Genomic DNA, 72,089 nt, shown 5'->3' on the forward strand with positions numbered 1-72,089 from the left:
CCACTACTAAGTATATGTATTTGTATAAGTGTTCCTCTGAAGTTGATAAAGATAAAAATTAGGTTTTCAGTGTATTGGTTAGTAGTTGTTTCCCTTCAAGAGTAAATTCCCAGAGCATAAGATTTTGCACACTGTAAACATTTGGAACCTTGAGACACTTGAGAGGATATAGGTGCAAAACAAAGAAAATGGATTTCACTCATGATCATAAAGCTGTTAATTTGGAGGTAGGGGAAGGTTATGTTTCTTGTTCATTCATGAAGCCATGTTCAATCTTTCCTAAAATCTTATTATTAGGGGAGGATAAGTTAAAACTTTTCCAAGCAACTTCTGGTCAAGAATACTTTGTAAAACAGTTTTTCTTTGCATTATTTTAAATGATGAGAACCAGTAAATTTGTATTTTCAATAAAAGCCACCGTTTTTCTGACCTCAGATTTGTAGATATTTATTATCCCTCCCACCAGAATTGACAATCATCTGTAACTTGATCAACAGTAATTTGAGATGGTACTGGTAGGGTCATAAATTAAATAGGACACTTCCACTTTCTTCACCATAAAATCCTCCCTTTCCTGGCCACTTGCACACTGTTACATAATCTACAAACACATGATGATCTTATGCTGACTGTTTGCAAAAGTCACAGCTGCAAATCTACCTCCTATTGGCACAATATTTTTAATTAGAAACTATTTATTGCTTATAATCTGGCCTATGAGAAGATTAAAAGTTACCATCTTCTTTCTATATCACAGTGAATTGATTTTTACAGTGAAACTTTTTCTTCATATTAAGTAAGCCATCTTTAATCTTTGCATTTGGAAAATGTTTTACCTGGAATTAATTCCAATCACAAGTAGCAATGAAGTCAGGCTGTACACATAATGTATTTAAAAATAAAAGAAAAAAAGAAAAAAAGCTTTCACAAAAGAAAAAAAAGCTTTAAGTACCTTGAATCACTGACATACAATATCAGAGGCTATCCTATTAAGCAAACATGAGAACTTCTCTTTGAATCCTAGTGCTTGATTCTTTCCAGATATATTGGGGCAGAAAATGTTCTAGCAAATGTATAGATTTTATATATATGGAGGTATTGGACCCTTTAGAATAGAAAAATGTATTGCCACTAGAATTCTTTAAAAATTTATACTAAGAGACTGAATCATATTCTTTTAATTATCAGTGACAGCAAATCTTCCTCTTCTAAAGTAGATTTAATTTTTGAAATAAATTGAAATTTAAAAAGTAATTTAAATCAGACCAAGCTTAATAAACATTTTTGGCAGGGAAAATTATCAAGAAAGATTAAAAATAAAAGCACTGAGTAATACTTTTAAAAAGTTAGATGAGAAAAAGAAAATTAAAGAATGGTTGAAGCAGAAATTGATGAATGAGAAAACAAACAAAAACCAAAATTTTGGATCATTGCCAAAAGTAATTTATTGGGAAAAAATTGCAAGAAAGTAGAGAAATCTCTGACATTTACATAATGCAAAGAATAGAAATAAAATTATAAAGGTGAAATGAAACATAATACATAGTGAGAATATTAATTATATCAGAATGCTTTGTGTAGTAATCTATGTGCATACACTTTTTTTTCCTGGAAAAACATAAATCACCTAAACTGAGTCAAGAAGATATAGAATAACATAGTGTATCAAAACCAAGGACAAAATTTTAAAAGGCCTAGTCCTAGAAATCTTACTGGCAAATTGTTCTACATTTTTGAAGGATACATCATGCACTTTCTAAACTCATATGGATATTGAACGTGATTTTTAAAATCATACATAATTCTTAAGCCTTTCAAAACTGGTACAAAGAGAACACTAAAAAACATGAACTTAATGAGAAATTCAATGGCAAAATTCCCTTACAAAATATTAGCAAATTAAATTCAATGAAGTAAGTAATCTTTAATGTGATCTGGTAGGTTTTATCTTACAAATGCCAGGATATTTTAATATAGGAAGACGATTGATATTTCAAATCATACATTCAGGACACATTAAAAAAAAACTTAATAAATGATAACATCTTAATAACTAGTCCTTAAACAACTGGATTAAAAATTTCAGTAAATATTAAACTAATAATTAACCTCATCTAATAAGGTTTATAAAAATGATAATGCTAATGGTAAGACAGCCAAACTGTAGGGAAGAGAAAAAATTGTGGTTAATTCTTTAACTGCCCGTCACCACTCTTCATTCTTCCTCCTCAAAATAACCTCTTTAAGTTTCTGAGGTAGCCTTCCATACATTTTACATGCATATAAAGCCATATGAATATCTGCTTTGAAAAAAACAAATGGAATCTTCTGTACATAATCTTCTGCTTTTTTTCACTGTTTTTTTTTTCTTCAAATAGTTTAGACATTGTTCTACATCAGCACATAGATCTACCAGAATGTTTAATAAAAGCTGAGTACTACTACATGAATGAATCATATTTTTTCACACACCTATTGGTGACCATTTAGGATATTTTGTAGCTTTCTGCAACTATATACAATTACAGTGAGTATCCTTGAATGTCTTTTCTTTTTGGAACTGGTATACTTGTAGGATTAATAGCATCAAAATTGTTAGAACCATATTTGGATAGATATTTGAAGTTGAAAACATACATGATAAATATTTACAAAATAACATCCAAAAAGGCTCAATTAACTTATCCAACTACTAGCATATGCAAAATTATTGTTATTGAAGCGAAGTGAGATACGTGAGAACTCATTTTACTAGTCAAGATACTTTCGTATATATTTTTACATTTCCATACTTAATGATATATCATTAAAAGCATTCTCATTAAAATATAGATACACACTATTACCATCATTCCTTAAAATTATACTGAAGTAAATTTGTAATAAGAAATAGGAATAAGAAGTAAAAATACTGAAAGATGGTAATATTTGAAGATGATATGCTTACCTAGAAATCTTAGGAGATCTGATTAAAAATCTATCATAAAATAGGCCTCCCCATGGCGCAGCGGTTGAGCGCTGGGTTGCAAAGCTGCCCGCAGCCTCTGCAGTACCAGTTCGATCTCCAGCCGCAGGTCGAGGGTCCCACATGGCGCGCAGACCTCTTCTGCCGCCAGCTGCTCCCCTCAGCAGTGTACTTCGTCCTTCTGCCTGTTCTGCTCTTTGCCTCTGGCTCTGGTGGATTCTCTCATCCTCCGCGCTTCTGACTGTACCCAGTGCTTGTATGTATGTATAAATAGATAGATAGATAGATAGATAGATAAAACCTATCATAAAATAACTATTAAAATTAATAATTTTTCCAATGATTCAACACTGACTTGTTGGGGAATATATACTTTTAAAGATCCTAGTCACATAAAATAATATTGCCAGGAACAAGAAAGGATCTACACACAACAAAAAAAGGGGGTGGGACATAAAAGCAGAAACATTGAATAGTTTAAGAAAATTGTTAATGCTCCTAGACAAATATACCTATTTCTTTCTTTGCGATTTTAACCAGAATTCCAAGTAGAATTTGCTTCCAAGTGGAAGTTGAAGCAAAGTAGTTTCTACTTAGAGGGAAAAACAGACGAGAATAGCCAGGGTACTTTTGAAAAGGAAGAGTAATAACAGAAGATTTTCTGTACCAGATGCCATTATATACCATAAAGCCACAATAATTATAATGATTTTAAACTACAGAGGAAAGATTAATCTAAGATAGATTAATATTTTAGAACAGATAGTCATAACAGAAAATTCTATATACCAATACATGAAATATTACCAATGAGGAGGACATAGATTATTGAATAATTGGTACCAGGAAAACTGGCCAATCATTTGGGAGGAAAAAACATATCAGATTATATACTCACATTACACAATATGCTGAAATGTACCCAACATGGATTAAAAAGGCAAATGTGAAAATAAAACAATGAAAGAAGTAAAAGAAAATATAAGTGAATATTTAAGTGATACTTGAATGGAAAACAACTAATCATAAACCACTAGAAGAAATTACACAGACATACCTACACAAGCATTTAGAACACGTGTGTCAGATAATTACAAGTTTTATGTATTGTTATATCAGTATCAAAAGATTAATTGTAGAAAAATTATCTCTGTAGGCATAAATATTTTTGTAAATAAATTTTCATGTAAATCTGCTCTCAAAAATAGGTAAATCACATCTAAAAAAACCCCTTTATTTCCCTTTCCTCTTCCAACCACACATTCTTTCTATAATTCTTAATGATCAAAATCCTTCAGTGACCTGTAGAAATGAAACCGGTTTCTAGTATTTGATCTAAAGTAGTTTTTATTTAATGCAGGGATTATTCAGACTGAAATATTTGCTATGCCTCAGGGGGGGAAATAAAAGGCACTCTTAATCCACACTTACAACATTGTTCTTTTTTCATTGCTGGTGCTGGCATGAATGAACTACAGGATGACTCACCCAAAGAGAATTTCAGTGCTGGTGAAAAACTATATAGAAAATCCAGGTGAGCTGAAGGTGAAAGAGATCAGAGAGTTGTGAGGAAAATAAATGCAGGCAGAATGAAAAATGAAAAGAGGGGCTCAATGCAGAAGAACAAACATAGCAGGTTTGAACTCTAATATTTAAAGCCTGGTCAAAGCCTGTGACATATGACACGAGGATGGTGAAAGAGCCCAGGGTGAAATGTTTCTAAGCTGACTGTTAAATAGATGTAACTCACTGACGGGCGTGCCCATGTGGGATTTTAATTACTCAGACATCTGTTTAGTGAAGTGTACTACTAAATAGGGATCAAATACAGAGATCAAATTACGTGGAGGGGAGAGTGGAGATGACATTCATGACTCAGAAAGGAGAGCTATCAGCCAGGGGAAAATCAATCCCGGCTTTACATCTCACCAACAGAGGAGCAATTATTTTAGATGTGGGGCTGGTTAGCATCCTAGGTCATGAATTTAATTAAATAACCGTCAAGTGGCAGAAAACAGAACAACTACTATGTTTAACTGTCAGTAAAATTTGCTCAAATAAATGGTCCAAATTCCTCCCCTTTTTACATCCTCCTCCCACATAGACTTGGAGTAATTTTCTTAAAATCACAACTCTCTTTCCTTTCCTAAGTTAGCCTTTCCTTCCCAGTGGCATCCATTAAATTCATCTAAGTCAAGGACTTGAACCAGAGGCAGAATTTGCCTTCCTCATTCTCACAATGAGATACTTGGGAAGATGAAGAAAGACACAAAGTCCCCTCAAGAGATGTCATCAACCAAGATGGCACCTGGAACTCACATTCATCTTTCATTCAGTAACTAATTATTGACCCTCTGAGTGCCAGGAAACTGTGCTATGTGATATACTACTAGATACTAAGATGAATGGTTCTTGCCCTCACAGAGCTTCATCCCAGACCTCTAGCTCTTGTCTGAGCAATAATCTAAAAGCTTATGAGTAATTTTTCACATGAATACTCTTTTTTTATAACTCCCTTTCATCTGCCACACTTGGACGAGAAACCCAAGGATTTTGTGTGAGTTATAAAGGCACCTCATTATTAAGGAGGTTAAGAATTCAGCCCTATGTGGTGGTGGGAAAACCATGGGGACTACACCTAAGGGGAGAAACCAATTACTGTACAGAAATGAACAATGATGTAAGAAAATAAAAAAAAAAACTTTTAAAATTCATCCCTATATTTAGAGCATTCATTAGGCTATTTCAGTTGAAACGTGAGATACCTTCACAAATAACCAATGCCAGGTGTCACTTAGTTTTATGATGTGACCAGGAGAGTAGGATGTTAGGTGGGTGTGGAATTTTGAAAACAGCTGATATTTTCTTCCCCATCAGAACCAAATAGATAACTTAATGCAAGCTAAGTTTTAAAATTATAGTTATTTCCCCTAACCTCAGCTGGGAACAGACTTTAGAAAACTTTTATCAGCTAACCTGCCAGAGGAAAGAGCTTCTAATTAGCCAAGGCTGCTAAGGCCACACAGAGGCTGACTAGGGTTGTATGTGCAGTGTCTGGAACTTTCGTTGCAAGCTTACAGCTTCCCTTGGCCACTAAACTCAAATGTTTATATGTGAGAAAATGTGTTGTTCTAGTTTGGTTTGATTCCAATTTGAACTAGTTGCCTAAGTGTTCTTAAATATTTTTTGTTCAATTTAAGGTGTTAATATTCAGATTTAGCAAAATTATTACAGTTCATTATAGTTTTGCATTGAGGATTTAATTCAGTTTATTAACATAGTTCATATCTGTGGTGAAAATATAATAGGTGTGACTAGAATATTGCTGTAAAAGATGGGTGCATTGGCCTTTGGTGCTGAAGAGGAGGTGCAGATCCATTTGTTTTTAATAAGTTCATCCATCTTGTAACCAGCAACTCCTGGATTCTGGCCTTCTCTTATTGCTGGGAAAACTTATATCACAGTTGCAGCACCTGCAATGGATCTCAAGCCTCTAGTAACTGATACTTTCTTTATTCCTTTTTCACCACCCATTCTAGATTTGCCTCAGGCTCTGCTAGCACTTATGCTAGTCTAAATAGATTGCCTGGTGTGGTGGCCCAGACCTGCATTTCCAAGAGTCTTAAGCCCTGATCACTGTACAGACACCAGATCATGACTTCCATTTTTGTCTGTTTTCTATTAAAACTGGGCATGGGAGTACTAAGAAGACTCCCACTAGATCATTTATGTGCCTAACATTCTGTCTTCCCTCATTTAAATCAATCTGTAGCAGCCCTACTTCCTCCTCATGATCATGATTCATGTTCTATCTAGTATAGAGGCACATTTTCTGCTGGTCTCTTGGCATAAGGAGACTAAAAACTAAGCAACCACTGTAGTATGAAAGTATAATGGGGGCCTCCCCGGTGGCATAGTGCACTGGTTTTATATCCGGCCGCCAGGCGAGGGTCCCACATGGCGCAGACCTCTCCTGCAGCGCCCACTGCTCCCCTCAGCAGTGTACTTCTTCGTCAGTCTGCCTGTTCTGCTCCCTGTTCTGGCTCTGGTGAATTCTCTCACCCTCCCGCACTTCTGACTGTACCCAGTGCTAGTATAAATAAATCTTTAAAAATAAATAAATAAAGGTATAATGGATCTTTGTGTCCACTAATGAAGTATTAAGTCTCTGAGGAAGAATTCTTGACTCACAAAAGCTAATGTTTTAAGGATATGAAGCATGATATCTCCATGTATAGCACTGGGAGTGACAGTAAGAAGGGCCATGTTTACTTCCATCCATGGTTCCTGGACTCATATATTTTACCTGTTGGGAACGCAGCACCATATAATTGATTTAGGGTGGCATCTCAATCTCACATAATCTCCAAAGTGGACCTCAGTTGCGTCTTTAAGAAGCCTTTCCACCATTCTGTAATACCAATAACTTTGGAGTGGTACAGTACAAGATGGAACTAGTGGACTATTTAGTCCATGGTAGTGTTTATAAGATCTAGTGTAGTGTCGGTGGATCTAGTATTCTTGGACCTTCAGCTGGTGGTGCTGGCTTGGACAGAAAAGGAAAACTCCCACCCAAAATATATAACAATCCCAGAAAAGTTGAATTCCTGCCTCTCCAGGGTAGAAGAGGATCGATATGGTCACCTTACCTCCAAATGGTTGCCTGGTCTCTATGAGGGATGGTGTTATATTGGAGGTAAATGTTGGTCTTGTGATTGAGAGGCTGGACATATGGCAGAGCAGCAGCAGTAGCTGGATCAGCCTTGGTGAATGGAAGTTCATGTTACTGGGTTTGCTCCTAGCTACCACCCCCACAACTACAGCTTCTCCATTCATGTGCCCATCATGCCAGTATCCCAGCAGCCAGTGAGAGAGGCTGGATGAATCCATGACTGAGTCATGAATGTTGATTAGTGCCTTTTTGGTAGAGAATACTTTGATGTATGTTAACATGGGAGACAAAATTCTGCACACTTTATATTCACACCTTACCCATGATATTCTAATATTTTTCCTTCTAAGCCCCTGAACAAACTGCCTTCCATTTACCACTATCCACGAGTTTATATACACTCTTACCTTGAGCTGCTCTTCTTTCCACACAAAGTAGACTAGGTTCTCTGCCACCTGGGAGGATTTCCCCTCACTGTTCTCCTTCAGGGCCACCCCAAATAGGATTGTAGTGTAGCAGCATCTATTTTTGGCTTCCATCCTTACACTGAGCTGACTCATCTTTGAATGGTTGGCGTTTTCTTCTTCAGTCAGCTGGTCATAAGGAACACCCCCACGTAGCCGTAGTTGTGAGCTGAGATACTTGTGACACTATAGTTGTGAACAAAGTGCAATAATAGTAGATGCTATGGGGATCTTGGCTATCACCTCGTACAACTTAATTGTATCCTTTGACCCTGCTCATGCCCAATTCTTTATCTGTCACTTCCATTTTATGATGTATAGCTGCCCATACAACTCATGACTTGCTGGGTCTGACAGAGCCCAGCACAGGATGGTTGTCTCTAGCTGCAAGTTTCATGATATCCCATGGTCAGTGCTTCACCTCAGTCAAGAATCTAAGAACTTCTTTTCTAATGGCGTCTACTTCTTTATTACCAATGATATCATCTTGCTCCAGAGTCCTAGGAGTCGGTGCTGTTGCTCTCATACTGGGATTACTAATAACCCTCTGGCAACTTTTCCAACCACAGCTCCCTCAAGTATCATAGGGTTCAAAGGGTCTACTGAGTGATATGACAGGGCTTTTGTTCTGGTGCCTTGATCTGCTGCAGGGCTCTGCCTTTGGTAAAAGGGTTGGAACAATATTCTGAATGCATGGGAAATAACTACTGAATACACTTATTGAAGTGTTTCAGGCTCCATCTTCAGTCTTAAGTGAATGAGTTCCAGATCTGAAACTTGGACTGAGGTCTAGAAACCCTCAAAGTGAGCACCAGCACTTGAAAGACATAATGATTTGCGTATTCATCAAAGGAATTTTCCAGCAGGTGGCAGTAAAGCGTCTTGTTCTACCCAAATCATAATATTACAACAATTTCTGCTAGATGGAAGTAAAGTGACTTCCAGACTGTGTGCCTTTTTCTAGTTACACAAAGATATACAGGCTAGTGGCGGCACTTCTCACTATATGCCAGATCTTGTGCTCACTAACCCTTGTTTAATCATTAGGATCCTATGAAATGAGTGCTATTAATAACTTGTCAGAGGCACAGAGTTAGTTTGTAGTAGTTTGGAGATGGTAATGTGGATCCCTAACTCTAGAGCCTATGCCCTTCTGCACTAACCATTGCTCATTCAGAACCCCAAGTCCCAGAGACTTAACACAGAGAGCCCAGCTGCCCTGACGCTCAAGCCAGCCTGCTGCCAGTTCCATTGTGTGTTGAGATTGTGCTGGTATCACTGGGAACTGAATGAGACAAGGCACATTTCACTCAGCTATAAAAAAAAGGTTATATTGAGTTAGTGGGAAAAATAGGAGAATGATGTAATTCCCTTTGGTTTTTTATTTACATATATATGATTTAAACTATACATGCTATCGAAATTTAAAAACAAAAGAATTTGATATAGGTTATATAGTTCTCAGAGCTGGGTTTCTTTATATTCAAAAATACTTAGAATAAACACCGTCAGTAATGTACACCCTATACTTTAGTATAAATTTTAGTAATAGTGCATTACCATAAATTTTATATACATAAGGAAATTAGAGGCTTCATTTAATATAATATAAATGACATAGTATAATATATAATATCCTTGATTCATTGTTGTAAAACTGAGAAGACACAATTAACAGTTTAAACTCTCTATGGCAAATACTAGTCAATCATTAATAAAAGGACACCATCTATAAATATTTTATATTTTATCACTGAGGATATCTTTTCCCTAAACCTACTGAAATAATAATTGTGAACAAAAAAAGCAAATCTCTATCTTCCATGAAATGAACTGCTTTAACTTTTTCTTTTTTATTATAAAACAGCAAGTAAACCATGAATTTACTTTTTAGATTTTTTTTTTTTTACTTTACAAGGTTCAGAGAGGTATTTGGAATTATGTTATTTTGTTGAGGACAATTATTTGGTAGGCTGTGATATATGTAGTGATGTTTTTACTGTGTTCTATATCCTTACATATATTGCCTAAATTTTTAAAAATCTTATTGCATTTTACAAATACAGTTAAACTCACCATTGTTTAAAGCAGTATCGTTGAATATATGTCTAAATTTTTGACCTGCTAAGACCTCTTAAAAACGAAACTTGATTATTCATGTTACTAGAAAAATAATTGCATAGAAGTCAAATTTTTAAAATCCAAAGTTCCTTAACCAACTGGTAAATACAGTAGTGGATATTTACAGGCGATCAATTGATCTTTTAATCCCTGAGAGAGAATAGCTACCAATATTTTCCAGACAGTGAATTCTATGACAAAATAAGCCACAGTGTAATAAACCTCAGCATTTGCCAGCACCTAACTTAATTAAAGATTTGGCAATTTGAAAACACAACAGGCAAATCTCCTTCATTCTTTCAAGGTTAGTATCTAAGCTTGACATCTTAGGCAGGAGATAGCCTCACCCAGGAATTTAAGGTCAGGGTTTATATTAAGAAGTACCTCAACTCAAACTTAGAAACAAGTCTTTAATCCTTCCTTTAAAGGGGTGGTTTGAAAGGAAAAGGTTAGAAAAACAATTCAACCGCCTATAAAAATGAGGTTGTCATTTGTTTTTACATACTAAATGAAATACACCTGTTTTGTGTTCAATGTCTTGTGGCTATCTTATTCCCTGTGTCTGGAGCAATTTTGTTCATACTGGAAAACTCCTTGAGGGCAGGGAATGTTGCCTTTATCATAAACTATCTGTGTCACATGGGCCTGTTCTGCCCAATAGCTGGCAAAGATATGTAATCTGTCAGAATGTCCATAAATCACATGTTAGTTTACACAAAATGGAACAATTTATGAAATTGTTAAATGCATCATTGCAGGTTATTTTCATAAGTACCTTATGAGTAAGCCGAGTAAGACTATTTAACAGATACAGCTAGAAACCGGATTTTCCAACATCTCTTTTCCCAAACTACCAATATACATTTTTACAATAGGTGAACTGAATCATTAATAATTAGATTCAACCAATGAGATTAAACCAATTCTATTCTTGAAGTTCTAAAAATAGTTTATAAAACTGAGATATTCTAATGGTAGTTGAATTTTAAATAAGCTGGAGGAGGCAGGGGTCACTATGCCCAAGGAATTAGAATTGATGGTTCCAACAGTGAAAATATAAAAGAATGCCATAATTGAGAAATACTACTTTTGCTCCAACACAAATAGAAAATTTTGTGTGTGTGTTTTTAAAAAATCGTTTCCTTTTGCTCTAAGTATTTAATGTCAAGAAACATTTCATAGCATAAATTTTCCAAATTACGTATAATCAAATTTATAGCAACCCATGCAAACACTATTAAATATTTTATCACTTTTTAGCTTTATACTATTTGATAAATATGAAATAATATATGATGTGGAAAACTTCAAGTAAATATAAAATGGCAAGAAATTCATAATGGGAAATTGACCATATACAGGATATCTAAGGAGGTTTTATCCCAGATGGACTCATTTCTGCCTTTAACAAAATGGCCCTTATGAAGAAATATGAAAACAATCTTTTTATTTTCTCAAATTGTTGAAAGGTGGTCATAAGACAAGTTGGGCAGGCAGGTGGAAAGAAAGCTGAAAAATTGGAAGTATAAATTACATTTTCTTATCCAATGAGTCAAAGCAGTTACTGCAAGGAAACAAAGTAAAGCCAAGGAAGTTTTCAAAAGTCAAACCATAAACTCTCCTAGACTAATACAGGCAAAAATAATTGGGACAGTATTGGGCATAATGAAGTTTAAAAAGGTGCAACAAAGTGGGGGCCTCCTTGGTGGCATAGGGGTTAAAGTCTAAATGCTATCAAGCTATCGCCAGCATGAGTTTGAACTCTGGCCAGGGAGCTGACCCTCATGGTTCAGCAGACCTCTCCTGTCTTGCCCACTGCTCCCCTTAGCGGTGTATTTCAGTGGATCTGCCTGTTCTGCTCCCCACTCTGAATCTGGTGAATTCTCTTACCCCTTGTACCGTTGGCCTACACCCCAGTTCTTGTGTGCATAAATAAAAATTAATCTTTAAAAAAAATGCAATAAAGTGATACAATGTTAGGAAATGATGCCAGAGATGAGATAAATGGAGAAAATGCCAAAAATAAATGTGTAGGTTCCTTTTGGGGAGTGTGGGGGAAGAGTCTAAGAAAGAATACTGAAAGCTGACCACATTGGAAATGCTGTAGCCTATGGGCTCTCTGGTTATTATACACCTACTCTCTAGGCCTCCAGGGGAGTCACTGTAAAGAATGGCCCTTTAGATCAGAAGATAACATTTGCCACCTACCCAAGACTCCTAAGTCTAATTACATTTCCCAAGGTCAGAAACATACTAGACAGGACAAAAAGGACAATTCTAATGTTTTTATTCAAAATTTTATTTAAATTTCTCCTCACCCCCTTTCAGCTCCCTAGATGATAATGTATATTAAGTCTGACCCTCATGGTATTCATTTCAAATTATAAATTCATTTCAAATTGAATTTCAGAAAATGTGACTTTTGAAATTTGTGAAGGTGAAGGTAGGACAAGGGAATACTAAGGACCCATTTACATTCCTGGTTCCTTGTTTGTGAGCAAAACTAGACTAAGAAAACTTTAAATGAAAAAGGAAAGCATGTCTGCAGTACTACAATGCTTAATATTTACTTCTACCTTTGTCCATCCATAAAAGGCAAGGAACAGTTTAGGTAGGGAGAGAAAAGATCTTAGAAAACTTGGCAGAAGAGGAGAGCTTCCAAAGTTCTTAGGAAAACCCGATAGCTTATACATAGATTCTGTGTGTTAGGTTACTGCATTTATGTAACCAGCATTGAAGTCTCACGTGCTCTGCATTTCTGCCATTAGTTTCCTCTATTATCTGTTTCCCTTTTATTGCCTACTGTGTTTTCCCTGCCTTTGTCTATGAGGAACTGGCCTAAATAACTAATATGAACTTTTGAACACTATTTTTCATCTATACCTAGCTGGAAGGCTCTATGTTTCTTTGTGTGTACTTTAATATAGGAATTTCAGATGCCTTTAAACCCGTTAATATCTTCTTAAGATCTACCTATTGAGCAAATTCTATGCAAATGATCAAGAATAGTTCTTCAATAGATGCAAGCTACTATTTTTTAAGAATTAGATAAATTTAGAAAATATTATTAAAAAGGCATTTCACATTAAATAAATCTAGAATGTACTTAGTTCATATATTTAGAAAGAGCGTTAACAACTATTATTCATAAATACTCTGCTGAGAATTCAAGTAGAAAAACATAGTTTCATTTAGTTAGTAAGTGGTTGATAGCTGTCTACTCTCTGAAGAAGTGTATCTGAATATCCAGGGGAATAGTACCTGCAAAAGAAAATTTTCTGTCAGATTTTAATGAAAAGATTCAGCAGAGGATGCACAAAAGATTCAATGTAACACATTTATCTGAAATGATTCAATGAGTGAAATCTCAAATACACCCTGAACTCAAACTGAAAAGACTATGCTAAATTAATAACAAACATATAACGGATATCAATGCAATGGTAAAGAAAGTAAGATACTTGGGCCCAGTGATAGTAATCTGTTATGTAGATTTTGTTTTCATTATGTCAAGTGACTGATGTTTACTTTAATGATCATAGATAAGGGACTTTTTTTCATAATTAGACAACAGTCTATTATTACTAATCAACTCCTACATACAGATTGCCTTAGAGATTATTCTCAATGTATATTTTAACCATATCTGGTTGCCAGTAAAAATAAAAATTTTGGGGAGTATAATTCACATTAAATAACTGATAAATGGTTTAACAATACTTCATCATGTAAACATAGCATACTAATAATTTTCATTGGTTGATGGGCATCTGTAGTACTATAAATTAATATTTATGAATTGAATATTTTATAAAAGATTTAATATAAAAACAGTGCTTCACATATCATGAAAAGAATTTATATACATATGAAAGCATATCAAAATTTGGCAAACATCCTAGAATATAATAAATGCATAAAAAATCTGAGTGTATTTAAAATTTCTAAAACATTCACCATAATTAAGCCTCCCCCCTAAGGTGTTTGTTCCAGATGTAACCTAATATTCAATGAACAGAAGTTGTGACCCAAGAGGCCCAAAGAATTCCAAGCTAATTAATACCCAACACACATACACCAAGACATATTATAATAAAGCTACTGAAAGCCAACAACAAGGATAGACTATTAAAAACATCAAGAGTAAAAAAGGGTAACCTATAAGGCAACAGTGGTCAGATTGTCAGCAGACTTTTACATAGAAACATTGTAAGCACAAATGGAATGGGAGGAGATATTTAAAGCACTTGAAGGAAAGACTTCTAGCCTGGAATCCTTCCCAGCAAGATTAACGTTCAAGACAAAAGGGAGAGTAAGAAGCTTCACTGAAAAGCAAAAACTGAAAGAATTTGTTAACACCAAGCCACACATTAAAGAAATTTTGAAGGGGTTATTATAAAGCAACATTGTAATGAATATAGAGGCAACTGACATGTGAATCACTTAGCATGAAGAAAAAGGGAGAGAGTAACAAAATGACCATTCGCTCAAGTCAGAGACTAGCCTTCCATTAGGTCACACAAATAGCCCATCATGTGTTAATCTCAGGAGAAACTCAAACAAAAATTAACAGAAGTAACATTAAAAAAAAAAAACAGGTAGATCAAAAAACATATAAAAGACAAGACAACCCACCCTAAACAAAAATATAACAAAATGGCAATGAGTGTTTATATCTTAATAATCACATTAAATGTGAATGGCCTGAATTCACCAGTCAAAATAGAGTGGCACCTTTACATTATAGATAGTAACATTTTTCCACCTCTCAACTTATTTTTCCCACATATGTGATACTCCCATTACTATAAATGTGAGCTTTAGGCAGAAAAATAATACACAAGGATTATTTTATGAAAGTCAATCTACTAACCCCTTCTAAGTCAGGTTCCCAGTAAAAATTGTTAATAAAACAATTTTGCATTTGGGGTACTCTTTAGTAAAGCATGCGCTAAAAATTAGTACAGAAATGTCTCAAATGACATTCTAGTCTGATTTGGAAAAGAATGTGTCTGAGGGGAAAGAAAAAAAGGGAGAAGTAAAGGTATATGTTATTCTCATGTAGTATTAAAAAGTACACATTTTGGCAAAGTATATATAAAATCTAAATTTGAAAACAGAAAAATACATTATCATTTTGAGCTTCTCAAGATCTATTTTTCCCACCTTACTATTTCCTCTGGGTAACAATTGTTAATACTATTGATGTATTCCTGAAGGAGAGACCCAGGTTCTGCTTTTATCTCTTGAACCTTTTTAAGTCCACCACTTATTACAAAGAGTCTTCGAGCTTTGCTGTCATGTGGCAGCACCTTGAAAGGGGAAGCACATTATAATGTCAGCTTTTCTTTTTTTCAAGATAGATTACTGATACTGAAAAGTAGTAATATTTCTGAGGAAATGTAAATGTAAAAGAGAACATATTTCCAATATACCTATAATATAATAAGTCTAAATTTGCTGATGATTGGAAATCATCAGCAGTCTTTTTAGAAATGACGCTTTTTATGTTATGGAGATAAAGGCAATGAACATGAACAAAGGAGATCCCTCAGATATGTATATAAACTGAAATTGAGTCCTCCTTTACTTATACCCATTCAAGGTCTCTCTACTACCTAAAAAATTAAAGGCAAGCTCCTTATCAAGGCACACAGAACCTTCTATAACTCCAGCTTCTGAATACTTCTCTAGTTTCCCTTCCCACCAATTCCTAGTCTAAATTATGTTTCAGTGACCTTAAAGGGTGTGTGCTTGGATAGTTCTTGCCTTTGTCCATGCCTTCCTCTTCCTAGAATGACCTCCCACCCTTCACACACTTCCCCTAATTTGCTTGGCTAACTCTTATTCATGTTTTAAGACTCAGCTTAGATACTACCTCTGGTAAGACTTCTCTTGGGCACCCCTAGCCTCTTATCCCAGCATAAGTTAGATACTTTTCTTCTCTCCTAGCATTCTCTTTAAACCCTATTGGTGCAATATTTAAATGATCAGTTTAGGGCCTCCCCGGTGGCGCAGCGGTTGAGCGCTGGGTTGCAAAGCTGCCCGCGGCCTCTGCGGTGCGGGTTCAATCCCCGGCTGCTCCCCGGCCACCAGAGGAGGGTCCCACATGGCGCGCAGACCAATCCTGCCGCCCGCTGCTCCCCTCAGCAGTGTACTTCGGTCCTTCTGCCTGCTCTGCTCCCCGCTCTGGCTCTGGTGAATTCTCCCACCCTCCCGTGCTTCTGACTGTACCCAGTGCATGTATAAACAAAAAAACAAAACAAACAAACAAATAAATAAATAAAATCATGTCTCTAAAAAAATAAATAAATAAATGATCAGTTTATATGTCTGTCACACATAAATATCATTGAGGGCAGTGAACTACTCATTAATTCATTTCTCTAGTGCCTTTTTTTAAACTTCTGCCTTGCTTTTCCATCTCTTTCTAGTGCTCTGATTCACTTAGATTAAGAAAACACAAAGTTCTGCCTAAGGCAAATATTCCTGAACATACTTATATAGAATATGTTATGAGGTACTGACTTTATTTCATCCTGATTGTCTAACTTCCACAAATCCCACTGAGTTATTTTTATTTACTTTAGCAAGTCACTCTGAACTCTAAATACAGGTTAGTATAGCAAGTTTAGTAAAACTAGAATACCTTATTCTGTAGTCTAAAAGATTAAACTACAAAGTGAAAGTCATAAATAATGTCAACTTCTTATTAGGAACTGATGACTTGGTCTATGGAAGACCAATCAGCTCCCTTACTCGCCCTTCCTCTTAGCTAATCAAATTAACTGGTTACTTTGTTACTTAGCACCCAAAAGCACACAAAAATGAAGATGTAGATCAATTTCTTCTGTACCATAGTTTAGTCATTTTTCAGGATTTTTTGGTTATTTGGTTTCTCAAAGGGGCATTGCTATTCAATCTCCCACATTTCATATAACTAGGAGGAAAAAGAGTTCATTGTCATAGAAGGAAGAAGATAGGACATAGGAGTTTGAGTCAAAGAATTGTATCCTGAGATGGCTTCAGCAATGTAAAATCTAATAGCTATTGTGTTTGAGTATCAACCAAGCTGTTGGAGATGATGAAAGGTGTTCAGGAACCAATAGCTCTTTTTTTTTTCTTAAGATTTATTTATTTACACAAGAACCGAGGTACAGGCCAGATGCAGGGGAGGGTGAGAGGATTCACCAGAGACAGAGCAGGGAACAGAACAGGTAGACTAATGAAATACACTGCTGAGGGGAGCAGTGGGTGAGATAGGAGAGGTCTGCTTCGCCATGTGGGATTCTCGCTGGCTGGCCGGGATCAAACCCTCGCTGCAGAGGCTGCGGACAGCTTCACAGTGCAGCGTTCAACCCACTGCGCCACCAGGGAGGCCCAAACCAATGGCTCTTAATCTATCTTTCAGATGAGTACCTAAAACTAGACCTACTTAACTGACATAATGCTATATAGTTGTTTTTCTTTTTTTTTTTTGCAGACATATCATATTCAAACAGAAGTAAATCCCTTTATGTAACATTATAACTATTCAAATAATTTGACTCTCATTTATTTTTTTAAGTTTTATTTTTATGCTTTTTAAGATTGATTTATTTATTTATACAAGCACTGGGTACAGTCAGAAGTGTGGGAGGGTGAGAGAATTCACCAGAGCCAGAGCAGGGAGCAGAACAGGCAGACGGACGAAATACACTGCTAAGGGGAGCAGCGGGCAGCAGGAGAGGTCTGCGTGCCATGTGGGACCCTCGCCCGGCGACAGGGGATCTAACCGGTGCTGCAGAGGCTGCAGGCAGCTGCGCAACCCAGTGCTCAACCGCTGCGCCACCGGGGAGGCCCGACTCTCATTTATTTTTATTAATTTTTAAAAATCAGTGTTAACCACTTCAATGTTTTATTTCTTAAAAACAACTTTATTGGGGTTTATGAGTTACTTAAGTGGGGGAATATTTGAGTGCCTAATATGTATCCAACATTTAAATGACATCTCATTTAATATTGGCAATAACCCTATGAAATAATACTTTTATAATCACCACTTTATGTATAATGATACTAAGGTTTAGAAAGGTGAAGACTTTGCTAAACAGGGCCTCCCTGGTGGTGCAGGGGTTAAAAACAAGGCGCTATCAAGCTATCAGCAGCCACTGCAGCATGAGTTCTATCCCAGCCAGGGAGCTAACCCACATGGGTCAGCAGACCTCTCCTGTCGCACCCGCTGCTCCCCTTAGCAGTGCATTTCAGTGGATCTGACTGTTCTGCTCCCCACTCTGTCTCTAGTGAATCCTGTTACCCCCCACCCCCACATACACTCCTCTGGCCTACACACCAGCACTTGTATACATAAATAAATAAATCTTTAAAAAAAAAAAAAAAGACTGCTAAACATATTGCAGCCAGTAAATGTAAATCCAGGCAGTAAGGGATACTATTTAGACCCAATTTTCTTCAATCAGATCTGCTGAGGATAATATAACCACTTCCTGATAACTTAGGCTCACCATCCTGGCCATTCATACCTATTCTCTTTCAAACTTGACCATCAGTAGACAATCCTGCTGGCTGTGCCCACACCTAGTAGCTTCATCTTTTTACCTTACTACTTCTAATAGCCAAAGATCTACAATAATATGGCAGCTATATTTGCTAAAACTGCTTATAAGTCAATGTACTTCAAATGACTGTCTGAGTGCATCTCCAGTAAAGTGTATGGACTTCATTGAAAGTATTTCAGTGGCTCAGAGACAATGTTTCCTTTTTTTTACAAGACCTTTACAGTGTTACCAGATGAGTGAGACTAACAGACACCAGTAAAATTACTAAGTTTCTTACTAAGATTAATTACCTGTATTTTGAGGTCCTAATAAGTTAACATACTACTTACTCCCTAAGAACACTGAAAAAGACAGTGCAGAGGCAGTAAGGAAAATATGAGGAAGAAAAAGTGTGATTGATTTATGTGTAGATTTTATTAACATGTAAATTTTATTAACCTCGGTTACTTTCCGTGTCAACATAATCAGGAGAATTAAGAAGTAAAACCCTGCCCCATCCTATGGAACAGAAAAAATAAGTAAATAACTCATTTCACTTTCTCCCCCCATTTCCAGGCTAAGAGAACATTTGTTACCTTACTGAACTGTCCAACCACATGTTTCAGAATATTGGGAGGAGCATCATACAGAAATGGCTCAAGTGCTGGTAAATAGGTACATTTTTGTAAGATATTCTTTATGGCCTTTTTACTCTATCGAAAATACAAAGAAAAACATATACCAAAGTAAGTAATCAATGAAAACTTTGCAAAAATTCATGTCTCATGTTCCTGAAAGCTATTTGGTAATCTAATCTGATGTTTCATTTTAAAAAATATTTGTCTTAAAAAAAAGGATTTAAAAAAATTATCAAAAAAAAACATGTTTCATTGGTAGAATACCCTCCAGCTGTCTTCATGTTAAATTTTAAAATATACAAAGTACTGTTGCGCTCTTAAAATACCTGCAAGCAAATTAAAATGATAAAATGCAAAACCGTAGCATGTAAATTAATAAGTACACTTTATTAGTATAAAACATAATAAGTATCATATAATGCACTAATGCTTCCAACCAATAAATACAAGAAAGTATTTAGTTTATTGTAGAAAGTCAATATCAGGCAACGCTGTGTTCTCCAGAAAGTTTCATGGCTATAAAGTATGCAGGTAGAAATAGTCTACCGTGTACATAGTTCATGGCTAGAAATTGCCCCATTTACAGACAAAAGCAAAACAGACAGGATTTATTCAACTGTCGAATAAAACTCCATTCAACAATAAGAAATATGTCACCTACAAGCAAAAGCACAGGTACCTTTCTCACCATCCCCCAGCATTCTTGTGTGTTTCACAGTGACACACAATGTAGTGCCCCTAATACAAGTATGGCTGGAAAAGGGTCCTGATGTGTATCACTATAACCAGTTCTAAGGCCATGGCTGTTTGTTATTTGTTTCTTTGTATTAAAGGCTGCCCCCTGCACTTTGGAAAGTTTCACAATTGGGTTTGTCTATAATTGCTTCCCTCTAGAATTCCACATCTGCTTGTTATGTGGTTTTATCCTCTAATGCATCCTTATTGCCTTACGTCTAATTACTTATACTCTCTGCTTACCCCACCTCGTCTTCTGAGATCCTGCTTCTGAATATTTAGCAATGTTCCTGGAATGTCAAGGAACAGGCTGATTTCTACATCATGAAGTTTACAATTGGTAAATGATTTGACCAAAACTCATTGTGCTATCAGTAAAGGATTTCTTGAATTTATGGTTTCACAGAGACCCAGGCTATAGTTTTGTGTACCCTCTTATTTTAACACATTAATACTCAAACATTGTTTTATAAACTAGTTAAATAAAAGGAATATAAGAAATACAGCCATGGGCCTCCCCGGTGGCGCAGCGGGTTGAGCACAGCACTGTGAAGCTGTCTGCAGCCTCCATGGCACCGGTTCGATTCCCAGCCAGCCAGGGTGATTCCCACATGGTGAGGCAGACCTCTCCTGTCACGCCCACTGCTCCCCTCAGCAGTGTATTTCAGTCCTTCTGCCTGTTCTGCTACCTGCTCTGTCTCTGGTGGATTCTCTCACCCTCCTGCGCCTCTGGCCTGCACCCCAGTGTTTGTATAAATAAATAAAATCATTTAAAAAAGAAAAGAAAAGAAATGCAGTCCAATTTCTCCCCCATAGGAATATAAGTTGGAATAAAACTCTTGATTCTCAAAACACCTAGTTATACTTTTGTGAACCATCCTAGGATCATTGTGATCTTAGCAGGCCAATCAATTTAACTTAACTTCTGTGGGTGTCAGAGTCTGCTAACAGTATAGCAGAGATCACATCCACTGTACCAGGCAGCCAGCCTTAGTCTAATTCTAACAGTTCCAAGTTGGTGATGTACTATCAAGTTATTAATCATGAACCCTAGAAAAGAATCTGATTACAACAGAAACTCATTGAGTTTACTATCCCTTCTCAGGAAATATACTCAGTTCACAAGTCTATACTTTTAGAATGTATGTCATGGTTAATTATTAACTGTATTAACCAGAATGAAAGAAATATTAGGATAGCAGTTAATTACTTGTCAATTTCTGGACTTAAGAATTATTAACAACTTAATTGAGATATAATTTACATGTCATGAATTCATTCATTGTAAGTGCCCAATTCAATGGATTTTAAGTAAATTTACAAAAACTGTGTAACCATCACTACAGTGTAATTTTAGAGCATTTCATCACTCCAAAAGCAAACCTCATACCCATTTATAAGTCAATCCCTATTTCCTCCCTCCACTTACCCCAGCAGCCCCAAGCAACTGCTCTTCTACATTGTTTTCAAATGGATTCCATTATTTATAATCAGGTTTGAAATATGGATCGAGCTCAAATTGAATGTTTTATGAAAGTCAGTTCTTTCCTTAGACAATGTTCACTTGGCACAAATGCACACCCTGATCTTCCTGGTTCATCTCAATCAGAACATCCAGAATCTGGATATCTGAGAGGCTCTGGTTTGGGGGTACTTCTACAGTCTATGGCTCTGTTCTTTGCTCCAAAGTGATGATCACCTTAGGTTTGGTAATGCAATGTCCCCATGACAAGGCTATTCTAGGTCTCTAGCATCATGTACCAGTATAAGTCCACTGAGCATCATCTAGGTCCTACCACTCTTCCAAGGTGAAATCCTCAGTCACATCCTCAAGTGACACCATCCCCAGAGGTTTATTCATTATCTGTGTTTCACATATGCATATTAGGAAGTAGAGCTGGGAAAGAAGGCAAATGGAATGGTCATGAAAGGACTAGTGTGACTTGCTTCTATGTCCTAGATTCTCCTGTTCATTCTTCTGCTATACATTACCTCTCAGTTCAACTCAGCTCATGACTTTTTTTTAAAGATTTATTTATTTATGCATACAAGAATTGGGGTACAGGCCAGAGGTGCAGGAGGTGAGAGGACTCACCAGAAACAGAGTGGGGAACAGAACAGGCAGATCGATGGAAATACACTACTGAGGGGAGCAGTGGACGAGTCAGGAGAGGTCCTCTGGACCACTCCCTGGCCAGGGATTGAACTCATGCTGCAGTGGCTGCGGACAGCTTCATAGATTGCATCTTAACTCCTTGTGCCACCAGGGAGGCCCTCATGTCTTTTTTTTTTTTTTTAAAGTAAACTTCCAACATCTCAATCTTAGACAGCTTCTGGAAGAGGTAGTATCCCCAGATCTTGTTCACTCTGGACAGAAACATCACTAATTGCTTGGCCATGCAAAGTAAGATCTCCTTCTCTGTGTAATTCTTCTGCCTCTGTTTGAAGTACTAGTCAGAAGGCTCAGGCCACAGGGGTTGTCCACAGGTAGGATTCCATTTCATATGGTGGCACCACCTGTTCATGCTATATAGCTGTCCACACTGAGCTTGGGAGCAAGAGTGGGAGAATGGAAGTTCCCCTAATACACTTGATGTCTCTATAAATTTGATATTTCTCAACAATTCATACAAATATAATCCTACAATATGTGAAGTTTTCACTATTTTTTCCTTGTGATGTCCTATTTCCTTGAGATCTAGAGTTGCCATGAATTGTACTACTCTTCTACCTATTTTGCTACTTTAAGTTCACCTATTTTAAATATTTGTAACAGTAACTTAGAAACATTTACAACAAAATGAAAGTGGGAAACTTCAGTGCCCCACTTACATCAATCAGATCAACCAGATTACAAACCCACAGCTAAGATACTCAATGGTGAAAAACTCAAAACTTTTCCTCTAAAAGAACAGTTACAACAAGGATGTATACCTTCACTGTTACTATCCAACATGGTATTGGAAGTCCTAGCTAGAGGAATTAGGCAAGAGAAAGATATAAAAGGAATACAAATTGGAAAAGAAGAGGTAAAGCTGTCACTATTTGCAGATGACATAATGTACACAGAAAACCTTAAAGTCTCCATTAAACTAATTGAAATAATAATACATAAAGTGGCAGGGTACAAAATCTATTAACAGAAATCAGTTGCATTTCTACATGCAAAAAACTAACTAGAAGAGAAAGAAATCAAGAAAACAGTCCCACTCATAATCGCAAAAAAAAGATATGTAGGAAGAAACTTAAGCAGGTGAAAGAACTGTAAAACAAAAACTATAAGACATTGTCAAAAGAAATAGAAGACACAAAGAAATAAAAAAAAAAGGAATCCCTTTTTGTAGATTCAAAGACTTAACATTGGTAAAAAGTCTATCTTACCCAAAGCAATATTTGAATTCAATGCAATCCCTAGTAAAGATTCAATGATATTCTTCAAATAACAACAATAAATATTACTAAAGTTAATAAGGAACCATAAAAGATCCAAATAACGAAAGCAATACTGACAAAAAGAAAAAAAGAACACAAGTATCACACTCCTATATATCACACTACACTACAAAACTGTAGTGATCAAACCAGTACATCACTGGAATGCCAAGAGACACACAGATCAATGCAATAGAACTGAGAACCAGGAAATAAAACCACATTTCTATGGACAGTTATTTCATGACAAACAAGCCAAGAGCATACAATGGGGAAAGATAAGTCCTTTTAATAAATGGTGCTAGGAAAACTGGAAGGATACATTAAAAAAAAGAAAGAAGGCCTCCCTGGTGGTGCAAGGGGTTAAAACGCAACCAATAAGGCTATCCACAGCCACTGCAGTGCGAGTTCGATCCCCAACCAGTGGGGTGACCCACATGGCACAGCAGACCTCTCCTGGCTCGCCCACTGCTCCCCTCAGCAATGTATTTCAGTCAGTCTGCCTGTTCTGTTCCCCACTCTGTCTCTGGTGAATCCTCTCCAACCCCCTCCCCTGATCTCTGGCCTGTACCCCAGTTCTTGAATGTATAAATAAATAAATCTTAAAAAAAAACAAATAAATAAAAAAGAATGAAACTAAACCACTATTCACAGCATAAATAAAAATTAGTTCGAATTAGACTAAAGACATGGATGTACAACCTAAAATAACACATACATCTGGAATATAGAGAAACCAAAGTGTCGGATAAAGCCAAATCAATTTAAAAGAAAAACAACCTAGAAATCTGATTGTGTAACTAAGGCTACAAGAGCAAAAGAGGGGAGAGAGCAAATCGGGACGGAAGCATAGTGGACTATGTGTGTTTTGGTGATGGGTGAGAGGGAGAGCTCCTATAACTCTTAATCGTACACAGTATTGTAAAACAATGTTACCACAATAATATATACACATGTAAGTATATATCACTGATTTTTATAGACACAGATAACCCATTATCAAAGAAGAGTATCAAAGAAGAGTAATCTCAATTCTTTTGAGGAATTTATATTTCTTGACTCGTTAAGTGCAATATTGTCTATAATAAAAATTAAATCAGTTTAAATTACTTATGTTAAATAATGAGGCAAAATCTAACAGATCTTTATGAAACCGTTGAGAATTAAAACACTTACTTTTATTTGAAGATCCTCAGAACTATCTCTTGACATGTACAAAGAAAGCAGAACTGGCAGAGTATTAGAAACTGCAACAGCTCGTGCATGTTCCGGAGTATGTCTCCCAATTTGTCCCAAGGCCCAAGCAGCAGCAGCCTTAATATGATTTTCTGGTTCTTCTGACAAGCATACTGACAACTGGGGCACACCCTGCAGCAATGATCAAAAGATGAAGTGTTATGAATCTAGAGCAGGATAAAAGAGCCTTCCATGTCCTTCAAACATTAGAGTTCCTTCTAATTTTGCATAAATGAGTACATCACAGGAACTGTCATATTTCAAGTCAAGAAAATGACTAGAACTAATTTACCTTAATTATGTGTAACAATCCAACTAAACAAAGCATATATTTGCTCGTGTTTACTCACCAATTAGAGAGGAATTTAACGAAACAACAGATGCCACAGACTAGGCTATAGGCCTAGATTCCACCGTGACAAATTCAAATTACTTAGGATTTCAAAGCTTTTTATTTCTCTTTGTTAAAAAAGTTAATATAGAATCCCTAAAAATTGCCTCTTCTCCAAGTATAATAGACCTGAGAACAAAGTAACTACTATAGATCCAAAAGCAAATGAGTTATTTGGGCAAGAATCTTAAGTAGAAAAAAAAAGTCCAAGATGGTGTCAGAAGAAGTCCCCTGCTTTGCTCCCCAAAGGATCATCTACTTTAACTAAGGAATACTGTAAGAGAGTTCCATAGCTTGAGGTTATACTAGAACAGCTGTTGTACTTCAGAGACCAGGCAGATTGTACAAGAAGAGACATGGGGGAGATTCTATCTCCTGAGAAGAAAAGGTGGGTGGAAATGATGTTTGGAGCTGTATATGAGGGTGGGAGGCTGCTAGGCCAGAGGCCCTGGGGAGGAAAGAACTGAACAATTGTACATACAGACCCTTCACTGAGGGAAAATATGTACAGACAAGCTGGGTGCTCCAGCAGATCAGGTCCCCAGAGAAAGGAAAAAGTAGAGTACACTGAGGCCCTCCCATACTCTTTGGGCCTAGTGCAGACCTTGTGAGTCTCACTGAGAATGTGCAGAGACAGCAGAGACTCAGGTCTGGAAACCCAGAAAGCAGGGCTGTTGGTGACACCACAAACACAGGCCTACTCACACCTGCATTCGTTCACAACTGGATCTTGAGCAATCTAAACCCCTAACCACTGATTCTGAAGCTGTCAGTACAAGTCTCAGACCCATGGAAGCCAGAGAAAGACAAACCCAAAATAATAAAAATTATAGCTCACCTGCTGGAGAGGTATAAGTAGTTCAAATCTCTAAAATCTAAATCAGCAAAATATGCCGACCAAAAAAATACAAACACATGGCATTTTGATAACACTAGGGAATATTACAATACAAGAGAACAAATCTCCAGAATCCAAACACAAAAATATGGAAGATTTTTTCTTCCTATCAGATAGAGTTCAAAATGGTCATGATAATGAAATTCAAAGAAAATGAAGGAACTACAGAAAACCAAGACAAAATGATAAAAGAGAACTCTGAAAAGTAAATCAAGGAGATATAAGAAAAATCATTTAAAAATTAGTATGAGAAATAAAATTAAAGAACAGAAAATAAGGGAGCTGTGGGATGTAAAAATGTCAATAGAGCAGATAAAAAAACATTCTACAAAAAAAGCTATGGAAAATTAGACCACAGTAGGACTGAATCAATGACCTTGAAGATAATAAAGTACAAAGGACCCAGGCGGATAAAGAAATACAAGGGGAAAAAATGAAGAAACACTCAAATTACTATCTAACTCTACTAGGAAAAGCAACATAAAGTAATGAGTATCCAAGAAGAGAGAGACAGAGACACACGCGCATGCACACACACACACACACACACACACACAGAGAGAGAGAGAGAGAGAGAAAGAGAGAGAGAGAGAGAGAGAAAGAGAGAGAGAGAGAAGGGAACAGAAAACTTATTCAAAGAAATAATAGAGGAAAACTTCTCAAACCAGGGGAAGAAACTAAATACACAAGTCCACGAAGCTAAAAGAACACTTGGTTATCTAAAGATAATGAGACTTATATCAAGATTCTTAGTTGTGAAACTATGAAGCATTCAAGACAAATAAAATATATTCAGAGTTGCTAGGGGAGGAAAAAACAGATAACCTATAAATGTATTACCATAGGCTCCCATAGCTGGGAGCCCCCAGTTTCTCTGTACTTCTGATTTCTCTGAGCAAACTCTATGTGCAAGGAGAGACTTAATTGACATATTCAAAATATGTAAAGATAAAAATTGCCAGTCTATAATATATCCTGCAAGACTCTTCCTCAGATATGAGAAAGAAATAAAGGCCATCCCAAAGAAACAGAAGCTAATGAGTTTGCCAACACTAGAACTCCCGACAAGAGGAGTTGGAAGGAGCTTTCCTATCTAATATGAAGGTAATAGAATTCATCAAATAAACTGAGCAAGGAAACAAAAGAACCAGAAAACTAAAGATAAAATGGTAGTAGGAAACCCTCTTATACTAATGATCACATTAAATGCAAATGTACTGAACTCACCAATCTAAAGGGACGGAGGAGCTTGTTGCTCAGAAAACAAAACCCAAATTACTACTGAAATAGGAAATCCACCTGAACGCCAGAGAGAAACACAGACTCAAAATAAATGGGTGTAAAACAACCCTACAAGTAAATGATATATTAAAAAAAAATTTAAGGCAGGAACAGCCATACTTATATTTGATCAAATAGACTTCCAGCTTATAAAGGCAACAAGATAGAGATGGACAATGTGTAAGGATTAATGGAGCAACCTTAGACAAAGCAGGGGAGGCTCCTCCTGGTTAGTTTGGGGAAGAAATATAGGAAGCAAGAGCAACTGCTGCTTCTTTCATCATTCTTCCTGTGTGTAAGCTTTTTGACTATGCACAAAGGAAACTAGAATCAAAGATCATGCTACTATCCCTAGAGTGACCCTTCAGAAAGCAGCACCACTTCTCTGTCACCACATGGAATTTGGGAGTACAGGAACAAATGGAAAAGTGCAGGACAAAAAGGGAGTGAAGCAAAGAAGTATCAAAAATTGGTAGAAAATAAAGATCTGAGACTCCTCTATTTTTTCCAAGGACTAGCAAGGGACATGAAGTCCACAGGGTTCAACATGCAACAGCATGTTTCTATGCTGACAAGAAACTTATACTTGAGAGGGTTCCAAGAGACACTGTAAGCACACAGCCTATGAAGCATTCTTCAGGAGATCAATATTTAGCCATTCCACAAATATTTTTTGAGCACTGACAATATACCTGGGATCTAGTATATGCTGGGTTAATACAAGTTGTAAATTAAAATAGGGCAAAAAACACACATTAGAGAAACAAAGTGTTTACTGTCTGACATCCACTCAGAATTGCTTGCATCTAGGAAGAAAAGCAGGAAAAAGGGATGTTCTAACAACTGCCATCTCCTACCCAAGACAGGGAAGGCAAGCATGTGTAGACCTCTAAGAATAATGCAAATGACTGCCAGGCACCTCATTTACAGTAGTTGTTTCAAATTAAGGAATGCTCTACATGTTTGTAAATATGTACAGTGCTTGAAGTTAAACACATAGTTAGTATTTAAATATAGATAACACTCATACTCAAGGAAGTGGATATTTTATTGAGATCAAATATTGAGGGGACTTTAAATTTCCACAAAATAAACCTTATTTGGGCCTCCCTGGTGGCGCAAGTTGTTAAGCACCGCACTATGAAGAAATCCGCAGCCCCCGCAGCAGGAGTCTGATCCCCCAGGAGCAACCCACATGGTGCAGCAGACCTCTCCTGGCTCACCCACTGCTCCTCATGTGACCAAGACCTTGGCCCCCATGGTGTTTTCTACCCTTCCTGCTTCGGTCAATCTGCCTGTTCTGTTCCCCATTCTGTCTCTGGTGAATCCTCTCACCCCCTCATCTCCAGCCTATACCCTAGCTCTTGTATGCATAAATAAATAAATCTTAAAAAAATAAATGAATAAACCTTATTTCAAGCATAGCTTTTGCAACCTACAAGTAGCACTGGGAAAATATTTTTCAGGTAATTCTTTCACTCTCGTCAGGTGTATATTATACTTTGTGACAGTATTAGAATGTGGTTCTATCTTGTAATATATCAGTGCAATAACGAGAAGAAAATGAAGCTAGAACAAACCTTGGAAATGATCACCGCCATGGCCAAGTTCTCAGAATGAGCCGCAACATATCCAAGCATCATGATGCCAGGCAGCCTGATATTTCCTTTGCAGGACCCAATACAATCAATCATGGCAGCAACTCCTCCTGCATTGACAATCAACTGTGATAGCTAAGAGGAAAGAAGGAGCCTAGATAATTGCGACCTTAATGTGTAAGATCATCTTTAACTTTTTCTTTAATGTTGCCAAAGATTTTTAATTAGGAACTAAAAACATCTGGTAAAGTTTGAAATATCATTTAGTGAAATTAATGTGGTAACTACAATCCTGCTATTTTGAAAGCACAAATATGCTACTCACTGGAAGGAGCTTTACTCTGGTTCAATCTTTCATACATGGATGGCAAGACTTTTTTCCTACTATAATGGGTCTCAAAGTTCCTCGCCTAGACACCTCACCTCAGCCTAGGGCTGGTTCTAACTAGCTAAACTCCTGAAACCCCATATCACAATACATGAGTACAAAGCAGATTAATCACTGGATGCTGAAAGACAATGTTAGACTTGAAATATTCTAGCTTCATAATACCCCCTTTTTACCAGTGATTACTAGCTGATTAGTCTTGAAAAATCACCACCAAATACAGTTGTTAGGTGAAATAAGGAATGAGGATTTTGAACCTTAGTGAAATGAAGTCAGAAAAATCTACACAGAAAAAAAAATACACCTTCTAGAATCCACCCAGGGTTGCTTTGTCTCATTTTGCATCTAAGAACTCAGAGAGGAACACTATGGTGAGAGCAGCTATTGGAGTGGATACACTATGGAAGGGGGTGTGAAGGGAGTCTCTCCTACCCGGAAAGTTGTACCATCTCACACTGCTCCCAGCTATACTAAAATGACTAGGATCTTACGGTCCCCACAATCTAGAAATATTAGCAGGAAAGGATTGAACACTGAGATTTCAGACGCAACTTCCATTGATATGTCCTAGTAGTTCTTAACTGGGGTAGTTTTCCCCTCTGGGTACACTTGGCAGTATGTGAGGCACTTTTGATTGTGACAAAGGGGCAGGAGGGGTGCTACTGGCATCTAGTGGGCAGAAGACAGGGATGTTGGTAAACATCCACCCTATAGTGGACAAGACAAACGCCCACAACAAAGAACTATCTGTCCAAAATATCCACAGTGCTCAGGTTAAGAAACCCTGACTTAACCAGATCATGTGGCTGAGCACTTAGGTGCTCATAAACAAATTGATGTTTTCATAAAAATAAAACTAACCGCACACTGTATTTTGAAGCTAGTTGTTTTTTTATGTTTGTTTTGTTTTACCTCAGGTGTATGTTTTGCAATCTCTCTAATTAAAGTGGAAGCATTTTTCTTCACATATTCATCTTTGTCCTTCAAACAGGTAAGTACAACTGGAAAAATCTCTGCCTCAACCACCATTTCTGCCAGATCCACAGAGTGTTTTGCAATCTCACCAAGAGCTGAAAGGACTTGACGCTGTTAAGTAAAAACCAAAAGAAAGAAACATGAAGTAGAGTCCACTGAGAGTTCAGATGTAATTTAAACAGCTTTAACCTTCAGATGCTATTTAATAAGGAAAAAACAATTATATATGTAACAGAAAATTACTCAATCTCAAGACATTCATGTCCTAGTCTTATTCCTAAATATTCCATTTCCTATAGTGGTCAATTTCCAAGTTAAATGTCTTAGCTCTATATTGATTATTTAAATATATGTATATTGCAGATGATCAAGAATATGATCTTTGGATTATTTCAATTTGTAATAATTTATTATGACTTTAGGATTACTTGAATATTATTTCTTAGCTTTGTAATACTGAATTTGTGATACATGTGATAACATGGTAAAAAAATCATCAAGTAGAACTAACATACTATTTTGACATTTTGCTGATATCATTTTGAAGAACTCATTGCTTTCTTGATATAATTTAAAAAATTATGAATATAATTTTTAGAAAACAAAAGTAAAATTGGTGACTATCAAATGAAAATCAAAATTTTGAAAGCTATAAAAAAAAGCTATGGGTATGGCTAATTTTAGTGGTGGCTTAAATATTATAGTGGTGGACTGAAAAACCTTTAGCTGTCCTCTAATTCTGTGATTCAATCATTCTGTGATATTTTTTAAATTAATATTTTTATTTTAATTGAAGTATCACTTTTTTACATCCTTGCTAGTGTATTGACACTATAGGATTTCCCCCCTCAGGTGTAGTTACCATAGCACTCCCACCACCCTAATACCCACAGTCCTCCAACACAGTCCACTGTGATCTCCCCCCACCCCCGAGATCACTTACTTTAATGATTCATGTTAATCCTGGTACTACTCCAATTTTTAACATGGCACATAGTTTCCCATTTGCATTTTTATTCTCCAGTCCTTATCGCATGCTTTTTACACATTCAAAGACCAAACATAATAATTCCTATCTGTTTTCAGTGATAATTTAGGAATGATTCTTAAATGTAGAATATTAATCCTTGCACATTTCCATTTTCTTAGACTATACGAAGCTGGTTTGTTGGTTTGTTTGTTTAACTTTATTTTTAAATACCTTCAACTTAGCATCAGGATTCAGGATCATCTGGGCTAAGTGAGCAACAGCTCCGGCATCCACTACTGTCTGTGCTAACTCCGGAGAATGCTTTGAAATATCACTGAGGGTGGAAGCAGCAATCCTTTTCAAAGCAATTTCTGGCTCCTGGATACAAAGTACTAAAAGAGGAACAGCTCCCGCATCCACCACAGCTTGTGACAGTTCTGTGGGTCCAAGGAAAGTAATTAAGTGAGTATGGGTGACTGACCCTTGTGCAAGCCATTTTTCACCCTGACAGATACAGCAAAGAAAAAAGGGGAGGGTGTACTTCACTGTCTCGACATCTGCATTTCAAATCAGCCTTCCTGGTTTCATAAACCATGTGGACCAATCCTGAGCTGAAAAGCATGCAGGTCAATAGATGGACCTCCATTTACATGAGCACATTTGAGGTAGATTAGGCTGAAATGGCTTGTTATTCTTTTTTTTTTTTTAAGAGAGTAAGCAGATGTCAGCTGTTTAAGCTCTGACAATTCTGCACTACTCAATAGGCAAGTATTTTATGCATGGTTTACAATAACAGAGAAAATTAAATACCAAAATTTACCAACTACACTAATTAGGCAGTATTTTGTGCTATTTACATGACTAAACATTAGCATGAATCTTATGCCAATAATGTCAATTTTTAATTCTTTTTCATTTTATAGTACTTCAAAAAGATTTTTTTAACTTTATACACAATAAAAAAGGTAATTTCATTGTACATATACAAACACTTTCAAACAGGACTACAAATTTCAAACACACTACAAATTGCATTTTGATAGATAGTGTTTAGATAGAGGAATATATTATCTTAACCATTTTGTTTGTCCAAAAATAATAGCCCCCAAATTTCTGGTAGCCTGGGCATGTTTTAAATCCAGCTAAGATACCTATTCAGCATTACTTAAGTTATTTAATCTAAAGTAAATATGGTGTGTAATTTTTCAAAATATTGGTGATATCATATTTTATAAGAAAACAGATTTGTGTCCAACATTTGTTTTCCTTCAATTATTATAATTATCAAAAAAGTCCCAATATAATATAAACGATTTATTCATTCTTTCTTTAAGAAGCATTATTGAGGGGGCCTCCCTGGTGGCACAAGGGGTAAAGTCTCAGCACCATGAACAATCTGCAGCCACTGCAGCATGTGTATTTCAACAGATCTGCCTGTTCGGCTCCCTAGTACGTCTCTGGTGAATCCTCTCACCCTGCCTCCTGCCCCTCTGGCCTACACCCCAGCTCTTATATACATAAATGAATAAATAAATCTTTAAAACAAAACAACAACAACAACAACAAAAAAATATATATATATATAAAGAAATATCGGTGAAAGGTTATATGCCTGGTTCATTCAACTCTGGTTCATGTAACTCACTTCCATAAACTAACTCTACATAGATTAGCAAAAATGTTTCAATTTTAAATATCTAGTCAAAATTTGAAGTACAAGGGGAAGTTAACATATAATCTCAAGAACCAGAGCCAGATGAGTGGAAAATGGTAAATAAAAGAGAATTACAGTAAGAGACTACACTGTCAACCTAGCATTATCACAGTCCTCAGAAACATGTCTGGGATTCCACTGTAGCTGTCAGTAAAACAGGTGATCACTATTTCTCTCTCCCACCTGCCCACCCGAGGGACACTGGAAGAAAACAAAAAGTGTGATATGCAATTTCTAGGTATAATTTTCACATTTATGTTCATTATCAACATATCACTTATTAATTTATTAATACCTATATCACTCAATTATATAGGTATCATATGGAAATATGAACTTTGTATGTACATAACTAAGGGCACTTGGAACATAAATGGATGAGACATTTTGTTTTAGGAGAGTATAAGAATTACTTCATTATGTAGTTTCTTTTTTATACATAGTTACTAAGAATAAAGAGTAAACTACAATTGTTTAAGAGTATTACTAGCAAAAACTTTATTTGTAAAATATCAATTACCTTTGTGATTTTCATACATTTACTTTTCTTTGACTGTCAGAATGCCATGCTCTTCTTTCCTTGAATATTATAACGTGACTAATGAAACAAACCATTCTTTCTACTTGTTACCCAATCCCATCCCAGTCCTACGCTATTTTCTATTATCCCTATAACAGCAATGTTAATTGTGGGGAACATTGGGGACAGCACAGGGGAAAGATTTGTGGTGAAGGTAATGAAGCTTCCACGGATCTGGGTTTGTCTTATCAATTTTGTCTTGCAATTTCATGTACATCTCTCTATATATGGCCCTATAAAACCAGAATCTATTTCTGAGTGGTACACATTATTATTAATAAATAATACTGTCCTACTTTCATACATATGTAAAGTATAAAAGGGTATATATGCAGGTGAAAATACAATGGGCCCAAATAATCCACACTTATATTACACACACTACAGGCTAGCTATTTCATTCTGCTTCTGTCACTCCTAGTTTATCTATGGCATATCTGTCTCTTCTTCCCTACTACTTCTTGCTGTCCCTGTTATCCACCCAGTTGCTTTGTCAGTCAGGACATGGGCTTGTGAGTCAATCCTGGCCAATGACTCCTGAGTAGACGTCAGTTAGAAGCATCTGTAAGAGGTTCTTCTCTGTTGTAAAGAGATACGCAGGAGGTTAACACTGCCTCTTCTTTGCTGGACATGGTCATGTCTGTAAATGACATCTGGAACTCCTACATCCATCTTGCAACTCTATCGGAAAAATCACCAATATACTGAGGATGGCTGAGTACAAAAATGAAAACCATCTGGGTCTTTCCTGACAGTCAGATGCATAACCAACCTTGGAACTGCCCTGACTCTGAACTTGGTGTCATGTGAAATTACAAAATGTCCTTATTGTTTAACCACTTGTAGTTCATACTGTGTAGCTTATAAACAAAAGCATCCTGATATAATTCTCTCGTGCTTGGTGTATATGCATATTGCCCTCTCTTCCTTCAATCATTTGGGTGTTCTTTAAAAGCTTGCTTTATGCTAGAAACTTGGCTAAATATGAGGAAATCAGAGTAAAACACTCTTCTGTCCTAGAAGAGTCCACTCAGGGTGACTGTAACACCAGACCACCACAAAAAAAGAGCAGAGCTAGGAGGCAAGTCTGTGGCATGTTTAGGGAAATTGCATATGGCATGCAGACAGTCTACTTCTGTTGCTCCCTTCTACACTTTTCTCTGTTCCTATGCTTCCCTACATTAAAAAAGACTCTAGTAACCAAAACACATACAAAATTCTGGTACATTTAAAATAAATTCCCACAGGAGTGCTCATTTTTAAACTCCAATTTGAAAGTGAATTATGGTTATTCAATTGTCATACTTATGAAATCAAAGATTGATATGAACTGACTTAGATACTCATTTCTTGACAGTAAGTCAAGAAATTTATCACCAGTCTTGAAAATATCTTTGCCATTTTAAATTTCAAGTGAACATTCAAAAAAATCAAATTTAAAAAACACAATTATGCAATAATATGTGACATAATCATGTACTCTTGGATAATGAGCAAGATTAGAAGTTTTAACTAAATTAAAAGATATAATGCAAAAAAAGACTGTTATATAACCATGCTGATGGGATTAATACTGGGGTGATGGTGCTACTAGGGATATATCTGTCTTCTCTATTTGCCAATTTTTCTTCTATGTGATTACATAATTAAAAAAATAAATATGAACAATGTCTCCTGTCCATACATGTAGTTATTGCTGGAACTAACTACTAACATTATTATCTAAGAAAAATACTATTATGTAAAAAAATTTTAGCTTGTTTGTCAATATAGCAAAAAGTTTCCTATTTTAAAAATTGTGGGTGGGATTGCTTATCTCTTTTAAACAAAATATTAGAAAAAAATGTACAATTATTCTTCAAAGAATTACTCATATATACTAGAAATACTATCCTTCCTTTCCCACACTTTCCCTGCTGCCTTTATTTACACCTTTACAATAATGAAGTAAAAACATCACATTTTTTTTATGTTAGGAGTTACTCATTTTTCACAATTTTTTTAGAATGCAGTTTCTCAAAGGGAGCAAAATTACCATTTTACCCTTATTCACAAACAGTAATTAAAGTCAAATGTTGTGTGCATGTAGAAAACTGAATATACAATCCTCAAACTTGATGGTCATTTGTTTTCAGCAAAGAAAAAAAATTGTTCTCTTCCACCTCATGAATAGCTCATTGATGAGTGAAGGAATGGAGGTGGGACCTACTGGGCCCCTGCCTGGGAATGTGCCAAGGGTGGGGGTCCTCTACTCACACTCTTCTGTGCCTCTCTCAGATTTTCCACGATATGTACATACAACTCGTTCATTAGTAATAAGATGAAAATTTGGATGCCAACTCTTCACTTCTTACACAGATGCATTTAACTAAGATTTTATTCTGTGCTCTTGTTGGGAACTGGGATTTGGGTTTGGCTTCTTTTCCTAACAAAATTAAGATTGAACTTGTAGTGATCTCTCAAGTGTGAAGTGTTAAAAATTAAATGGATCAAAATCTTCAATTTAAAATAATTGAAAAACCTCAGGTTTAATTTTAAAACAAAAAGAGAACTAAAGGGAGGCCTTTTAAAATCAACAACACTGATAAAATCAGTGCTATCTAAAGCTGGTTCAATGGTATATAAGAAGTGCCGTTAAGAAAGCAGACAGAAATGCCCACCAGCATAAATGGGGAAGACTGTCACAGGCAAGACTAGGTAAATTAGGCAAAAGTAACTTTGCTTTAATGGTGCTCATGGTGGCTTCAGTCCATCCAAACTGTTGCTGCTAGTTGTTTGTCTAGAACAGGAGTGGTGAACTCAATGCCCACAGGGCCCAGGCAACTGAAATAAGTCATAACAGAAAACTGTAAAAGGTATGTTCCAGCTTGAGGAATAGAGGTTACTTAGCTCCAGCCCAGTGTGCCATGTAGGGGGTTAGGCCTATTGATGTCAGATCTCTTACTTTTCAAGACAATCCAGAAATCTGATCTTTAACTTGAAATTGACTAGTTTTTTTAATGTTGGCAACATTTATTTTTAAGAACACCTTTTTTGAGATGAGAAAACATAGCAGAGAGCAATAAAGCCCATCTATCTAGTGGTCACCTACAATCTGCAACTACCTTTTTAAAATCTTAGCTTAAAACTGACACTCTAAAAGGACCAGTGGAGGCTTCAGGATATGGAAAGGTGATGCTCTTCCTACCATTGATTTTTGAAGTCGTGTTTTGTAGTAAAGAACTGTAGAATTCCTAAAAAAATTTCAGAGGACAATTCTAAGAAATTGATGAAAACGTAAGTGGTTTTCATTAAAACCATGGATTAATCTAAACATACACTACGATACTCAACTAATACGCTCATAATGAAAACACAGTCATGAAGTCATGAATCATTATTTCTTTGCACTTAGGTGGGCACAATTATCAGATAAAAATAGGCTGGTGTTTGCATCTGCCCAGAAAATACATAGCTATATCACTTCAAAACTGTTTTTTTAATAATATAGGTTAACAATATATTTAATGTCTGTCTAGCACCTAGGATGTTTTGTTAGTAATCAGTTGGCTCAGTTCCTCACCATTTCCACAACCTTTTCATAGGCTGCTCATCATGAGGCTTGCCCAAATGTGAGTGATCCAAAAGGAACCCAAGACAAAAGCTGCAGTCTTTTATGATCCAGCACCAGAAGTGACATCCCATCACTTCTGCTATATTTCACTGGGACAAGGTTGGAGACCACTTAAGGATGTGAATAATGGGAGTTGGGCATCCCTGGGGTAGGGGGCTGCATGGAGGCTGGCTACCACAAAAACCTTTCTTCTTCACCAACACTTCTGACCGAGGCAACATCCTTTCATAGGTAACAATAACACACTACAGCTAAAATTCTGAGCTGAGAGGGTGACATCTCCATCGCAGACAGGAGTGAGAATTTGCCTGTTATTAGGAAAAGTTCTAACACGTGGTTTTTATTTATCTCCTTTCCCCTCACATTTGTCGTTGTTTCCTATTTTCATCGGTCTACCCCATTTTGCTACACCCAGTCTTCACAGCTACTAGTGTAACTGTTACACATTGTTAAGGATTCAAAAGGTGAAAGGTTAACAAACATTCATATGCCTTGAAGGTTAAATAATTGAGGCTAGTTTAAAAAGTCAAGTGAGTCAAGGAAGCCATTAATCTGGAGTCAGTGGGGCCTTGTACGAGAGATAATCAGCTGGAATGGATGAGCACATTCACAGTGCAAGAACAGCTTCAAGCTATGGCAACAAAAAGGTAAGAAGTGGAGGTGAATTGCATGAGTTTATCTTTTTTGATTGCTGAGTAATATTCCATGGTGTATATGTACCACATCTTCTCAATCTGGTCATCTATTTTGGGGCATTTGGTTTGTTTCCATAGCTTATCTAGTGTATATAGTGCTGCTATACACATAGGGGTGCAGGTGCATGAAAAACGATGTAAAAATATATATAAAATAAAAAGAAGAAGTGGAGGTGAGGGAAAGAAGCTGAGAGAAGACAAAGACCTTGGGAATGGCCTTGGAAGATACTAGGTAAGACCAGATTTAAAGTAATTTTTAAAACCCACTTTTAGTAATTCTTACTTTTTGCCTTAACAGCTGAGACTAAGTTGAAAAGGCAAAACTACAGTGTCTGCAGTACGCCTGTAATGAAGAAAATAAGAATAAAGTACATGGAATAAGATCTTTGCAAAATATATTTTTTGTATCTAGAAGCTTTTCATTTGTTTTATATAATATTAGAACTAAAATTGGAATTTTGTTCTACCTACCCTTTTGCATTCTGCTTTTAAAAAGAAGTGGAAAATGCATATTTTATCGCTCAAATTTCAATGGCACTCAAAATCTGAAAGGCATTCATGGTTTTATACACTGGAGACTGGAAAATAAACCAAATTTGAGAACTGATTTTGTTCTAACTCAAAAATTATGTTACGATGCAGTGTTCTAACTCCAGTTTATTTCTAAACCACTAGGGGGGCCTCCCTGGTGGCGCAATCTCCTGACTTGTCCACTGCTCCCTTCAGGAGTGTACTTGGGTCAATCTGCCTGTTTTGTTCCCCACTCTGTCTCTGGTGAATCCTCTCAACCCCTACACCTCTGGCCTGTACCCCAGCTCTTGTATGCGTAAATAAATAAATCTTTAAAAAAAATAAATAAACCACTAGGGTACAAATACCCTTCTCTTTATCCACTCAGCACACACACCTGTGACATTTCTTTGTACTACTTAGAAAAAAAAGTCTCAGGATAGCAGAACAATAGGTAATATCAGGCAAACAGGCATTTTATGTGGGAATGGGGCTTAACCTTCTCCTGAATCTGCACTATCAGTGTCACCCTTGCTTTTACTTCTATGCCCAAACTCTGTCCAGTGGTTATCTACATGTACTTAGAATACTTAAAAATTCATAGTAAATAAAAATATAGAATTCACAACATGTTTTTACCAGCACACAAATTTGGCAAGTAAAATAACATAATTTTGTAATTTAACTGACTTTGTTTGCCACATTTGGCCTCTATAAACCAAAAAACACATTTATTATTAAAACACATTTATTATTTAGAGTCATGTATTTTCACTTTTTCTTTTTTCACCAACAAATAAATAGAAAAGTATTTGTGAAAATAAATGTGAGTATCAAAATAGGGGTGGTATGTAACATATATAATCCCATTGCATTAGGTGTCTCTATGTTTATGTGTTCCTCAAGTACCAAGATAAAATAAATTATAAAAAGCAAAAAATCAACCTATAAGCATCAGTAAAGACAGCAGTCTGTCAGGTTTTATAAATGGTTTTTATTTTTTAATCTTTTAAAATAATTTTTAATGGTCATGTTCTAATATCCCTCTGCACCATCCTCACTCTAACACAACCATTACAATGTCCTAATTTTCTCAAATATTTCACATCAATATGTGTATTTTTAAAAAGTTACTTTTTCCTAAGTCTATTTCACACAATTTAGACTACTGGAATTAAATATGAGTAGCATAAAAGAATATTTGCAAAAGATCTGAATTTTATAGTCTTTCCCTCATTTAATCACATCATGCTATACCAGATAGAAAAGATTCAGGTCGTCCAGATCTATCCAGATTCCCTGCTTACATTTATTATCTCTCTAGTAAACAGCATATAATCACTAAATGTTTCTATAGTATTCAAATCAGCCAATTCCCTTAAGGGCTGTTCATCTTTGTCCTCAGCAATCTCATCTCCTAACTCATAGCTAGAATGGAGATTTCTCATGCAGGTCCTTCAGGGTCTACAGGAAAAAAAAATAGTCACACACATGTGGAAAGCAGCCACTGGAGATTAAAAACAGAGGCATCTGGCAAGACTTTCAGATACTACAAGGCTCTTAAAGCAAAGAGTGATGAGGTCTCATACACTTTCCTCTCTCACCTGATAAATAGGAAGAATCTCTGAAAGGTTTTGAGTTATAGCCAGCAGTTCCACCATAAATTGTATCCGACCAGAATAAATCCTTTAACCTCTCTACTTCAGTTTCCTCATCTCTAATAGGACTAGTATACCAATGATTTCCAAATTTCAGACCAGCCAATCAAATTGATTCCACTTTCTCTGCCAGGCAGGAGAGCAGCCAAAGTTTGCTTTTCGGCAGCAAAGGTTTACAAGAAACCAAGTTTATAGGAGACAGCACTTTTAGCTGAAACTCCCAAAATAAACACTTGAAAGTTTTCCTTGAGCCCCATGTGGAAGTTCATAAAGTAAAAATCAAAATCAACAAGCAACTATACACCAGAGACACAACGGGGTGGGGAGGGGAGGAGAGAAGGAGGGATTAGGGTCAATATAAGGGGGGGTGGGAATTGTATGGGGACTATAACCGATGAAAATGCATACATTGTGCAAAAATGAAAAATGATGTAAAAATATATATAAAGTAAAATAATAAAAAAAGAAAATCTGCAATCAGTGGAGTCAAAGAAAAAAGAAACAAAGAAAGAAATCAATTTCAAGAAGCTGAAAAAAACAAAAAACCAAAACTCTTGCACGCTCCTCCTCCCAGTCAGGCTATTGCTCTAGCCTCACACCCAAGCACTGGAAATGCTCCCACATTCCCCACTGGCTCTCCCGCTGCTGTGCTACTGCCAGTCACAGGGCAGGAGGGCAGCTGCCAGGAGGGAGCAGGGAGGCCTTCCTGAAGCCCTCTGGGCAGAAGGGCTTTGGCCACAGAGCCCAGGCTCCTTCTGCCTCGCTCCTCAAGGGCTCCTCTCCAGGCCCTCCTAGCTCCAAAAGCAAAGCTAATTGGTATAAAGAATGAGAGATTCCACATTTTTATGTAAATAAGCTAATGCAATAATTCTGTAGCGTGGGAGAGTGTAGCAAGAAGGAGGAAGAGAGACAAGTAATCTGAGAATCCTACCTCTGTCTTTATTAACGAGCACATAAATATATAAAGAATTGGTCTATTTATCTTCAAAATCAGAGGTACATATCATCCAGAGTATTACTAGCTCAATGTTCAATTACAGAAATTTGATCACAAGATTTGTACAATTAAATTAAAAAACCAACTCCACACTTCATGGTTGTTAGTTCCCCTTGGTTATCTATAAAATGCTTCAAACTCTATACATAGAAGTAACTTTTAGAAATTGTAGTTTTCAAGTAAGGAAAAGTCAGATTTTGGGTTTCTCATTTCTAATCGATGCTTACCATATTTTCGCTCTTTATACACAAAACATTTCTCTCCGTTGCCCTTAAAGGTGCACTTCATTTCCTTTGCATCTCCACTATAGGTGTTAATTTCCTGAACTGTATAATTAAACATTTTACTGCTAATACTAAGAAGAAAACAATGAATGAATGTCCTCATTCCTCTCAATAAATTCTTTTCTTACGAGATGATTCAGAAAGAAAGGTATTTGGTAATAAATCCTCTATTTTCACTCAGGATGTGAATGATGACTTGCTGCTTTTTGGATAATAATTTCCTTTCCCTCAAAGAAATCTATGCAGTAACCTCTTCTGGGGGCTTCTGGATCCCAGGTCCCTAACTAGTGTGAAATATTGAAATTCCAGTGGGAAGCCCATTAGGGAGTCAGATAATAGCAAGAAATTGGAATGGAATCCCAAAGACAGATGTTATTTATAAACTACAATTTAGCCTCAGGCACAACAAAAAGTTATCTAAGGGCACCTGCCTGAGAGGGTGTCTAAGTGAATGTCCCTCTAGGCTCTTTTGCACCATCTTTTGAAATAACTCACGTTACAATCTGTTGGCCATAAAGTCCACTTACATTTAAGCTGATGACCAGCTTCTGATTTTAAAAATTGCCTTAGTTTTCCCAATCAGCATATATTAAATAACAATCCTAAATTATACCAATTTGGAAAAGCCAAATCCAGATAGTAAGGATTATTTTGTAATACATTAATTCTGAATAGTTCTAAGCATAACTACTTTTCTTCCTTGGTTTACTTTTATATCATTTTTTGGTCTCATCACTTTAAGAACCAAATTAAACATGTAACCATGCAAGAGACTCTTCCTGTTTCTGTTTTCTTCTTCAGTACTCTTTCAAGTTAGCCGTCAGTAAAGCTGTCTGGTGTGCTGGTTAACACAGACATGTGATTAGACTCACACTCCGTCTTCACCATTAACACAGCTTCAGAATCCTCCCTAAATTCCACTTTCTTCCTCTGCTTACCAGGAAGGGTAACACCTACATCTTAGTGGCGACTGTAACCAACATGAGATAATGTACCTAAAGCATACTGAACAGTCAGGCACAGAAATTACTCAATAAACAGCAGCTATTATTTTATACACACATACATAGACAGTGAAAAATCTGGAAAATGAAGAAACATTATCCTTAATTCTATCACTCTAGTAACACAAACATATATCTTTGTAATGTATGTCTGCATAAGAACTTATTTTTATTTATTATGTTTGTAACATACAATGTTGTCCTTTTTTGCACTATAATCTCGTATTCATGTTATCATGCAGGGTTCATTAATTACTACCTTTTGAAATTTGTTGCATAAGATTTTATTAAGTAAACAGCATCATTTAACCATGAAATTCCTGGCAAATAGGTGAGTTTTTCAATATTATATGCAGTACTACTAAAACATTTGCAAGAGTTTTGTTTTTCCATTCTGTAGAATATTTTCCTAGTATGATTACACAAAAAAGCTTGCTTTCCACAAGTTCATACGATTTGTAGACTCTCCACCAATGCATATAGCCATCATGCTGCCCTCTCCAACCTTCAGCACTAGTACTATATCTTTTATTCAAGATTTAGCATTTGATAAGCACTGATCTAAGTGCATACAGAACCTCATCATCTATCACTGAACTAGCTACTGTTAATTGCCCACTTTTCATTGACAAGTAAGTTGAAACTCAAAAAACTTAAAAGCCACATAGAAGGCCACACAGCAAGTAAGCATTATAACTTGGACTCAACATCAGAACACTGTCTAATATCACAGCACTCTTAGCCACTTGGCTTTATTTCATCTTTACTCTTCTTCTTCCAAATAATAATAGGTGGGAAAAGATAGTTTCATTGATATTATAACATGCAGCTGTATGATTACTAGCAAAGTTGATCATTTTTACATGTTTATTTTGAAATTACATTTCCTCATTATTTGTTCATATTATTTAGCAACTTCTATAAAGTACTTGGTATAATTTTGTTCCCCATTTTTAAAAAAGATTCATTTTATTTATTTATGCATACAAGAGCTGGGGTGTAGGCTAAGGGTGCAGGGGCAGAGGATGTGAGAGGATTCACCAGAGACAGAGTGGGGAGCAGAACAGGCAGATCGACTGAAATACACTGCTGAGGGGAGCAGCGGGCGAGACAGGAGATGTTTGCTGTGCCAGGGTTATCTCCCTGGCCAGGGATTGAACTCGTGCTGCAGTGGCTGCTGATAAAGCATAGTGCTGAGACTTAATCCTTTGTGACACCAGGGAGGCCCCCACAATTATTTTTAAAGTAATTGGGTGTGTACAACATTCATACAAGAAGCCCAGATCGCTCCTAGAGGACTTCATTGAGCTATCAATTTACAAGAAATTATTCTCTTCCTCCTCCTTCCTGCCCAATATAATAAAATTGGGCAAGGACTAAATAAAATATGTTCTAGAAAGTTATCATGTCCATCTTTTTGACATCACTCACCCATTTGATATGGCTCCTGGCTAGTTTGGAATACCCTAACATGAGTGAAACAGAAGACTCAATATCCCCTGAGTGGTAAAAAACTAAAACATTTTTTAACTGAACCCATTTACCAAGGCCTTTGAGACTAAATTAGTATCTCATCTCCCCTGCCCCATAAGTATTTAAGTTTCTCTTCTGCTAAGATAGAGAGAAATGTATAAGATTTTTGAGAATATGTGATCTAAACAACTTGGCCATTATTCAAAACATATGTCCCATAAGGTATAAAAAAAATCATTAAAACCCCATCTATAATTTGCTAAACAAAATCAGATTTACCTAGTAAATATAAAATTAATCAAATTTTAAACTATGCTCAATTACCTGCATTGTGTCTTGCAATATATCCAAGTGCCCAGGCTGCAGCTTCCTTGACTCCAGGGTCAAAATCCTCCAAGCATATCACCAGTGTATCCAGGGCTCCACAGTCAACTATCGCCTGAGCTAGTTGAGGAGAATGTTTACCAACTGCTCTTAACACAAAGGCAGCTGCTTTCTTATAAAAACGCTACAAGGAGAAAATATACAAAATTCAAAGTGATCTGAGTATTTACCTAAGTTAATAAAGACTAATATCAATGTAAAAGTAACATTAACGTAAATAAAGCTCAACAGCTTTTAAATACAAAAGATGAAACATATCCTGCAAAATCATTTTGATTTTTTCATGTTTCTCCCATTGCTTTTATTCAGTAACTAAACTAAAACAATGCTATGTCTTAAGTTATACTTCAATTGTTTTACTCTGAAACATGCATTTAGAAATTATATAAAATATAAAGTTTCCTACAAACTCAAAAAATAATGAGATTTTATGTATCTGCATTACATGAGGAGGTATTTGCTTGACCTATGAGAACTCTTAGATTGTTAGCTTGTGCAACTAAATTTTGTCAACTAACATACTCATTTTTCTTACTTGCCCCAATCTCTAAGCATGGGACACCTTTGATGACCTCAATAGTCTTCTTGCCAGTGTCCCAAGTGATGCTGAAATAACATGTTCTGGGATGCACCACCAATCATCAGATAAACAAAAAGGTGTATATTAAATATATGTTTTAAAACATTTCCTGGCAAATAAACTAGCCAAGCAATGATATACGCTTGAAGAAGACATGAAGGGCCTCCCTTGGTGGCGCAGCGGTTGAGCGCTGGGTTGCGAAGCTGCCCACAGCGTCTGCGGCACCGGTTCAATCCCCGGCCACCGGAGGAGGGTCCCACATGGCGCGCAGACCTCTCCTGCCGCCCGCTGCTCCCCTCTGCAGTGTACTTCGGTCCTTCTGCCTGCTCTGCTCCCTGCTCTGGCTCTGGTGAATTCTCTCACCCTCCCGCGCTTCTGACTGTACCCAGTGCTTGTATAAACAAAAACAAACAAACAAACAAACAAATAAATAAATAAATAAAAACATGCCTCTTAAAAAAAAAAAAGACATGAAGCCTCCTGTGAGGCTTATGTTTAAGAACTGGCAGGTGAAAGAGACAGAAGTTTGTGAATGACGCTTTATACTCCTTCACCTCACTTTTTGCCCCATTTCTTTATGTCTCTTTGCAACTAATGGAAATTCCTTCATATTTGGAAAACTTCTACTGAGAACTTTCTATGGGGAATACCAGAACACAGACCCTGCCCTCAGTGGAAAGAGCTAAGAGTCCAAGAAAAAAGTCTAAATATTTGGTAACAGAAATATCACCTATGAGACAAATTAAATTTCTGTGATTCCTTGCAGAGATAAAACACTCATTAGTAAATACCTCTCTAATTTATAAAATAAGGTAATTTAGGATTTTAATTTTTTATTCTGTAATAAGTACATGTGCTTAACATCCATTTTACCCACATAAAGGGTATAACTCAGTGGCATTTACTGCATCCACAATGTTGTAAACCATTCTCTGTTTAGCTCCCAAGTATTTTCATCACCCAACAAAAAGACCCCATATGTAGACTCTACTGCCCCCCTCTTTTCCTTGCCCCTGATAATCACCAATGTGCCTCTTTCTCTACAGATGTGAGGAGTCTGGGTATTTCATAAGGTAGAATCACACGCTATGCAGCCTTTCATGTTTGGCTTCTTTCTAGCAAAATGATTTCAAGCTTCCTCCATGTTGCAGTATATGCCTTTTTATGACTGATAATATTCCATTGTATGGTATATAACATTTTGCTTAGCCAGTCTTTCTTTTTGTATTGTAAATAATGCTGCTATGAACATTTGTGTACAAGTTTTGTTTGAACACCTGTTTTCAATTCTTTGGGAAATATAACTAGGAGTAGAATTGCTGGCTCACATGGTAATTATGTTTAACTTACTGAGGAACTGCCAAACTATTTTCCATAGCAGCTGCACCATTTTATACTCTTACAGCAGTGTATGAGAGTTCTCAACTTCTCTATATCTTTACTAACACTTGTTATTTTCCTTTGTTTTCTTTTTGTGATGACCATCCTGATAGGTAACGTGATACCTCATTGTGGGTTTGATTTGCATTTCCTATTGACACATTTCCTGCTGTGGAACATCTTTCATGTCTGATGGTCATGTGTCTATCTGCTTTGGAAAAAATGTGTACCCATTTTTTAACTGGACTGTTTGTCCTTTGGTTATGCAAATAGGAATTTGATCTCAAAGATAAGTCAAGAAAAATATATCCCTAGGTCCTGATAAACTTCCTATGGGAAAGTTCTTCACTATTGTTTGTTGGTGCTTTATGAAATAAATTCCTTTGGATGTTCTCTGCCCCTTGCTGCAGAACTGACTCTTATAGTTTCCATTAACCAGTTCTCACCTCTATATAAGATTGCTGGAAATTACATTTGATTTGCCTCACTAAGAAAGATCCTATCATTTTAATACTGCCATTCACAGAATAACTGATTTAAGTATGACTCCATTAAATTTTTTATACCATTTCCTCTTTGTATTAAAAGTTAGAATGGAAGGCTGTATATATCTACCCCAATTAAAATACCCTAAACAAGATGATGTGCCGTTCAAAGAACTGAAAGTTGTACCAGCATCCTAATCATTCTAATGCTACAAGCTTGTAACTGTACCCAACCATCACATTTTTTAAAATTCCAACCCCAAAAAAATTATATGTAACTTTTTTTTTAATTCTTACATTCTGTTCTGCTAATGAATAAACAAGCTGTGGAAGAATGTCACCCTTCACAACTGCTTCTGCTAGGTCTTCATTATAATTAGCCAGTCTCCCAAGAGCCAAAGCAGCAGTCTGTTGAATTGTTGGGACCACATCCAGAAGAAGAGGCCTCAGCAAAGACATTACACCTGAGTTAAATTATGAAAGAACAGAAATCAGCAAAATTGAAACTTTAAAAAGCAAACACATAATTCCATACATAGGCAGATGAGAAAATCAGGGGGAAAGTAGTAAAAATGTGGGATATTTAGAAAGATCTAACTAGGCAAGGCATAAAACAATACAAGTTGCATAGTAATTTTCAAAGCAGCAGAATAGCATGAAAATAAGAAAGACCTTGGAGTTCGGTGAAAAGTTTAAATCCTTTATTTAGCAAATATTGACTATGTGACCTGATAGGGCTGTCATAAGGAACGCAGAAAAAGGTTGTGAACCTTATAGTATATGGTCCAGAACATGGTAGGGGCAAAGGGTTAGGGGCACTTAAGGCATCATCTCCCCAAGACTTTGCAAAGCTTGTCATTCAGGGGAAAGATACAAGGAACACAATGGTGGTGGGGATAAAGATGAATAAATAAATAAGATAAGGTCCAATCTCCAACTAGAGTCATTCTGAGATACTGAGGGTTAGGTCTTCAACATATTAATTTGAAGGGATGCAATTCAGTTCAGAACTGAAGAGTTTGTCATGAAGATGTAATAAAATCATTCAACAAGGGTGGTATATGAATAGAATAGTATAAAATAGAAACGATATAAAATTGAAACAAGTACAAGTCCCTCAATAAGATGCTAGCTTTTGAATAAACAAATTATAGCACCTTCACATGGACAAATATGCATCTCTGAAAACCAATAATGATAGGAATTGAAGTGAAGATCTACTAGTAAGCTAGTAAAATTAGAGGACACCATTAAATATGCCTTTATTTGGGGCCTCCCCGGTGGCGCAATGGGTTGAGTGCAGTGCTGTGAAGCCGTCCACAGCCGGCTGCAGAGCAACACACACGGCACAGCAGATCTCTCCTGCCTCGCCCACTGCTCCCCTCAGCAGTGTATTTTAGTGGATCTGCCTGTTCTGTTCCCCACTTTGTCTCTGGTGAATTCTCTCACCCTCTGCACCTCTGGCCTGTACCCCAGTGCTTGTATAAATAAATAAATCTTTAATAAATAAATAAATAAATATGCCCTCATTTCTGTTAAAAATGTATATATTTCTACAGTAACAACAAGAACTTATAAGCAGGGGTCATGGAGTTGGAAGCAGCTCAATGCCTTTTAAATACATACCCTTTGGCAAAGTAAAAAAAAAAAAAAAGCAGAAACAGTGCCAGGAAACGGCAGAGGCTGGCAGAGCCTGACTTGGGAACAATTAAGGGGCATGGGAAAAATTTGTGAGGTGTCATATATTCACTGTCTTGATTGTGGTGACACTTGGGTTTCACAGGTATCTACATAAAAAATAAAAATTAAATAAAACAATCACAATCATGCTTCATGGGTTTTTTTTTTTTAAGATTTATTTTTATTTATTTATACAAGCACTGGGTACAGTCAGAAGCTCAGGAGGCTAAGAGAATTCACCAGAGCTAGAGCAGGGAGCAGAACAGGCAGACCCACAAAATACACTGCTGAGGGGAGCAGTGGGCACGGCAGGAGAGGTCTGCGCATCACGTGGGATCCTAGCTGGCGGCTGGGGATCAAACAGGCACTGCAGAGGCTGCGGGCAGCTTCGCAGCCCAGCGCTCAACCGCTGCGCCACCAGGGGAAGCCCTTAATGTTATTTTTTGCTGACTAATCTGATAATTTCTTTTTCATATGATATATTTATGTGAAGTCAGGGGCTTTGTGACTTCCAAAATATGATTAGAAGGTCAGTTCTTACTAGGTTATTATGCCTGGATATTTTTAACTAAGACTCAAGAACTCTGAAGTTTCATGTTAAGAAGGTGATGAATTACTCCATCTGGGTATGTAGTATTTAATTTGATTACAGTGATTATTAGTTACAGTTTTGACATAATATACAAGTCTCTCAATTTTGGAAAAATTCTGTTTACAATTTTAGCAGTCAAGTATTTCATCCCCAAAAAGAAATTTTACATAGCTACAAAGGCTCAAAGGAATTTTCTGCTTTCTATATTTTCTCCTTCATTTTTCTGCCTCATTTGGCCCTGGAAATAGAAGATCAATAAAATGCACATCATTCTTTTCTTTGTCATCCTGTATTCACTATCGATGTTGGGCATTCATGTACACACATCCACTCTATCACACTTTTTGTATGAGTATCCTTCATGCAGATAGTAGCACCATGTGAATTTTGAAAAATTAAAAATCGCTGAACCTATAAAAAAGTCAGTTTCAATTTAAAATCTGTGTTTAAATGTCATTTTTGTTAGAGGAAAAATTCTCAGAAATATTGCCACAAATTTCTAGTTCTTGAATTGCCTCTTAAGTGTTCAAAACCATCAGTTCCCAGGGACATGTTTTTAACGTCTTGCAACAGATTAAGCACAGAGACTTTATCATTCTAATTGTAGGTTTGTCCTAAAAACACAAGTAATAATTTAAGAGGAACTGAGAAGAATGAAAGCAGGTTAAGGAGGGAAGGGAAGGGAGAGAGGGAAGAAAGGAGAGAAAGAGGCAGGGAGCAAGCAGGCAGGCCAGCAGGCAGCATCTACAAAATAAAAATAAAGTTTTTCTTACCTGCCTGTAAGTAAAGTGAGTGAATGCATGAAAATTTAGATTCCATAAATTAGAGCAGTCTGAATAGTGGCAAAATGTCTGTTAAGCAAGGCCTCTAGCGAACAGCTAATTACCTCACTGGGATCTCCATTACAGGACCCATGTTATATCTAATATTAAACACAATTATATATTATACTCAAAATACCTATAAAAACAATGCTACCCATAAAAACTGATAAAATAGTATAAAATATTTCTGAAATTTAACTTGTAAAATGAATCTCTATTATCCTTCTCCCCAAATTTCATACCTTTGAGTATTTTCTATTTTTCTCATTCTAGCAACATACTGCAGACATTACTTGTAATACCTGCATTGTAAGCCACATACACAAAAAATAAAAACAAACATTGTCACAATCATTCATTCAAAAATTAGATCAGGGGCCTCCCTGGTGGCACAAGGGGTTAAGCACAGCACTGTGAAGCTATCCAAAGCCTCTGCAGCATGAATTCAATCCCTGGCTGGCCAGGGAGCAACCCACATGGTGAAGCAGACCTCTCCTGTCTCACCCGCTGCTCCCCTCAGCAGTGTATTTCAGTTGATCTGCCTGTTCTGTTCCCCACTCTGTCTCTGGTGAATCCTCTCACCCCCTGCACCTCTGGCCTGAACCCCAGTTCTTGTATGCATAAACAAATAAATCTTTTTTAAAAAATTAGATCAGGATTTACAAAGGGCAAGCAATAAGGCAGTCCCTATTCTAAAGAAACTATAATCTAGAGGAGATTAAAAAAAAAACCTCAAAGTAATCACAACTCTTTAACTCCTTTTTAATGCAACCAAAGTCTAGTTACTTTGATTTTGCATGAGAAAGGCATATAATAATCAGAAAGGAAATGTCAAACATTTCCAAAGACAAAAAATTAATCCTCATGCTACATGAATATGTATATATGTACATACATACATACATCATCCGCTGTTTTATAAAACTATTAAACATCTCAACTTTTTTCCTTTACAAACAAGTATCTGAAAATTAGGCCTTTGAGTTTATTTAAATCATGGTAAAGCTGTCTGGTTACCTCTTATCTTCTTTGTTCCATTTTTAAATATTTTTTAAATTGTGTTCCTTTTTATGGTAGTACACAATACATATAATTTAACATTTTAACAATTTTAGGTGAAAATTCAGTGACATTAAGCACAGTCACAATTTTGGGCAGCCATCACCACCATCACACCCAAATACTAATGTCACTAACAGACATGTCTTACCAATTACACAGTATCTTCCCGCTCCCCCTAACTCCAGACTCTGGTAACCTCTAACTTCTGTCAGTCTGATTATGCCTATTAGAGGTATCTCGTATAAGTGCAATCAAGTAGTATATGTCCTTTTCTGACTTATTTCACTTAGCATGTTTTCAAGTTTCATTATGATGTAACATGTTTAAGAATGGTACTTCTGGGCCTCCTTGGTGGCACAAGAGGTTAAGCACTGCACTATGAAGCAATCCGCAGCCTCTGCAGCATGAGTTCAATACCCAGTCAGCCAGGGAGCAACCCACATGGCGCAGCAGACCTCTCCTGTCTTGCCCGCTGCTCCCCTCAGCAGTGTATTTCAGTCGGTCTGCCTGTTCTGTTTCCTGCTCTGTCTCTGATGAATCCTTTCACCCCTCCAAGCCTCTGGCCTGTACCCCGGTTCTTGTGTGCATAAATAAATAAATCTTAAAAAAAAAAAAAAAGAATGGCACTTCTTTTTAAGGAAGAATAATATTCCAGTATGTATAATATCACATTGTTTCCATTCTTCTGTTGATGAACATTTGGACTTTTGTTACCTTTGGTTATTGTAAATAATGCTGCCCTTAACACTGGTGTGCCAGTATCCATTCCAGTGCCTGGTTGAAAGTCCTTGCTAGGTCAAATACTAATTCCATGTTTAACATTTTGAGGAACCACCAAAACTGCTTTCCACAGTGGCTGAATCATTTTACATTTTCACCAGCAAAGCACAAGGGTTGGGCCTCCCCTGGTGGCGCAGCGGTTGAGCGCTGGGCTACAAAGCTGCCTGCAGCCTCTGCAGCACTGGTTCGATCCCTGGCCACCAGAGAGGGTCCCACATGGCGAGACAGACCTCTCCTGCCACCGGCTGCTCTCCTCAGCAGTGTATTTCTTCGTCAGTCTGCCTGTTCCTGTTCTGTTCCCTGCTCTGGCTCTGGTGAATTCTATCACCCTCCCATGTTTCTGACTATACCCAGTGCTTGTATTAATTAATTGATTAATTAATTCATGAATTAATGAATGAATAAATCTTTTTAAAAATTTTTTTAAAAAGCACAAGGGTTTAAATTCTCCATATTTTCACAAATATTTGTTATTTTTTGTTGTGTTTTATAACACAACAAAAAATGAAGTGGTATCCAAAAGTAGTTTGATTTGCATTCCCCTAATTAATGGTGAGCATCTTCTCATGTGTTTATTGACTATGTGTAGATCTTCACAGAGAGATGTAATTTAAATTTTTCACCCATTTTTTGAGGTGCATTTACTCTTGTGGAATTATAGTACTTTATATATTTGAGATATTGACCTCTTAGCAGATATTTGCTTTCAAACTTGCATTTTATAAAGAAGGATCACTCTGGTTACACTGGAAAGAAAAGATGAAAACAGACAAGATGATGGCAGGAAGACCACTTGGGAATCTATTGTAGAAACCTAGACCAGATGTGAAGATAGACTGGAGAATAGTAATTGCTAATGGGAAAGAGAAAGTGAAAGTTCTGAGGTGACATATAGGAGACAAATATTATTATAAAGAGAGGAAAGGAATCAGTGACAATTCTAAGTTTCTGGCGTGGACAAGGGATGCATGATAGTTTGCAGACTACTGAAGAGTGATAAATTCCATTGTCCTGAAATGTAAAGTGGGAGGAGTGACATGGCAAAAGATAAAACTGGAGAGGTTTGGGCCAGATCAAATCTGGCTATAGATCAAATTAAGTTTTTGCAATGTTATTCTAAGTGAAATGGAAAGTCATGGAGCTAGAGCTGTATTGTTTGTGCCACTTACTCTTAAAAAGAGGTAAATAAATGAAAATGGAGACTTTCAGTAATTCTCTGGTCTACCATATATGGCAGGGCAGGCTGTATTCTGCACAAATCCAGGAAATACCATTTACATAGATTACATAGATATAAATGGTGTTCCTGAAGCATGGTAGTCATCATTGACCTAGTATGTTATATGGTTTTCTGACTTATTTTATGTGAATAAATGTCTAATCTCCTCAGTAAAATAATTAACATTTCTAGAGCAGAGCTTATGTTCTATACTTCTTTTCTATTTATCGAATTATTTATCACAGTTCTGAATATACAGATAGCTCTTGCAGAAACCCTTGTAGTCTTGGTTCTGGAGACCACCATTTTACTTCTGTTGTACTACTTTTTAAGTAAGCCTTCAATTTGGACAAAATACAGAGGGGATATTGTTAGACTAATTCTACAAAGACACTTCCATGGAAAACTAATGTAATATAGTCTCTGTACATAATTTAATAGAGATTCTAACCAGACATAGCAATAGAACTTACATACAGAAAATGTGTGGAGATCGTTTCCTTTGGAGACACATGGACTCATATCACAAGCCCAAATACCACTGTTTTCACCTACATTTTTTAAAGATTTATTTATTTATGCATACAAGCATACAGGCCAGAGGTGTGGGGGGGTAGGTGAGAGGATTCACCAGAGACAGAGTGGGGAACAGAACAGGCAGACTGACTGAAATACACTGCTGAGGGGAGCAGTGGGCAAGACAGAAGTGCCCTGCTGTGCCATGTGAGTTGCTCCCTGGCAGCCGGGATTAAACTCATGCTGCAGTGGCTGTGGATAGCTTCATAGGTTGCATCTTAACCCCTTGCGCCACCAGGGAGGCCCTGTTTCACCTACATTTTTAACATAACTTGAATATACCATACATTTAAAATTGAATCCCTTTTAATGTCAAAACCAAAATTTCACTTTGAAAACTAAATAAGTCTAATTTGGGTCATCTACAAAGCAAGGCTGAATTTTTTCTCAAGGTGTGGTCTTGAGATTCTCCTAGGCCCAGCACATCTACTCAATCAAAATTTCTAAGTTCAGGCTCCAGTAAATGAAAAAGTCCTTCAAACAAAATATGGTTAAATGAAATAATAGAGAATATATTCACAGCCACCAGCCAACAAATAGCAGTTGCCTCCCCAGTAACTGTGCTCAGAGGTCCAGGGCAAGAGGCAGTCACTCACAAAGCAGCTGACCACCCCCAGCTCTGATAAAGTCTCTCTTTGATGCCTGCAGGCTCTCAGTCCAACAACTTTCTGAAGTACTATCTTGTTTGTCAACTTCCAGTGGATTGCACACTTTTTCCTGGTGCTTTTAAAGAGCTTCCTGTTTGATAAGGCTTCCTTAGAAGCCATAGGAAGCAGAAAGGTCATCTAGACTCAGGTCAGTTTAAGCCCTAAATACAACCCCAATGCTTCAACCTACAAATGTCCATCAGTGTTAGTCGCCTCATCTAGACTCCTCTCAAACTCCCACAGTGGTCTCAGGAGACCTCGAAAGTCAATTACATGCAATTACTGGAGCCATTGACAATCAAAGGCCTAATCAGAAGACTTACTGAAACAGTTGACTTTGAGGTTCATTAGGAGCTCCTAGAACCATTGGAAATCGTTACTCTTATCTGCAAAGGCACAAGGCCAAGAAACAGTGAAGAAACAGGTTCCACCCTCAAGTCAGCACTACCCTCATTTTGTGAAGAAGGTGGTTATCCAAACTCCTTTGGGTTTAAGTATGCACACTGAAGAAGATACCTACTCTACCTACCTGAGCTATTATAAGAATAATTTTTTAAGAAGTATGAAAACAGGGGCCTCCCTGGTGGTGCAGGGATTAAAGTCTTAGCGCTATCAAGGTAGCAGCAGCCACTGCAGCACAAGTTCAATACCCAGCCAGGGAGATAACTCACATGGCCACATGGCACAGCAGACCTCTCCTGTCACACCCACTGCTCCCCTCAGCAGTGTATTTTAGTAGATCTGCCTGTTCTGCTCCCCACATTGTCTCTGGTGAATCCTCTCACCCTGCCCGCTCCCCCGCACCTCTGGCCTACACACCCCAGTTCTTGCATGCATAAATAAATAAAAATAAATCTTTAATTAAAAAAAAATGAAAACACTTAGGAAAATAATGCTACCTGCCTTCACTCTATTTAAACATGTTGAACACCTGCTCTATGCTAAGCGCTGTGCCAGGCATGGAATTTACAGCTGGTGGAGAATGGAAACGAAATCATAATTGTGGTAAACACTATGAACGAAAGATACTAGGAGTAAGAAAGCATAAACCAAGAGATTACCTTACTATGAGGGCTCAAGGAAAAGAACTCAAATGTAAATTAGAATTAAAAAATACATAACTTTTAAAAGAAATTTAGTCTCTAACATTATATTTTAGCCCACATATTTACCATTTCTAATTCTCACCTTCATAAGCTCATATGAAGCTTGGATTTTTTTTTTGATTGTCCAGTTTTTCCCCCAAGAAAACAATTAGATGACAGCCCTTGATACAGTATTTCTTACATACCAATGCTTAGATGACAAAACAGAAAAATGTCCATATAGGAATAAAGGTTTGAAACACAGAATAAAAATCTAAACAATCTTGTTTTTAGAACATATTGTTAAGGTGCATAAAGCTTCAAAAAAATTAGAGTTCCCTGAGGTATTTTCCACTTAAGCATATATAACAAACCTCGATCCCTATTATTTTTAAGTCAAGCTTTGAGTTAATTATTTTATATTCAAAACTCTAAGACTCCTATCTTAGAAAAATAAAATCAAATTTAAGTAATCTGGCTGGGTTTTTGCGGTGTTTTGCAAATTATCTTTTAATTTCAGTGTTCTCTGGAACTATTTTGTAAGAGAATGATGGAACATGTATGTACCTAACAGGAAATGCATTAAATACATTAAGAAATGCTTAGTAGAGGTTTTTCCTTCATACAACAAATTGAGGAACTATATAATTAAGCAGAAGAATTTCACCCTTGCCCAGAAACACATAATTTAATATCATTTTATTTCAACATATATTACTATTCTCCAAATTCTGAACCTATTAAATTTCCTAAATCTTTTAATTAGTTCATAAGATGCATATATAAAGTGTTATGCAAAGTTCTCTATTCCTATTCTTCTGAAAATGCACAGAACCACTAATTTGCCATATTTATTATTTTACTTTAGGTGATAAGTAAAATATTACAAAGTATTAGTTTAAACTTTACCACCACTTTTCTTACATAAATAGCTCATTCAGAAGTAGTTTATTTATATAGTTAAGCAATTAAAAATAATTTTCTTAGAGCCTTTATTAGCTTATTTCAAAAGACCTAACCAACCTAAGATTGGACAGGTATTCCATTATGCCATTAAATGTTTTTTATATTTTATAACTAATCAACCACTTCCATTCCATAATTGGTAGAAGTAACCATGTATTGTTTCTATCATTACAATTATGTGTTATTAATAATTCAAGGAGGAGAAGTGTCAAAATTCATTTTTAAAAAGCTACCAAGATTGCTCAAATAAAGAAATTTTGTAACATTAAACCTTTTAATGTTTTCAGTTATGTCCTTTTGATTTATGAGGAATAAAATCTCAATGAGAAAAAATAACTCTAGATTTATAGACACATTGTACACAGTTCTTTCTGGTAACAATTTTAATTGGAACTCAAACTTATTCTTACCCAAATCTTCAGGAGATATCTTGCAAGCTTTCTTTGTTCTGATAATTTCTTTAGACTTAATAGTAAAACTAATTCTATTCTAAACATATCAAGAATGCAACAAAAAAGTTCAAAGATGTAAAATGAAGTAACACTCCAATTATAATTGTCATAATCAAAGTTAATTTCACATTAAGTAAACTCAAAAATTCTTAACAAGTGAGCCAGTTATTTATCATGGAAAACGTTTGTCACAGTATCTAGACTCATGTTTAGGGGAAAAGTGAGAAAAACAAAATCCTTCCAAGAATGCAGGAACATTGTAAAAGTGGAATAAAATGGATTGCCATCAAAAGGAAGTTAACTTGACTGGAAAGAATATCTTGATCATAATATGCAGATACACATACAACCTGTGGCTCATTCAAAATTATTTTTAAAACATGTCATGTGTTGGGTTTTTTTTTTTTTTTTAGAATAATTTGGATGGTTAAGCTAATTGACTACAAAGGAAACTTTTCATAACAAAGCATTGAGATTATTTTAACTAAAGGGATATTTTGGAATTATCACTATCTACCTCTATTTACAATTACTAGAGGAATGCTTAAATTGAATCTAGATGACATAAAAGTGTTAAAATAATATCCTTGTGAAAAGAAAAATCTTATCATTTCATCAAGATATCAGCCCAGTGCATATAACTTCAAAACATTATTATATTCCTTTTGTATCACTTTCCTTAATAAGTCTGACCACAAATGGAAAGATGTGGCTATTTAAGAATGTCTAAGTCACTTATACTTTGGTGATCACATAACATAAATTTGGATCAATTCAATTCCATAATATTCTCCACATGTTCACTATAGGAAGAAATAACCTGCCTCTACTATAGTAAAATGTGATTGACACTCTGTATCTTAAGTGATACCTATACTTTCATATTTCAACATCAAATGTTGAAAATGTCAATTTCCCTTTTAAAAACTGTTTTAGCTTAGCTATATGCATACTGTCCATAAGATATGAGTAAACAGCAAGTGTCCTTTCAAAAGGCTAATAAATAGGACTGAGAAAAAACTTAAAAAGTGCTTTTTAGAATGTCACATGCTCTAATGAACATAAAACAATATATATATAACATACTGTGTCCAGCACAGTTCTGAGTACACTGAAGAGTATGCATAATTGAACACAGACACAAACTGTTCCACGTAGAACAATTCCAGAACAAATAATTATCATCTTTGAAATAACAAATAAAATGGAAAAAAAGATTAGTGGTTGCTCAAGGTGAGAGACAAGAATAGATGGTTATAAAAGGGCAACACACGAGACCCTTGTGATGACTCTGCTGCTGATAAATACACTTGGGGTTAAATCATATAAAACTAAACATTCACACACAAATAAATAAAACTAGAGAACAGGAATAAAAGCAATGGATTTGAATCAATGTCAACATTCTGTTTGTGATTGACTATAGTTTTGAGATACTGGGGATCTCTCTATTAATTCCTACATCTACAAACGAGTCCATAATTATCTCAAAATAAAGTTTTAAATAATTATGAAACACTCTATTCTAAATACACCCTACCAAAAGAAAATAAAAACAAACAAAACCAAAAAACTACCATCTAGAGTGCAAAGGAAATTATCTTCAAACACACAGAGTAGTAAATATTATTTCTAAACATTCTTTCCTGTCTGTGCTCTCAATTTTCTTTAAGTTTTATGTTAATTTAAATCAGTTTTGATTATCATTCCTACAAATTGAAGATCTGTCTTGACAGAGCAGTGAGAACATGCTAGTTGAGTTGAGTTCAGCTAGTTGTGTGATCATGTTTAATATGAAGAGGAGGACAGGAAAGAGAAGAACAGAGGAAACAGTGACAGGATAATGGTGTAATGGTGGTTTGTGTTTCTCTCTCTCTCTCTCTCTCTCTCTCTCTCTCTCTCACACACACGCACACACACAGACACACACACACAGAATGCAAACTTGAGGGGTGGAAGGAGCGCACTATAAGGATTTGTCAAAAGTAAAATCTACCTTATCAACTTTAAATCTCTTGGGAAAAGTGAGAGCATATCATTGCTCTTCCACTACCCCAAGACCAGAAAAAGTGTGTCAAGGGCTCTGGAATTCCTTTGCTGTGAGGAAATGGAAGGTTATCAAAGGTGGGGTCGATATGCAATGACACCCAGATAAAATAGGCCTCTTCAGGGTAGATTCCCATTCACGAAGGAAGACGTCCAGGCAATGCAAAGCACGTTGACTTTCAACCAGACTCTCAGTTGCAATCAAAATGGAAATTAGGACGTCGGGACTCTCACACCAATCAGAAACCTGGACTCACCCCCAAACAATGCCAGTCTCCAAGAACACCGTCCTCCAGGCCCCTTCCAGCATCCCCAAACTCTTGAGCCGGCGGGGGAGCAGGACACCCGCCACCCGGGGGAAGACAGCCAGGGCAACGCATGGGCGAGGCAGGAACGCGGCACCCAGGCTGGGTTTGGCGACGCCAGGGGCGGTGGGAGGACGCGGCAGGGACACCCCGCGAGGGGCGAGGACCCGCGACCAGGGGTTCAGGAGCGGGGCGAGGAGGTGCCGCAGGGCCAGGGGCGCAGGGAGGCAGCAGCGAGCAGGAGCGGGGCCGGGCGAGGGAGCCACGTCCGGGCCAGGAGACGCCGGCGGGGGCCGGCACTTACCCGCGTTCTGCAGCGTCTCGATGTTCTGGGGTCTGGTCGCCAGCTCGGCCACCATCTGCACGAACTGGGTCCGAGCCTTCTGGTATTGCTCGAACACTGCGGGGAGAGGCGCGGTCGAGCGGGCCCCAGCCGGCCCCGCCGCTCCCCCGCCAGCCCGTCGGGGCGCCCCGCCCGCCCCGGGCCCTACCTTGCAGCACCTGCCTCTGACTCATCGGGCCCGCAGGTGTCCGCCCGCGACGGGGCCGGCCGGGCGGCGAGTGCGCGCGGGGCCTGCGAGTCCGCACCGGGGGCGACGGCGGCCACCGCTCCGCTGCGACGGGCGCCGCTGCTGTGTGTACGCGCGTCTCCCGGGTAACCCACCGGAACCGGAACGCGGCCGCGGCCCCGCAACGGCCAGTCCCGGGTGACGTCACGGCCGCAGGGCTGGGGCGCCCCGCGCCGACGGCCGGCCTGGGGGGCGCTGGGGGGAGCTGGGGTGGGCACTCCCCCTGGCGCCTGCCGGGGTCTCCCGGGTGCCGAACCCCGGGCTTCTGCGGGAGCCCAGCGCCCGTCGAGGGGCGGGCACCTCCAGGTGCGCGGGCTCTGTCCAAACTGCGTCCACCAGGTTGGTCTCTTGTCTGCCCCGGGGACGCGATTCCCTGGGAGGCAGAGGGGGCGCGGGAGGGGAGATGCGCAGAGGGAACCCGCCGAAGTGGTCTTGGCTCCATGGTCAGGAGACACTCACATGTGACGTGTGTGAGCTGATAAATACACTGTTGTCGAGGCAGCTTTAACGTCCAACCCAGACATTAATCCGGACTCTTCAGTCCACCCATAAATGTTTTATACACCCATAAATGTTTCAGGATTTATGGTTTCAGGATTCCTGGTGGGTGCAGACAAGCATTTTTATGCAAGTATACTATATAGAGAGCAATCTAGAAGCACTCTCAGTGATTCAATGAGAAAAGAGAGGGAATATGATAAATGTGCCTTCTTCCGTGGCTTTCCCCGAATTCCTAACTTTACTGCTTCCTCGCTGTGATTTTTGGACACTTGTCTTTGTCTTTTAAATTTGTCACTTTACTCTTGAATGGCATTTCCAAAAGAAAGGGAGTGAGAATCTTACCTGGAAAGTCTTGATCAAAATGTTTTAACCACGCATCCTAGTTTATATCACTTTCTCTCTTTACCCAGTTCCTCTTAACAAAAATTAAGCACTTAATCTAGCTTGTCTGGGGAAAAAAAAAACAACTGTACCTAATGTTTCAAAGACAGCTGCTCCACTTTAAATGTTTGTCCATTACAAAATACAAGTTCACCAGGTGTCAGGTGGGTAGATAGCCGCGGCTGCTGCTGAGTATTGCTAAAACAGGAAACTTCTGGATATCTCCTCTGCAGTAGAAGAGTGTGTAAACTTAGTTGGTTCTCCTCTTTGGGGTGAGCCCTCTCTGATAATCTATGAAATCTCACTCTGACTTGAGGTCTCTGATGAAGGGCTGACATTTTGTGGAGCCCCAAATAGTTGAGGAATGGACCAGCAGTCAGGGGGATAATGTGTGTTCAGTAATGTGTGTTGTTACCCCAGAGCAGTTACATGTCTTTTGCTCTGCAATTTACAAACCAATGATCCCCACAATCCCTTTACTTAACTCTAAGGTAGAAGTTGCAAAATGATCTGGAATTTCTCTAAGAACACAAGTTCTTTAGTTTTTGGTTTTTCCATTTAGAGGGTGTGGGATCACATTGAGCAAATAATCAAAATTGTAATCAACTTTCACTTGAAACTTTTTTCAGTTCCTTGTCACATTATTTTTCAAAAATCACCTTAAAACTAAGAAGTACCATATTTTGTTTTAGTCCTTCAACTATTCAAACCCCTGGAGCTACTAGAGCTGCCATTTTCAGTGATTGCTTTATAATGTATTATTTTCTTTAAAAATGTTCAGATAAAAACTCAAGGGTGAAGAAGTGGTCTAAACCTATAAACATAACAGTTTACTTGTGGAATGCTACAAACTTGAGTTCAAATTGTATATAAGCTATTTTTAAACTAGATTTTGAGTGTCACTAATAATATCTGTAAGTTGAATGATATATTTCCTGATAAAACACAATATAGGAATTCTACTTTATATCAATGGACATATTAAAGAAGCAAGATCTTTGCTCTTTAGCCTTTTAAAAAATTATTTAAATTAAAAGATGAAATGCAACATAATACATAATACACATTTTAATGAATTGTTTATAATTGCAATTTTGAATTGTAATAAAAAATAAAATAAACCAAGAGATTTTTTACTGACAAGAAAGCCAATCTATATTTGGCATTCACTTTAAATTTTATTAAGCATGAAATGAAAATATTTTAAAACAAAATGTTTTACAAAGCTAAGTGAATGCTGCATGATCACATACATCTCTCTAATGGTTAAGCAGTGAGAAAAATATTTAAAGAGGTATTTCAGTGTTTTTTAAAAAGGGTCTAAGATTACTGTTCTTAAAGGACAGCTGACTTCAAATAGATACATAGTTAACACATTAAACTATACATTTGACAGTGAAACATATTATCTGAACAACTTGGAAAATTGTTTCCACTAAAGGTTTGCTTGGAAGTTTTGGGCTCTTTTTTAAAAAGCTAGTTATATGTAGCTTCAGAAACATTTTTGCATTAATTCCTCTACTTATGAAATTGAGACTGTAAAAGACAGCAATACAAAGCCAGCTTTAAAATTCTGTTTCTCTTTAAAAATCTACTTCGGTGATTCAGAAAATCCCACCACTATGGGAATATATTCTTACACATGTCTAAAAGAAATTCTGCAAATTTTAACATATGCATATATTCTCTTTACCTCCCAGTTGAATTTTAAAATTTAAAACTTTATTTATGCTAAATAGATGTCAACATCACATTTTAGAAATTGTCGTTGAAATGAATAAAGTGTATGTATATTCTTCACCAAGTCAAACATTTATTTTTAGTGTGTGTCAAACACTTTACTACTAATAAAATGTGAATTCTAAGACATGAAATTTAGTGGAAAATTATACATGTAAACAAACTCCTCATTCACTCAACAGCACCAAGCTGCTCTGTTTGAAAGGTTGTAATTGCTGTAAGTGTTGTAGCTGTTTTGTGAGCAGAGGACTTAGGGAAACCTAAATAAAATGACAATATCTAATACACTGCTAAAATAATAAATGGTATCCTGTTGAAGAAAAAATAGCTGTTTATCTACATATGAAATTTCCTTCACCCCACCAAGAAATACAGAGTTAGCATTTAAAAAGGCATCCATTTAGTAATTACATGTAATTATTAGAGCTATGAGAATAAAATAATCATTTGCCAGCACCAAATCTAAAATTACTGAAGTAACTCCATATTTACATTTTTTACTCTAGAGCAAAGGTGTTACATACTCTCTAGCCAAATTATGGATTTATAATATTATCTATTGTGAAGGAAGCCAAATAAATAACATCTTAATGTTGCATTGCCCCTCTTGGGAAATAATGTCAAGATTTTTGGTAAAGGTCAGAGCCAACCATCCAGGTATGAGATCAAATTTGTTAGCAGGGCAGAAGAGACTTGTACACTTCCATCCAGAAAGGATGCTGTGCTTGTGTCTTACCTTATTCTGTGCCTTCCAAGCTATTTAACGTCAATGCTTTACATTTTAAAACTTTTCCTTTCAGTGTGAAGGCCAATAAAAAGTTAAGATGATAATGTTATCTGACCCCAAAGTTCCAAAGATACACCTGTGCATGGCTTCCTTTTCCAGTAACTCCGTGGACAGAGAGATGGAACTTGTCTTTTTCACTTCCCAAGAAAACCGTGACCGTGGGATTCTTAATTCCACACACGAGTAAGCTCCAAAGGCATCATACAGCACAAAGTTTTTGATATCAAAAAAAAAAAGATGCTTTTAATGTAGCAGTATGAAACACAGCCTAACATTTTCTGGGGCACTGAGACAAGCATAAAAACCAAATTGCCTCGCTTACTGTGTATGTGTGCTATGCATCTTCTTTCTAAAGATTTACATGAGTTTTCTTTTTAAATTGTCCCCCAAATCCTGCATCACCAGATAGAAACCTCTAAGCACCCTGCCGTCGAAGTCAGCCAACACGTCTCTGCCCCCTCCCCCCTTAACCCTTGGCGTTGCTGGACTGGTCTCTATGTCTCAGAGAAGGCAGGTGTGATAGCTTCCCCACCTTGTTATTGGTACAGGACACCAGAGACAAAGATAGAAGTTACCAGACAGGAAACGGCCCCTGGAAGCTGCCAAGACCCGCGAGGACTTGGCTCGCGCACCCTGAGGCGCTGCGGATCCTGGACCGGCTCGTCTAGGCTCAGCCAGCGCTAAGCACAAAGTTCTGGCCGACGTCGAAGAGCGAGACAGGCCCCGAAGTTGGGCTTCAGGCACGAGCTCTGGCCCTGGAGGGCAACTGCGCCCGGTGTTGGTAGGGGAGATGGGGTCGGGAGGGAAGCCAGTGGTGCTGCCAGACGTCCTGGGCTTTTCCACTAACCCAAAGTTTCTTAAACTCCAACTAGCATCCCCAGGGGTTCCCGAAGTTTCTAGCTGGGCGGGAGGGTCGGGGAATCCGCTAGGGTCAGGCAGAGCTCGAAGGAGAGAACCGTGAGGCCCCGGCTGCCCCGCCAGGAGGAGGGTGCTGGGGGCGCTGGGCGGGGAGCGCGGGCGGGCGCACCCGCGGCTGGAGCGCGGGGAAGAAGCGGGGCGCGCGAGCGCCGGGGCGCGAGGCTGACTCCGCGGGGGAGACCTCCCTCCCCCCACGCGGGCGAGCCGCGGGCGCTAGCGAGGGCAGTTCGACTCTCCGGCTTCCTCGCCTTCTAGAGGCCGCTGCCTGGAGCTGGGGAGGGAAGGGGCCGCGGCCCCGCGGGCCGGCGTCTGTTGGGGGCGGGCTGCAAGATGTCGACGGCCTCTGTCCTTTCGCTTTGCGTCCCGGGCAGGCCTCCAGCCAGGACCGCAGCGCCAGGCCGGGTCTCACCGACAGGACTCGGCGGAGCCTCGCCGCAGTGCCCATGACCCGGGGCCCGGAAAATAGTGCCCCCAACTCCAAGGGAGCCCCTGCAGTGGGCTGGAACCCCAAGCCCAGGAGCTGAGGCCCCGAAGCACGGGGGCAGCCCCCAAAGCTCGCCTCGCCGCTCCCTTCAGCCCTGCTTTCTCCTCCCAGGACCTGTAAAGAGAGTCCCGTTTGGAGCATGGGGTGGGGGGGGGCATAGCGGGGGCGGGGGGTTCAGATTTCCATTTCCAGGAGTGAAATGTGGGGACCTGCACTACTTCACATCAGCCAGCTCCTAAGAGGCCGCAGCGCGGGCCGGAGCCCTGGAGCGGGATGAAAAGCCAAAACCTTGAAAGAAAAAAAAAAAAAGCTGCACCTCACCGCGCATGTGCAAGCCTCAATTTTTTTTACGTCATTTCGCTTTATCAAGTCTCAAGCGAAAACTTCATTATCATTAATTACTGTGAAGAATAAATAAGTGTTTGCTCTGATTCCTAGAAAAATACTGCCAAAGCCGAGGGAAAGTTTTCAAGTTTCAGCTTTCACGAAAATAATAGATTTTATCCGCGATGCTAGGGAGATTTCTCCCACAAAGGTGATGAGCCCAGAAAGTAAACTCGGCTAAAATGTAGCCTAAATTGGAAGACTCAGTGGCACAGCATCTCATTGTTTTAAAAAAGATACTTACGCCATAATTTGCATCCTCTTTAGAACAAGTAAGCTATAAAACACAACTCCTGTAATTTTATTCTTTGATATTTCAGAGGAAACGTCTGAACACTGCTGAAGTTGGATCACCCTAATTTACATCTTACTCCAACGTTCCTCCCTATTTATTTTTTTTAAGCGAAGAATAAATATTTTCATATGGACAACGTTTGAAAAGATTAATGACTACCTACGTGAAGAAAATACTGATAGTTTTCCCGTTAGATCTAGTCTTAAGGAAATAAATTAAAAAGAAATGCTTTTAATTCTAGAATTACTTGTTCTTGGTGAAATGAGACGCAATTGCTAATCACTTTAATTACAAGTCAAGGATAAAGGTCTTGGAAGTTACAAGTAACCTTGGAAGTATACAAATAATATCAGTATGTTTATGGTCAAATTCAAGAGACAGCTACAAACTTACTAAACTCTTGGCTTAAAGAGTGCTTAGCAATACTAAGCATGCCGAGCGAAGAGACTTCTTCTAACACAATTGTATAGAAAAACATAGTCAAAAAAAGAAGGTGTGATGTCTCTGTATAATGCCTTAAATGAATGGCAAACATTTTAAGAATGATACCAAGATACAGGTATCAGTTATCCTTCTGGAAAAGGAAACTGCCAGAACCCAGGCAGACCATGATAATAGACTTGTCTTGTATTAGAGTCTTTTAAGTTTAAAGATCCTGTAAGAATTGTATATTCAAGTTCATGAAAATGTATTTTTCTTAAGTCTATATTAAAGTTTTTTTACTTTATTGTAATTAATTTCCTTAGAAGTGTTGTCCAAAGTGATAAGAATTTCAATAGATGAATATACTGAGCAGAATGGTCATTTGGTAAAAGTAAGTGCAGTACACTGGATCTCCCAACCTCTCTCCTTAGAAATGGGATAATTTGAAGAGAACCCAAGTGAAAATATTTTAAGAAAATTGTCATGAGGCATATTTAGAAAGAAACAGCTGGTAAACACATTTTCCCAAACTTCCTCTGAGTTCTTTAGTTACATTAGAAAACAAACTGTAATGAATCATGTTCAAAGTAAAAAACACTCTCCTGAGTTAATTAGTGATAACATTGATTTTCTGATTCATGAACATCTAGACACTTTTTAAATATATTGCACAATTTATACTTAAATATTGTGGAAATGTGTTTATTGAGTTTTGTTCAAAAGTTGGAAGGGAGTCAAAAATTGTGTGGTAAGATTCTATAGAAATGTAACTAATTCCAGTAAAGAGTCCTCTGTACGGAAATACATTATGGAAATGACGTGGTTGTCAGACCTAATTGCTTGGCTTTTGAGTCCTCATAGAAGAAATTCTACAGCCTTAGGGGTACAGACTCAAAAGCAGCAGCGTTTCTGGTTTCAGTTTAAATAAAACAATGAAATTCATCATTATTCAAGTCAATAGCGATAATTCACATGAATATGAATGCACTTTGATCTTACCCTTCAATTCATTGAAAGACACAGTCATAATGAAAAAAGGAGATAATCTCTTTAACTTGGTCCAAAGCAAGTTGTTGGAGCTTTTCTTTCCTGAAAGACCATAGAAAGGAACTTTTCACTAAAGCCTTGCTTTCCTATTTTTAAGATAGTGGTGGGGTGTTTGGGCAAGGACAAGTCATTATGTTGCCTCCAGGAACCAAGTAGTGCTAACTTTCTTCTTTGAAGAAAACTGTTTTATTTAATGAACTTGACATTTTGTGAAGCCTTATAGAGAGCCCCCTCTACAGCATCATACCCAAGAGGCATTCTAGGAGGCATTGTTGACTTCAGTTTACCATCAGTTATGATTAAGACATATTGACTACTTTCAGTACCTTTTAATGCTTATTTAAATTTAATAGGCTATTTCAAGATACATTGTCTTAGTTGATTTGCAACATCCAATACAAGCCCCTTAGCATTCCCCTTGAGTTGTAAAGTTGCTACATGAAAGTCACTAAAATCTCTTATGACTATTTAACCAATATTCAGGCACTTAATGGGAAAACAGAAAAGTTATAAGTTCTTATATACAATTTATGATTCTCCTTAGAGTTTTGCAAACATCTATGAGATACTTTTTAGTGCAATCTATCTCTTGAATTAGGTAAAAATATGCATGAATGAAGACACCTGATTAATACCACGTGCTTGGAAAATGTTTAACTTTTCATCTTGTATTTTAAAGCTATCCAAGCTTTAAGGTTTTTTGTTTTTTTTTTTTTGCCATTAAGGGTTTTTTTTTTCCCCAATAAGAGTTTCTGAATTTCTGTAATCTCTGGATATTTGACAAATATTGGTTTAATTATGTTAAAAGGACTCTGAAGCATACAAAGACAGGTGCTTGTTGACAAGGAACTTTGAACTTAAAACTTTCAGCACATCTGTAAATTACACGAAATTTCAATTCAGGAGGAATAAACATTCAGCTAACTTAAATGACTTTCAAATGGGGACAATTATTAAGAATGAAGAAATTTGATAATGCACATATTTCTCCAGGGATCCTACTAGTTAAATAAAAGACTTTGCCGTATACCTTGAAGGTTTTTCTTCATTGAAAACGTGTTTAAAGTACTAACAAGGGTTCTATTAAATAATTAAACCAGTGTCATAGAACCACAGATATTAGAAAAGGCAGAAGGATTCCTAAGGGTTACTGTCAGTCATTTTCTCTATTCATCAGACCACTCAGTCCACACTGCCGAGAGCTGACGTAGGTGGTTCAGCAAATGAAATGGGTTGGGGGGGGGGGTGCTCCATCCACTTATAACACATGTCTGGATGTAAAGTTTGCAATAACGTAAGTGGTTGAATTATGGATTTTATGCCATATATCCTTGGTAGATAGGGCAGAGGGAAGATTGTAGCTTTTGCCTGTGGCTCTAACCCAAAGAAAAGCCACTGTTACCAAGAGCGGACACATACATAAGCTCTTCTTTGTGTCGATGTTACAAGGAAGGCAGTGGGCGTCCTTACACCACTTCTTTACCACAACCATCTTTATTTCTGCTACCCAGAAAAGCTTCCTGATGGGCTAGCCATTGCAAAGAATTTCGGCTCAAGTTGGAGACGAGGGCACCTGGGGCTGGGACTAAGCAAAGCGCCACTGTCTTGGAGGCTCAGGTGTCTGCTCGGAGCCGCGCGCGCAGCAGCTTGCGCTCGGAGTCGCCCCTATTGTCTGTTGTGGGGGCAGGGCCAAGCCGGGGGAGCTGGCTTTGGAGCCGGAGCTGAGAGTAGTGGAGAATGAGGACCCGGGCGGGGGCTAGAGGTGTCAACAAGGGTAACCCTCGAGTTCCGAATATTCGGCCGGGATAAGAGGTGGCAGCAGCACTGGCGGCGGTAGCCGCCGCCGGGGCTGCAAATCGCCGTCGTGTGGTTGCTACTGGCAACCGAGCCTCTGCCGAGCCCGCAGCCCCGCAACCCCTGGATCTAAGGTGGCGAAGAAAGGCTGCTTCGGCGCTTTGGACGCTCCCCCTGGGCGGCCCGGTGGGCTCTGGCTGCAGCCGACGCTGCAGGGTCCCTTCCGGCGTTGACCGCAGCTGTGCGGCACCGAAGGCTAAAGGGCTTTGGGGTTGGGGGTGCAGCTGCCTCGCAAGCGTCAAATTCTTGGCGCCTCCCATGAAAGCAACATGGCAGTTCTGGCTCGAAGACCGGGTTCACCGAGTCTGCCAGGGGGCGGGGACCAGCGGACTCCGCAGAGCCCGCGCGCTCTCCTGCAGGCCGGAGCCGGCCCCGCTCGCGCCCGCGACTCCGAGCCCAGCCGAGCAAAGGGCAGCCGCGCGCGCTACCTCGCCGCCGGTGCTCTCCTCGGCCCTTTGTTCTCCACTCGGGCTCGTGCCACGCTTTCGGGGCTTTTCATGAAAATCCTCGAGGACGCGGCAGCCCTGGGTGGGACACCGACCGCGCGCCACGCCGCGGTATTGTCTCGCCTTCCCGGCCCCGGGGGGACTCAGGCACAGCTGGCAGCGCGATTGCGGAGCCCAGCCCGCAGTCCCAGGGGAGCCGCCTCTCGTCGGGTGGGTCCTGCTCGCCAGGCCTGGACGCTCCATGTCCCTTCCCCGCATGGGAGGCGGGAGGCGGGAGGCCAGGGCAGGCGCAGTGAAAGACACATCCCAGCACGACCTCCAAGGACAGGAGACTCTCCCCACGGGGCAGAGAGGAAAGCTACTGACTCAGAACCGCCTCGATCTCGGGAAAACGCCCCTCTACCATTGAGGGGGGCTTCAGCACAGTTCGCATTAGCCCGTGGGGACAGGTAGAGGTTGGTGTAGCCCCGAGGCACGGTCCCCCGGCCCGGGGTCGAGCGCAGCGATCCACCGGGAGTGGAGAATAGGATTCAAGAGCCTCCTTTGGGAGGGGGCGGGGCGAAGCTAGCGGGAAATTGCATTTTTTAAAACCGTGGCTTAAAATTCACCATGCCACGTAGACAAGCCAGTGATGACGATCAGCACAACGTGCTACTGAAATACCGAAATCCGCCACTAAATGGCGGCCCCTGCAGTATGCTGCGCTGATAAAGAGGACTCGCCCGGCGTCGCCCATTTTAGGCCGCTTTCACTTCTCTGCGGTTACCCCGACCCTGCTCCCCAAGGCATTTCTTCCTTCCCCCAGTTTTTGGCGGGCATAGGAGTCCCGGGTCAAAGAAGCGTTTATGCCCCGGGGAATCAGGCAGGCGCGGAATCTGCAGGAAGCCGGCTGAGTCCTGGCGGCTTTGCGGGGCGACACCCCAGTCTCTGGCCGGCCGCTCCTGTGCCAGCTCGCGGCGCGAGGGCGCAGGACTCCCCAGGTCCCTCCCTGACGGGAGACACTGCAGAGCATCGCCTTGGGATCCCAAGGTGTGGTCCCGCGCTGGGGTCTGAGATTTCTCCCGCGCTGCCACGCCCTTCTGGACACGTCCACCTGGTCAGTTTCCCTTCCCAGGGGACCCGCGCCGCTGCACCCTTTAGCAAGCGCGACCAGAGGACTCTCTCCTCCCATCCGCCTTTCCGGTCGTCGCCCACGAAGTGTTGTCTTGGGGAACCTCCAAGATGGCTTTATTTGGGTAATAATTTAGTTTACAATCTAGGCTCCAACAAGCCAAACTCCAAGGACACCTCGTTAGAACGTTTTCTGGGGCGCCCAACGCGTGGTCCGGACAGACTGGACGCCGCTCCCAGGCGACCGTTCGGACCAGCCGGTCCCTCGCCCGGGAGAGCAGCCCTCGACAGCAAGGGGCCACCTGTGAGGCCGCGCGCATCCCAGCGGTCTACACCGCCCGCGACTAGGAGGAATCACTTGGTTTCCCCGCCTCCCAAGTCGCGCAGGGCCTGAGAATGTTGCTTTCAAATTTGGCGGGATTCGAAAACGCGAGCCCAGAGCGGCGCACGCGCAAAATGGCCTCCCGGTGCCCGGCTGCCTGGGCTCGCGCGCCTGGCCAGGCCGAGCGCCCGCCGCGCTGGGGGTAGCCGAGGTCGGAGCTGCGCCTCTTTGCAGTCCCTGGCGAGCTGCTGGTTGAGGGCCATTCCCTCCTTACCATGGCCTTTTGGGGACAGTTCCCTGACCCAACAGGCAGCGGTCCGGGGGAAGGGGGGTCATTTTCTCCAGGCCGGCGTCCTGCGCCCTGGCCGCTGCGCGCAGGTGGAAGAGCAGTTTTATTTCCACCCTAATTATCCTCGTCGTCGGCTGTTTCTTGCAAGCCAAGCTGCGCGGTGCGCTCCTCCTGTCTTCAGTTTTATCTGATTATCTTCCGCTCTTGAGAGGGATGACGCCTGAGGCTGTAGCTCCTGAACAGACTCCTCTCTCTCTAATAATGTCTTTATCCATCTCTGTAACGTTCTCATTCCTGCAATTCCATTTTTCCACGCGTTTCCCGAGTACCCAGATCTGTGGCCTTCCAAAGACTCTTCCCTCCACTTGGGAAGACTTGAGAGCAGAGACAGTTGGAGAAAGCGAATCCCCAACGAACTTGAAATCACCTTCATTGCGACGTCTGAATTTTGTGGTGGCCCAACTCTAAGAGCAAGAAGTCAAATTTCCACTGAAAAGTGGGTAACTGAGGGAATGCCACCTGCTATTTTTGCAAGTTACTTTTGTTAGTCTCTGAAAGGGATGTTTTCAAAACAGGAGTCCGAAGAACGGGGGTAATTTAACATCATCCTTTGGACGTTTTTATTGAGTAATTTAAATCCTTTGGACGTTTTTATTGAGTGCATACTATTACTTGGAGGGTTAAATGAAACTTCGGGATGAGTTTTCCACATGCCCTTGAACTTCAGAAAACTCACAAGCACCCTAGAATAGCCCTCTTGGTGAGAGACGACTTTGGATGTCGTCGACTTGATGAAGACAAAAGCCAGGAGTCAAGTCTTCATGCGAGACCTCTAGAAATTGCACACTAAGAAAAAGAAACTGGTGCAAATAAAGGAAATCCGTTTCAAGAACCAAAAGAAGAAAAAACGTTAAAAAAAATTAACTGCGGAAACAGGAAACACTCGACTGTGTAAACATTTTCGGAGACTTTCATAATCAAAACTGAGCGATCTTGAGATTTGCAAGGATATCCACAGGCTCAAGGTCTTCGCCTGGGTGTTTTCCCAAGTCTCTTTCACCGCGAGGCTCTAACACTTGATACTTTCTCTTCCTTCTAAAGGACACGTCTGTCTGAATTCTGTGGTTCCAGTTTAGTTCAAAGATTTACTTTGATGGAGTCAGAGTTTTCTTTTTAGAGCAGCCTTAAAAATAATCACCTGTTGTAGTGTTTATTTTATACATGGAGAAACATCTTCAAGTGAAATGACTTCATCTGACCCAAGAACCTTATATTGGAGCTGTTGTTTCTCCAAACATACTGGATGTTTAAAAGGCTTATTTTTAAAGGACCATTTAAAATGTAATTTCATCAAGATTATCTGTTTTGGGTTCCAAAGAGGCTGTATAGGGAAAACCCAACCATTGTATTTCAGAATACGATGTGTAGCCTCCATTTCACACAAGCAATAAACTAAATCAGAAATTCCAACTGTTATTCCAGGGATAATAAAAGATGAGCGATTTATAAAATTTTTAAAATATGAAAAACACTTCCTTCACCCCCAGAATTCCAAGACTAGAGACCTTTATACAGATTATTCTAAAAATAAGATCCTAGCTCCTGAAAAGACTACCATAAATTACTTTTTGAAGAGTCAAACATCTC

The 72,089-nt window shown here is 38.4% G+C and overlaps 1 protein-coding gene across 2 annotated transcripts; it reads right to left on the reverse strand.

Annotated features, from left to right (window-relative positions):
• Positions 1-13,413: 13,413 nt before the first annotated feature.
• SPAG6 (sperm associated antigen 6) lies at positions 13,414-59,408 on the reverse strand (the record flags this gene model as incomplete). 2 transcript variants are annotated; one of them, XM_084253930.1, is made up of 11 exons in its annotated part: positions 13,414-13,483; positions 15,389-15,534; positions 19,356-19,472; positions 24,741-24,932; positions 28,951-29,103; positions 30,269-30,442; positions 31,533-31,738; positions 44,154-44,337; positions 46,956-47,122; positions 59,197-59,292; positions 59,384-59,408. In XM_084253930.1, the coding sequence occupies 11 exons, from the start codon at positions 59,406-59,408 to the stop codon at positions 13,414-13,416; spliced, it is 1,530 nt and encodes a 509-aa protein (XP_084110056.1). The 2 variants fall into 2 exon arrangements, with proteins under 2 accessions (XP_084110056.1, XP_084110057.1); XM_084253931.1 differs by lacking the exon at positions 28,951-29,103.
• Between the last annotated feature and the right edge of the window lie 12,681 nt (positions 59,409-72,089).

The sequence above is a fragment of the Talpa europaea genome (assembly GCF_964194135.1).
Source record: "Talpa europaea genome assembly, chromosome: 14".
NCBI classification, from domain to species: Eukaryota; Metazoa; Chordata; class Mammalia; order Eulipotyphla; family Talpidae; genus Talpa; species Talpa europaea.